Consider the following 52646-nt stretch of genomic DNA (forward strand, 5'->3'; position numbering starts at 1 on the left):
TCTGGTGGTTCAGTACTGACCTGTAACTGTGTCTGTGTTTCGGTACTGGCCTGTAACTGTGTCTGTAGTTCAGCGCTGACCTGTAACTGTGTCTGTGGTACTGTGCTGACCTGTAAATGTGTCTGTGTCTCGGTACTGACCTGTAACTGTGTCTGTGTTTCGGTACTGGCCTGTAACTGTGTCTGTGGTACTGTGCTGACCTGTAAATGTGTTTGTAGTTCATCGCTGACCTGTAACTGTTTCTGTAGGTCAGTAACTGTGTCTGTAGTTCAGCGCTGACCTGTAACTGTGTCTGTGGTACTGTGCTGACCTGTAAATGTGTCTGTGTCTCGGTACTGATCTGTAACTGTGTCTGTGTTTCGGTACTGGCCTGTAACTGTGTCTGTGGTACTGTGCTGACCTGTAAATGTGTTTGTAGTTCATCGCTGACCTGTAACTGTTTCTGTAGGTCAGTAACTGTGTCTGTAGTTCTGCGCTGCCCTGTAACTGTGTCTTGTAGTTGTTATGGGAATTTTATGAATAATGACTAAATTATGTATACATTTAACGTAGAATTTTAACTAACAGAATCATATCCTGTCTGATGAAGAATGTTTGTCCATAAGAAAGAGGGACTGTTAGTAGGCAAGGAACTGTGGCAGACAACTTGTGACCACTGTGGAACTGATAACAGGGGTGGAAGTCTCCCCACCCAGGGAGGGGAGAGACCTTGGGCTTGTAGTAGATTGTATAACAGGGGTGGAAGTCTCCCCACCCAGGGAGGGGAGAGACCTTGGGCTTGTAGTAGATTGTATAACAGGGGTGGAAGTCTCCCCACCCAGGGAGGGGAGAGACCTTGGGCTTGTAGTAGATTGTATAACAGGGGTGGAAGTCTCCCCACCCAGGGAGGGGAGAGACCTTGGGCTTGTAGTAGATTGTATAACAGGGGTGGAAGTCTCCCCACCCAGGGAGGGGAGAGACCTTGGGCTTGTAGTAGATTGTATAACAGGTGGTGGAAGTCTCCCCACCCAGGGAGGGGAGAGACCTTGGGCTTGTAGTAGATTGTATAACAGGGGTGGAAGTCTCCCCACCCAGGGAGGGGAGAGACCTTGGGCTTGTAGTAGATTGTATAACAGGGGTGGAAGTCTCCCCACCCAGGGAGGGGAGAGACCTTGGGCTTGTAGTAGATTGTATAACAGGGGTGGAAGTCTCCCCACCCAGGGAGGGGAGAGACCTTGGGCTTGTAGTAGATTGTATAACAGGGGTGGAAGTCTCCCCACCCAGGGAGGGGAGAGACCTTGACCTTGTAGTAGATTGTATAACAGGGGTGGACAATGTATGAGAAGAAGACTTGTGAACTATGTTGCCATTGTATCTGAGAGGAGGAGGGACGTTTATGACGAAATGTGAGGTATATAGACCAATGTACCGGAAATGATAAGCAGAGCTCTCGAGAATAAATGCTATTGGCTAAGTAGATGACTGGTCTCTGTCTATTTTATGTAAATAAGAACCTTACAAATTCTTAGAAACGGACAGAAGTGTTTTAATTGAATTGGTTATTGAACATATAGGAACTAAATTCCTCTAACAGTAGTTCTGTACTGACCTGTAACTGTGTCTGTAGTACTGTACTGACCTGTAACTGTAGTACTGTACTGACCTGTAACTGTGTCTGTAGTACTGTACTGACCTGTAACTGTGTCTGTAGTACTGTACTGACCTGTAACTGTGTCTGTAGTACTGTACTGACCTGTAACTGTAGTACTGTACTGACCTGTAACTGTGTCTGTAGTTCTGTACTGACCTGTAACTGTGTCTGTAGTACTGTACTGACCTGTAACTGTAGTACTGTACTGACCTGTAACTGTGTCTGTAGTACTGTACTGACCTGTAACTGTGTCTGTAGCACTTTACTGACCTGTAACTGTGTCTGTAGTGCTGTACTGACCTGTAGCTGTGTCTGTAGTTCAGTACTGGCCTGTAACTATGTCTGTAGTTCAGGACTGGCCTGTAACTGTGTCTGTAGTTCAGTACTGGCCTGTAACTATGTCTGTGTTTCGGTACTGGCCTGTAACTGTGTCTGTATTTCAGCGCTGACCTGTAACTGTGTCTGTGGTACTGTGCTGACCTGTAAATGTGTCTGTGTCTCGGTACTGACCTGTAACTGTGTCTGTAGCACTTTACTGACCTGTAACTGTGGTTCAGTACTGACCTGTAACTGTGTCTGTAGTTCAGTACTGGCCTGTAACTATGTCTGTAGTTCAGGACTGGCCTGTAACTGTGTCTGTAGTTCAGTACTGGCCTGTAACTGTGTCTGTAGTTCAGTACTGGCCTGTAACTATGTCTGTGTTTCGGTACTGGCCTGTAACTGTGTCTGTAGCACTTTACTGACCTGTAACTGTGGTTCAGTACTGACCTGTAACTGTGTCTGTAGCACTTTACTGACCTGTAACTGTGGTTCAGTACCGACCTGTAACTGTGTCTGTAGCACTTTACTGACCTGTAACTGTGGTTCAGTACCGACCTGTAACTGTGTCTGTAGCACTTTACTGACCTGTAACTGTAGTTCAGTACTGACCTGTAACTGTGTCTGTAGCACTTTACTGACCTGTAACTGTGTCTGTAGTGCTGTACTGACCTGTAGCTGTGTCTGTAGTTCAGTACTGGCCTGTAACTATGTCTGTAGTACTGTACTGACCTGTAACTGTGTCTGCGGTTCAGTGCCAACCTGTAACTGTGTCTGTAGCACTTTACTGACCTGTAACTGTCTGTAGTTCAGTACTGACCTGTAACTGTGTCTGTGGTTCAGTACTGGCCTGTAACTGTGTCTGTAGTTCAGGACTGGCATGTAACTGTGTCTTGTGGTTATGTGCTGACCTGTACCTGTGTCTGTAGTTCAGCGCCGACCTCTAACTGTGTCTGTAGTTCAGTACTGGCCTGTAACTATGTCTGGTGATTCAGTACTGACCTGTAACTGTGTCTGTTGGTTTAGTACTGACCTCTAGTTGTGTCTGTAGTTCAGTACAAACTTGTAAATGTGTCTGTGTTTCAGCACCGACCCGTAGCTGTGTATGTGGTTCAGTACCGGCCTGTGACGGTGTCTGTCACTCAGTACTGGCCTGGCCCGTAGCTGTGTCCGCGGTTCAGCACTGGCCTGTAACTGTTTTTGTAGTTCGGTACTGACCTGTAACTGTGTCTGTGGTTCAGTACTGGCCTGTAACTGTGTCTGTGTCTCGGTACTGGCCTGTAACTGTGTATGTGGTTCAGTACTGGCCTGTAACTGTTTTTGTAGTTCGGTACTGACCTGTAACCATGTCTGTAGTTCGGTACTGACCTGTAACCGTGTCTGTGTCTCGGTACTGACCTGTAACCGTGTCTGTGTCTCGGTACTGACCTGTAACCGTGTCTGTGTCTCGGTACTGACCTGTAACCGTGTCTGTGTCTCGGTACTGGCCTGTAACTGTGTCTGGTGGTTCAGTACTGACCTGTAACTGTGTCTGTGTTTCGGTACTGGCCTGTAACTGTGTCTGTAGTTCAGCGCTGACCTGTAACTGTGTCTGTGGTACTGTGCTGACCTGTAAATGTGTCTGTGTCTCGGTACTGACCTGTAACTGTGTCTGTGTTTCGGTACTGGCCTGTAACTGTGTCTGTGGTACTGTGCTGACCTGTAAATGTGTTTGTAGTTCATCGCTGACCTGTAACTGTTTCTGTAGGTCAGTAACTGTGTCTGTAGTTCAGCGCTGACCTGTAACTGTGTCTGTGGTACTGTGCTGACCTGTAAATGTGTCTGTGTCTCGGTACTGATCTGTAACTGTGTCTGTGTTTCGGTACTGGCCTGTAACTGTGTCTGTGGTACTGTGCTGACCTGTAAATGTGTTTGTAGTTCATCGCTGACCTGTAACTGTTTCTGTAGGTCAGTAACTGTGTCTGTAGTTCTGCGCTGCCCTGTAACTGTGTCTTGTAGTTGTTATGGGAATTTTATGAATAATGACTAAATTATGTATACATTTAACGTAGAATTTTAACTAACAGAATCATATCCTGTCTGATGAAGAATGTTTGTCCATAAGAAAGAGGGACTGTTAGTAGGCAAGGAACTGTGGCAGACAACTTGTGACCACTGTGGAACTGATAACAGGGGTGGAAGTCTCCCCACCCAGGGAGGGGAGAGACCTTGGGCTTGTAGTAGATTGTATAACAGGGGTGGAAGTCTCCCCACCCAGGGAGGGGAGAGACCTTGGGCTTGTAGTAGATTGTATAACAGGGGTGGAAGTCTCCCCACCCAGGGAGGGGAGAGACCTTGGGCTTGTAGTAGATTGTATAACAGGGGTGGAAGTCTCCCCACCCAGGGAGGGGAGAGACCTTGGGCTTGTAGTAGATTGTATAACAGGGGTGGAAGTCTCCCCACCCAGGGAGGGGAGAGACCTTGGGCTTGTAGTAGATTGTATAACAGGTGGTGGAAGTCTCCCCACCCAGGGAGGGGAGAGACCTTGGGCTTGTAGTAGATTGTATAACAGGGGTGGAAGTCTCCCCACCCAGGGAGGGGAGAGACCTTGGGCTTGTAGTAGATTGTATAACAGGGGTGGAAGTCTCCCCACCCAGGGAGGGGAGAGACCTTGGGCTTGTAGTAGATTGTATAACAGGGGTGGAAGTCTCCCCACCCAGGGAGGGGAGAGACCTTGGGCTTGTAGTAGATTGTATAACAGGGGTGGAAGTCTCCCCACCCAGGGAGGGGAGAGACCTTGGGCTTGTAGTAGATTGTATAACAGGGGTGGAAGTCTCCCCACCCAGGGAGGGGAGAGACCTTGGGCTTGTAGTAGATTGTATAACAGGTGGTGGAAGTCTCCCCACCCAGGGAGGGGAGAGACCTTGACCTTGTAGTAGATTGTATAACAGGGGTGGAAGTCTCCCCACCCAGGAAGGGGAGAGACCTTGGGCTTGTAGTAGATTGTATAACAGGGGTGGAAGTCTCCCCACCCAGGGAGGGGAGAGACCTTGGGCTTGTAGTAGATTGTATAACAGGGGTGGAAGTCTCCCCACCCAGGGAGGGGAGAGACCTTGGGCTTGTAGTAGATTGTATAACAGGGGTGGAAGTCTCCCCACCCAGGGAGGGGAGAGACCTTGGGCTTGTAGTAGATTGTATAACAGGGGTGGAAGTCTCCCCACCCAGGGAGGGGAGAGACCTTGGGCTTGTAGTAGATTGTATAACAGGGGTGGAAGTCTCCCCACCCAGGGAGGGGAGAGACCTTGGGCTTGTAGTAGATTGTATAACAGGGATGGAAGTCTCCCCACCCAGGGAGGGGAGAGACCTTGGGCTTGTAGTAGATTGTATAACAGGGGTGGAAGTCTCCCCACCCAGGGAGGGGAGAGACCTTGGGCTTGTAGTAGATTGTATAACAGGGGTGGAAGTCTCCCCACCCAGGGAGGGGAGAGACCTTGGGCTTGTAGTAGATTGTATAACAGGGGTGGAAGTCTCCCCACCCAGGGAGGGGAGAGACCTTGGGCTTGTAGTAGATTGTATAACAGGGGTGGAAGTCTCCCCACCCAGGGAGGGGAGAGACCTTGGGCTTGTGGTAGATTGTATAACAGGGGTGGAAGTCTCCCCACCCAGGGAGGGGAGAAACCTTGGGCTTGTGGTAGATTGTATAACAGGGAAGGAAGTCTCCCCACCCAGGGAGGGGAGAGACCTTGGCCTTGTGGTAGATTGTATAACAGGGGTGGAAGTCTCCCCACCCAGGGAGGGGAGAGACCTTGGGCTTGTGGTAGATTGTATAACAGGGGTGGAAGTCTCCCCACCCAGGGAGGGGAGAGACCTTGGGCTTTGTAGTAGATTGTATAACAGGGATGGAAGTCTCCCCACCCAGGGAGGGGAGAGACCTTGACCTTGTAGTAGATTGTATAACAGGGATGGAAGTCTCCCCACCCAGGGAGGGGAGAGACCTTGACCTTGTAGTAGATTGTATAACAGGTGGCGGACAATGTATGAGAAGAAGACTTGTGAACTATGTTGCCATTGTATCTGAGAGGAGGAGGGACGTTTATGACGAAATGTGAGGTATATAGACCAATGTACCGGAAATGATAAGCAGAGCTCTCGAGAATAAATGCTATTGGCTAAGTAGATGACTGGTCTCTGTCTATTTTATGTAAATAAGAACCTTACAAATTCTTAGAAACGGACAGAAGTGTTTTAATTGAATTGGTTATTGAACATATAGGAACTAAATTCCTCTAACAGTAGTTCTGTACTGACCTGTAACTGTGTCTGTAGTACTGTACTGACCTGTAACTGTAGTACTGTACTGACCTGTAACTGTGTCTGTAGTACTGTACTGACCTGTAACTGTGTCTGTAGTACTGTACTGACCTGTAACTGTAGTACTGTACTGACCTGTAACTGTGTCTGTAGTTCTGTACTGACCTGTAACTGTGTCTGTAGTACTGTACTGACCTGTAACTGTAGTACTGTACTGACCTGTAACTGTGTCTGTAGTACTGTACTGACCTGTAACTGTGTCTGTAGCACTTTACTGACCTGTAACTGTGTCTGTAGTGCTGTACTGACCTGTAGCTGTGTCTGTAGTTCAGTACTGGCCTGTAACTATGTCTGTAGTTCAGGACTGGCCTGTAACTGTGTCTGTAGTTCAGTACTGGCCTGTAACTATGTCTGTAGTTCAGGACTGACCTGTAACTGTGTCTGTAGTACTGTACTGACCTGTAACTGTGTCTGTAGTACTGTACTGACCTGTAACTGTAGTACTGTACTGACCTGTAACTGTGTCTGTAGTTCTGTACTGACCTGTAACTGTGTCTGTAGTACTGTACTGACCTGTAACTGTAGTACTGTACTGACCTGTAACTGTGTCTGTAGTACTGTACTGACCTGTAACTGTGTCTGTAGTTCTGTACTGACCTGTAACTGTGTCTGTAGTACTGTACTGACCTGTAACTGTGCCTGTAGTACTGTACTGACCTGTAACTGTAGTACTGTACTGACCTGTAACTGTGTCTGTAGTACTGTACTGACCTGTAACTGTGTCTGTAGTTCTGTACTGACCTGTAACTGTGTCTGTAGTACTGTACTGACCTGTAACTGTGTCTGTAGTTCTGTACTGACCTGTAACTGTGTCTGTAGTACTATACTGACCTGTAACTGTGTCTGTAGTTCTGTACTGACCTGTAACTGTGTCTGTAGTACTGTACTGACCTGTAACTGTGTCTGTAGTTCTGTACTGACCTGTAACTGTGTCTGTAGTTCTGTACTGACCTGTAACTGTGTCTGTAGTTCTGTACTGACCTGTAACTGTGTCTGTAGTACTGTACTGACCTGTAACTGTGTCTGTAGTTCTGTACTGACCTGTAACTGTGTCTGTAGTTCTGTACTGACCTGTAACTGTGTCTGTAGTTCTGTACTGACCTGTAACTGTGTCTGTAGTACTATACTGACCTGTAACTGTGTCTGGTGGTTTATGGTCTGGTTGCTGAGCTGATAGCAGAGCGCCTGGATCTCCTCCTGCTGTGCCTCCTTCTGAGCCCTGATGTCTCCTTGCTCTTCTTCCCCCAGCCTCCCCTTCTCCTCCCGCTCCTTCAGCAGCTGCTCCTGCAGGCCGAGGTTTTCCTGCTGCAGGGAGGTCATGCTGGTGTTCAGCTCCTCCTGAAACCTGGTGGACAGCGCCTCCCATCGCTCTCGCGCCTCCTCATTCTGGGCGGTGAGCCTGCAGATGTGGACCCCGAGCTCTGCTGTCTCTCTGTTGGCGTGGTCCAGGGCCTCCCGGATGTCTACATGCTCCAGGGCCAGGCCCTCGTAGCGTGTCTTCAGGCTGTGGAGTTCCTCCCTGGCGGAGGCCAGCTCCAGGACTAGGCCTTGTGAAGTCTGAGCCTTGCGGCGCTGCTCCTGCCCCAGAGCCTCCTCCCTCTCCTGGGCCAGCAGCAGCTCCTCTACCTGCTGTCTGTTGAGCCCCTCCACCTGACTCCTTATCTGCAGCTCTGCTCCCAGCTGCAGCAGGGCTCTCAGCTCCACAACCTCTGTCTGCAGCCGCAGCACTTCCCCCTGGCTCAGCTGCAGCTGGGCCACCAACACAGCTGGGTGGAGGAGCTGCTGGGTCTGGGGACAGGGGGAGAGGTCCTGGGTCTGGGGACAGGGGGAGAGGTCCTGGGTCTGGGGACAGGGGGAGAGGTCCAGGGTCTGGGGACAGGGGGAGAGGTCCAGGGTCTGGGGACAGGGGGAGAGGTCCTGGGTCTGGGGACAGGGGGAGAGGTCCTGGGTCTGGGGCTCAGACTTAGAGGAAAGATGCTGGTTCTTCTCCATAGACAGTCCCTCTGCAGACCCAGCCTTATGTAGATTACTATGAGAACACTCGTCAGTCTCTTTCTCTGTTCCTAGCTTCTCCTTCTCTCCATCCATCTCTCCCTTCTCTCTCTCCTGCTCCGCCCCAGTCAGTCTGTCAGTGTTCTCCTCCTCCAATTGTCTGATCTTCTCTCTACTCTCCGTCAGTTCTCTGTCCCTGGACCTCAGCTCCTCCCTCAACTCCTGAAGCTGCTTCTCCATCACCTTCCGTTCCTGCTCCTCCCTCTCCTTTCCCTCCCTCTCCTCCTGCACCTCCCTCTTCTCCTTCCTCTCCTCTCCCTCCTTCTCATCCTGCACCTCCCCCTTCTCCTTTCTCTCCTCTCCCTCCTGCAGAACCTGGGTCTGTTGTAGCGCTGTGTCCCTCTCCTCCTCCTGCAGAACCTGGGTCTGTTGTAGCGCTGTGTCCCTCTCCTCCTCCTGCAGAACCTGGGTCTGTTGTAGCGCTGTGTCCCTCTCCTCCTCCAGCCTCGCCTTCTCCTGCACATCAATCAATCAATATCAAAGTAACATTCACTTTTTACACTTTGCTTTAGTGACATGAAATACAATAGTAGGTGCATACTGCCACACAGCAGAAGTGTATTAATAATGTCCTAGTAGGAGACAAACGTTTGGTACCTGGCTGTCTAGTTTAGACAACAGATCCATGTTGTTGAGGTTGGCTGCCACAGCTTCCTGGTTGTGAGCCAATAGCTTCCCCTGCAGCTCTCTGACCTCATCCCTCAGCCCCTCTGCCTCCTGGTCTAGCTCTCTGACTCGCTGTAGCAATTTCGCCTGTCTCGCCTCTGATTGGTGCAGCAGCTCCTGCTGTCTGAGCTCTGAATGGTCAACCTGGATGCGTAGGTCGTCTGCGGCAGTGCAGGGAGTGGGGACTCCAAGTAGCTCCTCCCCCTGCTCCCCTAACTCCTCCCCCAGGTCAGCCAGCAAACTGGAACCGCCTTCTTGACCTTTGAACTCCTGCAACTAGAGAGACCGTCAATCAGTCAGTCAGTCACTCAATCAATCAACGAATGAATCAATCAGTACGTACCCCTGAGTAGCTGACCAGGCTGTTGACACTGGAACAGCGACTGGGAGGTTTCCAGAGGTGGGCGGAGTTAGACCACAGAGTCCTCCTAGAGTTACAGACACACCAGAGTGAACTATAGTCATGTATATCACAACATAGTGAACTATAGTCATGTATATCACAACATAGTGAACTATAGTCATGTATATCACAACATAGTGAACTATAGTCATGTATATCACAACATAGTGAACTATAGTCATGTATATCACAACATAGTGAACTATAGTCATGTATATCACAACATAGTGAACTATAGTCATGTATATCACAACATAGTGAACTATAGTCATGTATATCACAACATAGTGAACTATAGTCATGTATATCACAACATAGTGAACTATAGTCATGTATATCACAACAGAGTGAACTATAGTCATGTATATCACAACATAGTGAACTATAGTCATGTATATCACAACATAGTGAACTATAGTCATGTATATCACAACATAGTGAACTATAGTCATGTATATCACAACATAGTGAACTATAGTCATGTATATCACAACATAGTGAACTATAGTCATGTATATCACAACATAGTGAACTATAGTCATGTATATCACAACATAGTGAACTATAGTCATGTATATCACAACATAGTGAACTATAGTCATGTATATCACAACATAGTGAACTATAGTCATGTATATCACAACATAGTGAACTATAGTCATGTATATCACAACATAGTGAACTATAGTCATGTATATCACAACATAGTGAACTATAGTCATGTATATCACAACATAGTGAACTATAGTCATGTATATCACAACATAGTGAACTATAGTCATGTATATCACACCAGAGTGAACTATAGTCATGTATATCACAACATAGTGAACTATAGTCATGTATATCACAACATAGTGAACTATAGTCATGTATATCACAACATAGTGAACTATAGTCATGTATATCACAACATAGTGAACTATAGTCATGTATATCACAACATAGTGAACTATAGTCATGTATATCACAACATAGTGAACTATAGTCATGTATATCACAACATAGTGAACTATAGTCATGTATATCACAACATAGTGAACTATAGTCATGTATATCACAACAGAGTGAACTATAGTCATGTATATCACAACATAGTGAACTATAGTCATGTATATCACAACATAGTGAACTATAGTCATGTATATCACAACATAGTGAATTATAGTCATGTATATCACAACATAGTGAACTATAGTCATGTATATCACAACATAGTGAACTATAGTCATGTATATCACAACATAGTGAACTATAGTCATGTATATCACAACATAGTGAACTATAGTCATGTATATCACAACATAGTGAACTATAGTCATGTATATCACACCAGAGTGAACTATAGTCATGTATATCACAACATAGTGAACTATAGTCATGTATATCACAACATAGTGAACTATAGTCATGTATATCACAACATAGTGAACTATAGTCATGTATATCACAACATAGTGAACTATAGTCATGTATATCACACCAGAGTGAACTATAGTCATGTATATCACAACATAGTGAACTATAGTCATGTATATCACAACATAGTGAACTATAGTCATGTATATCACAACATAGTGAACTATAGTCATGTATATCACAACATAGTGAACTATAGTCATGTATATCACAACATAGTGAACTATAGTCATGTATATCACAACAGAGTGAACTATAGTCATGTATATCACAACATAGTGAACTATAGTCATGTATATCACAACATAGTGAATTATAGTCATGTATATCACAACATAGTGAACTATAGTCATGTATATCACAACATAGTGAACTATAGTCATGTATATCACAACATAGTGAACTATAGTCATGTATATCACACCAGAGTGAACTATAGTCATGTATATCACAACATAGTGAACTATAGTCATGTATATCACAACATAGTGAACTATAGTCATGTATATCACAACATAGTGAACTATAGTCATGTATATCACAACATAGTGAACTATAGTCATGTATATCACAACATAGTGAACTATAGTCATGTATATCACAACATAGTGAACTATAGTCATGTATATCACAACATAGTGAACTATAGTCATGTATATCACAACATAGTGAACTATAGTCATGTATATCACAACATAGTGAACTATAGTCATGTATATCACAACATAGTGAACTATAGTCATGTATATCACACCAGAGTGAACTATAGTCATGTATATCACAACATAGTGAACTATAGTCATGTATATCACAACATAGTGAACTATAGTCATGTATATCACAACATAGTGAACTATAGTCATGTATATCACAACATAGTGAACTATAGTCATGTATATCACACCAGAGTGAACTATAGTCATGTATATCACAACATAGTGAACTATAGTCATGTATATCACAACATAGTGAACTATAGTCATGTATATCACAACATAGTGAACTATAGTCATGTATATCACAACATAGTGAACTATAGTCATGTATATCACAACATAGTGAACTATAGTCATGTATATCACACCAGAGTGAACTATAGTCATGTATATCACAACATAGTGAACTATAGTCATGTATATCACAACATAGTGAATTATAGTCATGTATATCACAACATAGTGAACTATAGTCATGTATATCACAACATAGTGAACTATAGTCATGTATATCACAACATAGTGAACTATAGTCATGTATATCACACCAGAGTGAACTATAGTCATGTATATCACAACATAGTGAACTATAGTCATGTATATCACAACATAGTGAACTATAGTCATGTATATCACAACATAGTGAACTATAGTCATGTATATCACAACATAGTGAACTATAGTCATGTATATCACAACATAGTGAACTATAGTCATGTATATCACAACATAGTGAACTATAGTCATGTATATCACAACATAGTGAACTATAGTCATGTATATCACAACATAGTGAACTATAGTCATGTATATCACAACATAGTGAACTATAGTCATGTATATCACAACATAGTGAACTATAGTCATGTATATCACAACATAGTGAACTATAGTCATGTATATCACAACATAGTGAACTATAGTCATGTATATCACAACATAGTGAACTATAGTCATGTATATCACAACATAGTGAACTATAGTCATGTATATCACAACATAGTGAACTATAGTCATGTATATCACAACATAGTGAACTATAGTCATGTATATCACACCAGAGTGAACTATAGTCATGTATATCACACCAGAGTGAACTATAGTCATGTATATCACAACATAGTGAACTATAGTCATGTATATCACAACATAGTGAACTATAGTCATGTATATCACAACATAGTGAACTATAGTCATGTATATCACACCAGAGTGAACTATAGTCATGTATATCACAACATAGTGAACTATAGTCATGTATATCACAACATAGTGAATTATAGTCATGTATATCACAACATAGTGAACTATAGTCATGTATATCACAACATAGTGAACTATAGTCATGTATATCACAACATAGTGAACTATAGTCATGTATATCACACCAGAGTGAACTATAGTCATGTATATCACAACATAGTGAACTATAGTCATGTATATCACAACATAGTGAACTATAGTCATGTATATCACAACATAGTGAACTATAGTCATGTATATCACAACATAGTGAACTATAGTCATGTATATCACAACATAGTGAACTATAGTCATGTATATCACAACATAGTGAACTATAGTCATGTATAGTATAGTCAACTTATAGTCAACTCTATTTTCTGAAAACTGCATTGTTGGTTAAGGGTTTGTGTCATAACGTGCCCTGGGGGGAAGATCATAGCCTTCATTTTGCTGGACCCCAGGAAGAGTAGCTGTTGCAGCAGCTAATGGGGATCCATAATAAATACAAATAGCCACTCCCTCCTCTCTCTCTCCATAGTTTATGAGAGTCGTAAAAACTCTGCTTCTGGGTATGTAGAACTGAGATTGGAATGTGTGACTGTGGGACACAGAGAGAGACTTGGCCAAACTCCTAATCCCCAAAATGGGAGAATTAAACAATATTTCTACTTTTGAGAATGTGGGAATGGTCCGTGGACACTTAAGGGACAGTCATGACGAGTGTGTTTCATTTGGTGATCTCATGAAGGACAGGAAACACACATAACTGTATCTCTTAAAGTGTACATTTCCCAGCTGTCAGGTTTACATCTAAATTTTGTGAAACGTATGTGATTAAACATGAAACTATTCGTGAAAAGATGTAATGTGACGTTAACCTTCTAAATGAGAGTGGATTTTCATATAAAGATTAACTAGTCAGTGGCCACGCCCACGTGAGCCCAGACATCACATTACGCATCAAAGAACCACCCCTTTTTCCACAGAGTATAAAACCCACTTCTTACAAAATCTACATGAAGTCAGAGAACGCCGGGACAGAGTGCCCACGTTTAATGGCTACAATTATATAGGCCACGGAGACCATACAGCTGTAGTTTTGGCTACACGGCTGGAAATGGTTAAACTCTGAGACTATCGATCACTACAGAACAAGAGCAAATCTTAGATACATAATTACTAGTCTGCAGCTAGAAATTACGTAAGTCTAGTACGAGAATACCGACAACCGCCGAAGCATCTATTCTATGAGAACATTTCTGAATGGTACTCTGAAGTATCCATTCTAACCACCTACAACCACAAAAGACATTGTGACTTCTGGTAAAGTTAACCAGAGTCTCTGATGAACCCTACAGGACGATCGAGTGTCTTCAACAGAGAGACAACGACATACAAGCGTAAATATGTACATTGCAATTTCTTTCAGGATGAGCGGCCGTTCATTGTGCAAAGTATTAGCATGTCCATGAGTACCATTATCCACTGTGTGTACTCAATCCATGAGTACAATTTCTTAACTCGAAATGACACAACGACAAGGTTCCAGTTCAACAAAGTTTACTATACTATAAGAACACACTATGTGGAATGGCTACCTTGGCTACACTCCAGGCTAGGTCCATGAACTACAAGACTCCCTGCGCAGGCGCACTCTTGACTGAGTGATAGCCCCGTAATAACAGAAATATAGGGATACTTAAAACATGAACTTAACACAATTATCCACTGTGTGTAGTGAATCCATTTTGTCTTTCCCGCTCTTTTCGCAGTCCCCACCCCTTTCCTACCGTCATATCGGCTTTATCCACTGTGTGTAGTCGGTTGCTGTATGTGGAATACCACTTTCTCTGTCCATGTATTTAACAGTTTGTCCAGTTTTCAGATTGGAACAACCATGTTCTCTTAACACATGTGGCTGTTGTTGAATGTTTTCCTCATTTGAACGCTCAACAGTATTACCTGTGGCATGGTTGAAGGTCTCTGCTCCATTTCCTGTGTCAGTTTCGGTGTCCATATCATTGGATGCGACATCTGGTAGGTTTGTGTCTGTTACTGTGTCCTTTTTGTCATTTTCATTAGGAGACTGATTCTCAGCAACAGCCCCTCTATCTTGTTGATCATTTACTTTCCGCAATCTTGAGTAATGCACCCTGACAATGATGCCTCCGTGCCTCACAAATATCACCAACGCCATCTTGGCCAATGACTACTCCCGGTCCTTTCCACTCTTGACAGTGAACAAGTACACTTTGTTTCCAGTTTCGTACTTCTCAACGGTGGGTTGTAGCTGTTTACGCAGAGCCCTGCGAATTCTCTCTGAGCATTCTGCTTCAGTGAATGCTTTTCTCGCTGCATGTAGTGCTGAAAGGTGCTTTGTGTCCATCAGAATCTCATTTTTACATGTGTGATGCCTTTGTCTAAAATATTTACACAATAGTGGCCCGAGGTAGTAAGTTCAAGAGTCACTGGTTGTTTAAACATCACTGCCTTGTCATTTTTTATGCCTAGTACAGCCTCTGCCTTCTTCAGGGAAGCTTTGCTTAATAGTAAGGGGATATCTGTAGGGACCACCTCTGTTTCAATGTGACACTTAGTCTGACCAATTTTTGCTGGTATCTTAAAACCTCTTAAGTGTAGGGGGCAGTATTTTCGTTTTTGGCTAAAAAACGTACCCATTTGAAACTGCCTATTTCTCAGCCCCCGAAACTAGAATATGCATATAATTGATTAGGATAGAAAACACTCTAAAGTTTCCAAAACTGTCAAAATTTTGTCTGTGAGTTTAACAGAACTGATATTGCAGGCTAAAACCTGAGGAAACTCCAATCAGGAAGTGCCTCTGTTTTTGAAACCTCTCTGTTCTTATGCATCCCTATCACCCATTTAAAGGGATATCAACCAGATTCCTTTTTCTATGGCTTCCCTAAGGTGTCAACAGCCTTTAGACATAGTTTCAGGCTTTTATTTTGAGTAAGTGGATAGGTGGGGGCTCTCAGAGTGAGTTGTGCGCAACAGAGAAAGGCGGCCATTGTTACTCCCGGTCCTATTGAAAAACCAACACTCCCGGTTGATATATTATCGAATAGATATTTGAAAAACAACCTGAGGATTGATTATAAAAAACGTTTGACATGTTTCTGTGGACATTATGGATATTATCTGGAATTTTTGTCTGCGTTGTCGTGACCGCTTTTTCCTGTGGATTTCTGAGGATAACGCGCCAAACGAACGGAGGTATTTGGATATAAAAATATCTTTATGGAACAAAAGGAACATTTATTGTGTAACTGGGAGTCTCGTGAGTGAAAACATCCGAAGATCATCAAAGGTAAACGATTAATTTGATTGCTTTTCTGATTTTCGTGACCAAGTTACCTGATGCTAAGTGTACTTAATGTTTTGTCGAGCGATCGATAAACTTACACAAACGCTTGTATTGCTTTCGCTGTAAAGCATAATTTCAAAATCTGAGACGACAGGTGGATTAACAAAAGGCTAAGCTGTGTTTTGCAATATTGCACTTGTGATTTCATGAATATGAATATTTTCTAGTAATATTATTTGACTGTGGCGCTATGCTATTCAGCGTTGCTGATGACAATTATCCCGGAACCGGGATGGGTGGTTCAGAAAGGTTAACTCTCTTGATAGAAAGGACGTTTCTCCCATCTCCAAATTTGAAAGCTCTGTTGCTTGGTGTGTCGATCATATTTTGTACTTCTTTCATATTTAGTTCACTGACATAGCTATCAAGCCATTTTGCACCACACACTGTCCGTGTACATGCAGTATCAATCACAGCAGATCCTAAGGATTCAACTATAAAAATCTCAGTATCAGAAGCAGATTCATTTGAAAACAGTGTAATGTTACACTGCTCTATCTCTATGTTTACATTTTCCTCTGTTAGTTTAACTTGTTCATTTTTATGAGGACAGTCTTTAACCCAATGCTAAGTGCTTTGACAAATAGCACATGTTGATCTCCTTCCATATTTGTCCAGTGGATTTGTGCCGGGAAATGGCGCCCTCTACTGGTTGTCTTGAGAACGTGAATTGTTGGCGCCTTTTCTCTGCTGCTCAGTGTAATATGCTGCGTCACTCACTTGCATTCCATCTGTTATTGGCGCGACAGACGTCTTTTCACCAAAAATGATTTTTAGCGCCGACTTCATTGTTGCAAAAGTCAGCACAGTACAAGCAGTCAAAGCCAACTGTTTCTCCCTACCATCCAGACAGGCAGTATCTAGCAACTTGAAAGCCAACACTGCATCCAGGAGAACCATGTCTCTACCATCCAGACAGGCAGTATCTAGCAACTTGAAAGCCAACACTGCATCCAGGAGAACCATGTCTCTACCATCCAGACAGACAGTATCTAGCAACTTGAAATCTAACACTGCATCCAGTAGAACCATGTCTCTACCATCCAGACAGACAGTATCTAGCAACTTGAAAGCTAACACTGCATCCAGGAGAACCATGTCTCTACCATCCAGACAGACAGTATCTAGCAACTTGAAATCTAACACTGCAGGAGAACCATGTCTCTACCATCCAGACAGGCAGTATCTAGCAACTTGAAAGCTAACACTGCATCTGGGAGAACCATGTCTCTACCATCCAGACAGGCAGTATCTAGCAACTTGAAAGCTAACACTGCATCCAGGAGAACCATGTCTCTACCATCCAGACAGGCAGTATCTAGCAACTTGAAAGCTAACACTGCATCCAGGAGAACCATGTCTCTACCATCCAGACAGGCAGTATCTAGCAACTTGAAAGCCAACACTGCATCCAGGAGAACCATGTCTCTACCATCCAGACAGGCAGTATCTAGCAACTTGAAAGCCAACACTGCATCCAGGAGAACCATGTCTCTACCATCCAGACAGACAGTATCTAGCAACTTGAAATCTAACACTGCATCCAGTAGAACCATGTCTCTACCATCCAGACAGACAGTATCTAGCAACTTGAAAGCTAACACTGCATCCGGGAGAACCATGTCTCTACCATCCAGACAGACAGTATCTAGCAACTTGAAAGCTAACACTGCATCTGGGAGAACCATGTCTCTACCATCCAGACAGACCGTATCTAGCAACTTGAAAGCTAACACTGCATCTGGGAGAACCATGTCTCTACCATCCAGACAGACAGTATCTAGCAACTTGAAAGCTAACACTGCATCTGGGAGAACCATGTCTCTACCATCCAGACAGACCGTATCTAGCAACTTGAAAGCTAACACTGCATCTGGGAGAACCATGTCTCTACCATCCAGACAGACAGTATCTAGCAACTTGAAAGCTAACACTGCATCTGGGAGAACCATGTCTCTACCATCCAGACAGACAGTATCTAGCAACTTGAAAGCTAACACTGCATCTGGGAGAACCATGTCGTATTTGCGCATCCTATTGTACCTCTGTTCGAAATCAATGATGTAGTCCGTCATTGCAACCGAAATATCTCTCGTAACACTGTCAAAGTTTGAATATGCCTCCTAGGCACGGTCTTTCTCTTCTTTAAGAAACACAGAATCCAGTGCTCTGATCAAATTCACCATACCATCATCCTTGTTCAAATCCTCAACGGATATTTCCAGTGCTGTATCTCTCGCTCTTCCCTCGAGCGATAATACCACCGCAAGTGCTTGCTTTTTCGCGTCCAGATTAGTAACGCGTGTCCAGATTCCAAGTTCATTTTTCCAACTTTCGTACGACCTCTTCTCGTCGAAGCGAGGTGGCACATTGTAGTTATTAGCCATCCTCTGCTACCAATGTTAACTCGAAATGACACAACGACAAGGTTCCAGTTCAACAAAGTTTACTATACTATAAGAACACACTATGTGGAATGGCTACCTTGGCTACACTCCAGGCTAGGTCCTTCAACTACAAGACTCCCTGCGCAGGCGCACTCTTGACTGAGTGATAGCCCCGTAATAACAGAAATATAGGGATACTTAAAACATGAACTTAACACAATTATCCACTGTGTGTGGTGAATCCATTTTGTCTTTTCCCGCTCTTTCGCAGTCCCCACCCCTTTCCTACCGTCATATCGGCTTTATCCACTGTGTGTGGTGAATCCATTTTGTCTTTCCCGCTCTTTTCGCAGTCCCCACCCCTTTCCTACCGTCATATCGGCTTTATCCACTCGGGACTTTTTCGTTGTATCATTTAGTAACCCAAATATCTACCATTTGTTATGTAATTCTGTGTGATTATTTAGTTAGTTAGTAAATAAATAATTATGCCAATTTGTATCGCTGATTCATGATTTAGGCTAGGGTTCGTGCAGATATTCCAGGGTTTGCGACATTCAGTAATGAGAACTGATGAGGTAATAATAATGAGACTAATCGATCAGCTATTAAAATATCTGAAGAGTTATATTTGGAAAATTAATTAATGTTTACAGGAATAGTTTAATCACGTAATAAATAAACCTAGAGAACTGATTTGATATAAATAAGTCTTCACATTTAATGGTAGTCCAAACACGACACTTGTAAGTAAGCATTTCACGGTACCTACACCTGTTGTATTCGGCGCATGTGACAAACACAATGTGATTGGATTAGATGTTTTGATGTACCTTTAGCTGGTACCATTCTATAGAAACCAGGAAGTGGTCACCAGGAAGTGGTCACCAGGAAGTGGTCACCAGGAAGTGGTCACCAGGAGATACCGTGGGGTGATTACTGACCACTCCTATTAAGGGTAAACAAAAGTGTAATACCTGGCGAATGTGGGCCAATCGGCATCGAGGTCGTGACCTCTGAATGCCACGTCAAACTGGACCTCGTTGAGAACATACAGGTGACTGATGATGTCACTGCTGAGGTGAGACTTCAGGAAGGGACTGCGAGCAAAGTACCACTCACTGGAACACACACACACACACACACACACACACACACACACACACACACACACACACACACACACACACACACACACACACACACACACACACACACACACACACACACACACACACACACACAAGCTATTAGAAAAGAAAGAGACTGACATTTGGCTTTGGTGGGATATGAGACAGGAAGACAGACTCTGACATTAAGGAAGTAAAACTAAACTAAACAGGGGAAGGGAAACATCGCAGTTATAAAATACTTTATATACAACAATAAACTGGGTGGTTCGAGCCCTGAATGCTGATTGGCTGACAGTCATGGTATATCAGACCGTATACAACGGGTATGACGAAACATGTATTTTTACTGCTCTAATTACGTTGGTAACCCGTTTATAACAGCCACGGCGAAGGGCTGTATGCAGGCACTCCGCGTAGCGTCGAGCAGAGCACAGCCTGTAGCTGTGGTATATTGGACATGTACTGCTTCAATACACTGTACTAGGTCTTCTTTTTATCCAGCTGGGCGTCAGATGGTGTGTGTGTGTGTGTACCTGGTAACCTTGTGGTTGAATAGACACTGTTGTAGGGTATCAGCCAGACGCTGATGGACCAGAGAATAGCGGAGAAACGCTCTACCTTTACCCAGGGACGTCTTTAACTGTAACACAACAGAAGACAGGATGGATTCATGATAGAGTTCAAGTTCAAAGCTTATAGGAATTGTTAGTACAGACATCAAACTCTGTCTCAGAACTGGAAGGTCCTACAATGGCTGTATATACACATCCTGCCACCAGGCAGCCAGAATAGTCCAGTCATTTTTATTTCTTTTTTATTTAACCAGGTAGGGCCAGTTGAGAACAAGTTCTCATTTACAACTGCGACCTGGCCAAGATAAAGCAAAGCAGTTCGACACATACAACACAGAGTTACACATGGAGTAAAACAAACATACAGTCAATAATACAGTAGAAAAATAAGTCTATATACAGTGTGTGCAAATGAGGTAAGATTAGGGAGGTAAGGCAATAAATAGGCCGTGGTGGCAAAATAATTACAATTTCGCAATTAAACACTGGAATGGTAGGATGTGCAGAAGATGAATGTGCAAGTAGATACTGGAGAGAAAAGGAGCAAGATAAATAAATACATACAATATGGGGATGAGGTAGTTGGATGGGTGTTTTACAGATGGGCTGTGTACAGATGCAGTGATCTGTGAGCTGCTCTGACAGCCGGTGCTTAAAGCTAGTGAGGGAGATATGAGTCTCCAACTTCAGTGATTTTTGCAATTCGTTCCAGTCATTGGCAGCAGAGAACTGGAGTCATGTGTTACCTAGTCAACATGTGATTCAGGTTCAATTCCCTTGAGCACCAGATGGACAGGAAGATTACACTGAGTGGACAGGAGGACAGATGGGATAGCGTGCCTCTAACCTGGTCACAACTTTACCACAACCTTAACATAACCTGGTCACAACCTTAACCTGGTCACAACATTACAACAACCTTAACATAACCTGGTCACAACATTACCATAACCTGGTCACAACTTTACCACAACCTTAACATAACCTGGTCACAACATTACCATAACCTGGTCACAACTTTACCACAACCTTAACATAACCTGGTCACAACATTACCATAACCTGGTCACAACATTACCATAACCTGGTCACAACATTACCATAACCTGGTCACAAACTTAACCTGGTCACAACATTACAACAACCTTAACATAACCTGGTCACAACATAACCACAACCTTAACATAACCTGGTCACAGCATTACCACAACCTTAACATAACCTGGTCACAACATTACCATAACCTGGTCACAACATTACCATAACCTGGTCACAACATTACCATAACCTGGTCACAAACTTAACCTGGTCACAACATTACAACAACCTTAACATAACCTGGTCACAACATAACCACAACCTTAACATAACCTGGTCACAGCATTACCACAACCTTAACATAACCTGGTCACAACATTACCATAACCTTAACATAACCTGGTCACAACATTACCATAACCTGGTCACAACATTACAACAACCTTAACATAACCTGGTCACAACATTACCATAACCTGGTCACAACATTACAACAACATTACCATAACCTGGTCACAACATTACCACAACCTTAACATAACCTGGTCACAACATTACCATAACCTTAACATAACCTGGTCACAACATTACCACAACCTTAACATAACCTGGTCACAACATTACCACAACCTTAACATAACCTGGTCACAACATTAACCTGGCCACAACGTGAACACAACCTAGTCCAAATGTTAATATAACATGGTCACAACCTTAACATAACCTGGTCACAACATTACCATAACCTGGTCACAACTTTACCACAACCTTAACATAACCTGGTCACAACTTTACCACAACCTTAACATAACCTGGTCACAACTTTACCACAACCTTAACATAACCTGGTCACAACGTGAACACAGCCTAGTCCAAATGTTAACATAACCTGGTCACAACCTTAACCTGGTCACAACGTGAACACAACCTAGTCCAAATGTTAACATAACATGTTGAATAACCTAATCACTTCACAACATTAACCAAACTACGTAACTACTATACTAACCCTGGTAAATACAAACTATGTAACTACTATACTAACCCTGGTAAATACAAACTATGTAACTACTATACTAACCCTGGTAAATACAAACTATGTAACTACTATACTAACCCTGGTAAATACAAACTATGTAACTACTATACTAACCCTGGTAAATACAAACTACGTAACTACTATACTAACCATGGTAAATACAAACTATGTAACTACTATACTAACCCTGGTAAATACAAACTATGTAACTACTATACTAACCCTGGTAAATACAAACTATGTAACTACTATACTAACCCTGGTAAATACAAACTATGTAACTACTATACTAACCCTGGTAAATACAAACTATGTAACTACTATACTAACCCTGGTAAATACAAACTATGTAACTACTATACTAACCCTAGTAAATACAAACTATGTAACTACTATACTAACCCTGGTAAATACAAACTAACCCTGGTAAATACAAACTATGTAACTACTATACTAACCCTGGTAAATACAAACTATGTAACTACTATACTAACCCTGGTAAATACAAACTATGTAACTACTATACTAACCCTGGTAAATACAAACTATGTAACTACTATACTAACCCTGGTAAATACAAACTATGTAACTACTATACTAACCCTGGTAAATACAAACTATGTAACTACTATACTAACCCTGGTAAATACAAACTAACCCTAGTAAATACAAACTATGTAACTACTATACTAACCCTAGTAAATACAAACTATGTAACTACTATACTAACCCTGGTAAATACAAACTATGTAACTACTATACTAACCCTGGTAAATACAAACTATGTAACTACTATACTAACCCTGGTAAATACAAACTATGTAACTACTATACTAACCCTGGTAAATACAAACTATGTAACTACTATACTAACCCTGGTAAATACAAACTATGTAACTACTATACTAACCCTGGTAAATACAAACTAACCCTGGTAAATACAAACTATGTAACTACTATACTAACCAAGGTAAATACAAACTATGTAACTACTATACTAACCCTGGTAAATACAAACTATGTAACTACTATACTAACCCTGGTAAATACAAACTATGTAACTACTATACTAACCCTGGTAAATACAAACTATGTAACTACTATACTAACCCTGGTAAATACAAACTACGTAACTACTATACTAACCCTGGTAAATACAAACTATGTAACTACTATACTAACCAAGGTAAATACAAACTATGTAACTACTATACTAACCCTGGTAAATACAAACTATGTAACTACTATACTAACCAAGGTAAATACAAACTATGTAACTACTATACTAACCCTGGTAAATACAAACTATGTAACTACTATACTAACCCTGGTAAATACAAACTATGTAACTACTATACTAACCCTGGTAAATACAAACTATGTAACTACTATACTAACCCTGGTAAATACAAACTATGTAACTACTATACTAACCATGGTAAATACAAACTATGTAACTACTATACTAACCCTGGTAAATACAAACTATGTAACTACTATACTAACCCTGGTAAATACAAACTATGTAACTACTATACTAACCCTGGTAAATACAAACTAACCCTGGTAAATACAAACTATGTAACTACTATACTAACCAAGGTAAATACAAACTATGTAACTACTATACTAACCCTGGTAAATACAAACTATGTAACTACTATACTAACCCTGGTAAATACAAACTATGTAACTACTATACTAACCCTGGTAAATACAAACTATGTAACTACTATACTAACCCTGGTAAATACAAACTATGTAACTACTATACTAACCAAGGTAAATACAAACTATGTAACTACTATACTAACCCTGGTAAATACAAACTATGTAACTACTATACTAACCCTGGTAAATACAAACTATGTAACTACTATACTAACCCTGGTAAATACAAACTATGTAACTACTATACTAACCCTGGTAAATACAAACTATGTAACTACTATACTAACCCTGGTAAATACAAACTATGTAACTACTATACTAACCAAGGTAAATACAAACTATGTAACTACTATACTAACCAAGGTAAATACAAACTATGTAACTACTATACTAACCCTGGTAAATACAAACTATGTAACTACTATACTAACCCTGGTAAATACAAACTATGTAACTACTATACTAACAATGGTAAATACAAACTATGTAACTACTATACTAACCATGGTAAATACAAACTATGTAACTACTATACTAACCCTGGTAAATACAAACTATGTAACTACTATACTAACCCTGGTAAATACAAACTATGTAACTACTATACTAACCAAGGTAAATACAAACTATGTAACTACTATACTAACCCTGGTAAATACAAACTATGTAACTACTATACTAACCCTGGTAAATACAAACTATGTAACTACTATACTAACCCTGGTAAATACAAACTATGTAACTACTATACTAACCCTGGTAAATACAAACTATGTAACTACTATACTAACCCTGGTAAATACAAACTATGTAACTACTATACTAACCATGGTAAATACAAACTATGTAACTACTATACTAACCCTGGTAAATACAAACTATGTAACTACTATACTAACCCTGGTAAATACAAACTATGTAACTACTATACTAACCCTGGTAAATACAAACTATGTAACTACTATACTAACCATGGTAAATACAAACTATGTAACTACTATACTAACCCTGGTAAATACAAACTATGTAACTACTATACTAACCCTGGTAAATACAAACTATGTAACTACTATACTAACCCTGGTAAATACAAACTATGTAACTACTATACTAACCCTGGTAAATACAAACTATGTAACTACTATACTAACCCTGGTAAATACAAACTATGTAACTACTATACTAACCCTGGTAAATACAAACTATGTAACTACTATACTAACCATGGTAAATACAAACTATGTAACTAGCTATACTAACCCTGGTAAATACAAACTATGTAACTACTATACTAACCCTGGTAAATACAAACTATGTAACTACTATACTAACCCTGGTAAATACAAACTATGTAACTACTATACTAACCCTGGTAAATACAAACTATGTAACTACTATACTAACCCTGGTAAATACAAACTATGTAACTACTATACTAACCCTGGTAAATACAAACTATGTAACTACTATACTAACCAAGGTAAATACAAACTATGTAACTACTATACTAACCCTGGTAAATACAAACTATGTAACTACTATACTAACCCTGGTAAATACAAACTATGTAACTACTATACTAACCCTGGTAAATACAAACTATGTAACTACTATACTAACCCTGGTAAATACAAACTAACCCTGGTAAATACAAACTATGTAACTACTATACTAACCAAGGTAAATACAAACTATGTAACTACTATACTAACCCTGGTAAATACAAACTATGTAACTACTATACTAACCCTGGTAAATACAAACTATGTAACTACTATACTAACCCTGGTAAATACAAACTATGTAACTACTATACTAACCCTGGTAAATACAAACTATGTAACTACTATACTAACCCTGGTAAATACAAACTATGTAACTACTATACTAACCAATGGTAAATACAAACTATGTAACTACTATACTAACCCTGGTAAATACAAACTATGTAACTACTATACTAACCCTGGTAAATACAAACTATGTAACTACTATACTAACCATGGTAAATACAAACTATGTAACTACTATACTAACCCTGGTAAATACAAACTATGTAACTACTATACTAACCCTGGTAAATACAAACTATGTAACTACTATACTAACCCTGGTAAATACAAACTATGTAACTACTATACTAACCCTGGTAAATACAAACTATGTAACTACTATACTAACCAAGGTAAATACAAACTATGTAACTACTATACTAACCCTGGTAAATACAAACTATGTAACTACTATACTAACCCTGGTAAATACAAACTATGTAACTACTATACTAACAATGGTAAATACAAACTATGTAACTACTATACTAACCATGGTAAATACAAACTATGTAACTACTATACTAACCCTGGTAAATACAAACTATGTAACTACTATACTAACCCTGGTAAATACAAACTATGTAACTACTATACTAACAATGGTAAATACAAACTATGTAACTACTATACTAACCCTGGTAAATACAAACTATGTAACTACTATACTAACCCTGGTAAATACAAACTATGTAACTCCTATACTAACCCTGGTAAATACAAACTATGTAACTACTATACTAACCCTGGTAAATACAAACTATGTAACTACTATACTAACCCTGGTAAATACAAACTATGTAACTACTATACTAACCCTGGTAAATACAAACTATGTAACTACTATACTAACCAAGGTAAATACAAACTATGTAACTACTATACTAACCCTGGTAAATACAAACTATGTAACTACTATACTAACCCTGGTAAATACAAACTATGTAACTACTATACTAACAATGGTAAATACAAACTATGTAACTACTATACTAACCCTGGTAAATACAAACTATGTAACTACTATACTAACCCTGGTAAATACAAACTATGTAACTACTATACTAACCCTGGTAAATACAAACTATGTAACTACTATACTAACAATGGTAAATACAAACTATGTAACTACTATACTAACCCTGGTAAATACAAACTATGTAACTACTATACTAACCCTGGTAAATACAAACTATGTAACTACTATACTAACCCTGGTAAATACAAACTATGTAACTACTATACTAACCCTGGTAAATACAAACTATGTAACTACTATACTAACCCTGGTAAATACAAACTATGTAACTACTATACTAACCCTGGTAAATACAAACTATGTAACTACTATACTAACCCTGGTAAATACAAACTATGTAACTACTATACTAACCAAGGTAAATACAAACTATGTAACTACTATACTAACCCTGGTAAATACAAACTATGTAACTACTATACTAACCCTGGTAAATACAAACTATGTAACTACTATACTAACCATGGTAAATACAAACTATGTAACTACTATACTAACCCTGGTAAATACAAACTATGTAACTACTATACTAACCCTGGTAAATACAAACTATGTAACTACTATACTAACCCTGGTAAATACAAACTATGTAACTACTATACTAACCCTGGTAAATACAAACTATGTAACTACTATACTAACCCTGGTAAATACAAACTATGTAACTACTATACTAACCCTGGTAAATACAAACTATGTAACTACTATACTAACCCTGGTAAATACAAACTATGTAACTACTATACTAACCCTGGTAAATACAAACTATGTAACTACTATACTAACCCTGGTAAATACAAACTATGTAACTACTATACTAACCCTGGTAAATACAAACTATGTAACTACTATACTAACCCTGGTAAATACAAACTATGTAACTACTATACTAACCCTGGTAAATACAAACTATGTAACTACTATACTAACCCTGGTAAATACAAACTATGTAACTACTATACTAACCCTGGTAAATACAAACTATGTAACTACTATACTAACCCTGGTAAATACAAACTATGTAACTACTATACTAACCCTGGTAAATACAAACTATGTAACTACTATACTAACCCTGGTAAATACAAACTATGTAACTACTATACTAACCCTGGTAAATACAAACTATGTAACTACTATACTAACCCTGGTAAATACAAACTATGTAACTACTATACTAACCCTGGTAAATACAAACTATGTAACTACTATACTAACCCTGGTAAATACAAACTATGTAACTACTATACTAACCCTGGTAAATACAAACTATGTAACTGCTATACTAACCCTGGTAAATACAAACTATGTAACTGCTATACTAACCCTGGTAAATACAAACTATGTAACTACTATACTAACCCTGGTAAATACAAACTATGTAACTACTATACTAACCCTGGTAAATACAAACTATGTAACTACTATACTAACCCTGGTAAATACAAACTATGTAACTACTATACTAACCCTGGTAAATACAAACTATGTAACTACTATACTAACCCTGGTAAATACAAACTATGTAACTACTATACTAACCCTGGTAAATACAAACTATGTAACTACTATACTAACCCTGGTAAATACAAACTATGTAACTACTATACTAACCCTGGTAAATACAAACTATGTAACTACTATACTAACCCTGGTAAATACAAACTATGCACTACCTTAGAGAAACATGACTGGTAAATACAATGAATAGAACAGGCTTGGAACCTCTAACCCTGGTAACATGACTGGTAAATAGAATGAATAGAACAGGCTTGGAACCTGTAACCCTGGTAATATGACTGGTAAATAGAATGAATAGAACAGGCTTGGAACCTCTAACCCTGGTAATATGACTGGTAAATAGAATGAATAGAACAGGCTTGGAACCTCTAACCCTGGTAATATGACTGGTAAATAGAATGAATAGAACAGGCTTGGAACCTGTAACCCTGGTAATATGACTGGTAAATAGAATGAATAGAACAGGCTTGGAACCTCTAACCCTGGTAATATGACTGGTAAATAGAATGAATAGAACAGGCTTGGAACCTCTAACCCTGGTAATATGACTGGTAAATAGAATGAATAGAACAGGCTTGGAACCTCTAACCCTGGTAATATGACTGGTAAATAGAATGAATAGAACAGGCTTGGAACCTCTAACCCTGGTAATATGACTGGTAAATAGAATGAATAGAACAGGCTTGGAACCTGTAACCCTGGTAATATGACTGGTAAATAGAATGAATAGAACAGGCTTGGAACCTCTAACCCTGGTAATATGACTGGTAAATAGAATGAATAGAACAGGCTTGGAACCTCTAACCCTGGTAATATGACTGGTAAATAGAATGAATAGAACAGGCTTGGAACCTGTAACCCTGGTAATATGACTGGTAAATAGAATGAATAGAACAGGCTTGGAACCTGTAACCCTGGTAATATGACTGGTAAATAGAATGAATAGAACAGGCTTGGAACCTCTAACCCTGGTAATATGACTGGTAAATAGAATGAATAGAACAGGCTTGGAACCTGTAACCCTGGTAATATGACTGGTAAATAGAATGAATAGAACAGGCTTGGAACCTCTAACCCTGGTAATATGACTGGTAAATAGAATGAATAGAACAGGCTTGGAACCTCTAACCCTGGTAATATGACTGGTAAATAGAATGAATAGAACAGGCTTGGAACCTCTAACCCTGGTAATATGACTGGTAAATAGAATGAATAGAACAGGCTTGGAACCTGTAACCCTGGTAATATGACTGGTAAATAGAATGAATAGAACAGGCTTGGAACCTCTAACCCTGGTAATATGACTGGTAAATAGAATGAATAGAACAGGCTTGGAACCTCTAACCCTGGTAATATGACTGGTAAATAGAATGAATAGAACAGGCTTGGAACCTCTAACCCTGGTAATATGACTGGTAAATAGAATGAATAGAACAGGCTTGGAACCTGTAACCCTGGTAATATGACTGGTAAATAGAATGAATAGAACAGGCTTGGAACCTGTAACCCTGGTAATATGACTGGTAAATAGAATGAATAGAACAGGCTTGGAACCTCTAACCCTGGTAATATGACTGGTAAATAGAATGAATAGAACAGGCTTGGAACCTGTAACCCTGGTAATATGACTGGTAAATAGAATGAATAGAACAGGCTTGGAACCTCTAACCCTGGTAATATGACTGGTAAATAGAATGAATAGAACAGGCTTGGAACCTGTAACCCTGGTAATATGACTGGTAAACAATGGCCGCCAGTCCACACATTATGCCATTATTGACTTGAATGGGGACGGCTGTTTTACTCATTCTATTTCTACGGCAGCACATGCAGTCAGAAAAAGTACAATAAAAAAATAAAACCTTCGAACAGCAAAACAAATATTATGTATTTAAAAAAAAATACAAATTGCTATTTGAATGGTTATTACGGTGACCGCGGCCATTTTGCTGGACAATTGGCTTCATCGGTTTGTGTATGAGTGAGGATTACCTCTGGTATAGCCTTGACAAACCGCAGGCCGTCATTAACTCCTCTGGTCTTGGCAAGACACTCTCTGAAGTAATCCCAGTACTCCTTCCTGCTGCCTAGGAAATCCGCCTTCTCCTTCTGGTCAAACTGATGTAAACACACAACAACAGCTCAGATTCACAGGCCCTGGAGTTTTCCCAGGAAAACCTTGAGGTCCTATCTAGGATCATTTAGCTTTCCGGTATCCTAGCAGTTTATGCGAGAAAGAGAGAGTGAGTTTCTGTGTGTATTACCTGTAGAAGTTACTCTAGTTTGTAGGATAGTTTATGAAAGAGAGAGAGAGAGAGTTTCTGTGTATTACCTGTAGAAGGTACTCTAGTTTGTAGGACAGTTTATGAAAGAGAGAGAGAGAGAGTTTCTGTGTATTACCTGTAGAAGTTACTCTAGTTTGTAGGACAGTTTATGAAAGAGAGAGAGAGAGAGTTTCTGTGTATTACCTGTAGAAGGTACTCTAGTTTGTAGGACAGTTTATGAAAGAGAGAGAGAGAGTGAGTTTCTGTGTATTACCTGTAGAAGGTACTCTAGTTTGTAGGACAGTTTATGCAGGTTGGGGCTGTCGTCTGTGATTGGTTCACCCGTCTCTCTGTGTTCCTTACTCAGATCAGTCACTGCTTCTACAGGTTCATATACACAACACACACGTGTACACAAGCTATAGCTTCATCACGCCAACCTTGATGCACCACACATGTACACAAGCTATAGCTTCATCACGCCAACCTTGATGCACCACACACCTACACGGATGCACACAAAATAAGGTAGGGGTCAAAATTACTGACACAAATAATAAAAAGTTTAGTATTCTGTCCCATATTCCTAGCACGCAATAACTACATCAAGCATGTGACTCTGCAAATTGGTTGGATCCATTCGCTGTGTGTTTCAGACTATTTTCTGCAGTTTGATAGCCGTCAATAGTGGCTGTACTAGAGAATGCAGGCACGCGGGAGACCAGGGTTCAATTCCCCGACGGAGAGGAAGGAGTAGGCTGTCCTTGTAAATAAGAATGTGTTGTTAACTCATTCCATGTTTGTTATTTCATAGTTTTGATGTCTTCACTATTATTCTACAATGTAGAAAATAGTACAAATAAAGAAAAGCCCTGGAATGAGTAGGTGTGTCCAAACATTTGGACTGGTACTTGCTTCATTAATTGTATTAATATTATGGTGTTTCTATTCCATTAAAAATTTAATTGGTTTTCTGTTAGGATAGAGCAGAAGATATGGTGCTGTACAACGTGACGGTCGGGAGAAGGCTACAGTACCGGGCTATTTAGCTATAGAATCCCCGTGTCGTGCGGGCACACGGGAGACCGGGGTTCAATTCCCCGACGGGGAGGAAGGGGTAGGCTATCCTTGTAAATAATAATTTGTTATTTAACTAGGCAAGTCAGTTAAGAAAGGTTACACTAAGAGCATAACATTTCTAATTGTAGTCTAACCAACACCCAAACAGAGATTCAGTGAAATGAAAAGCCTCATTGATTTATCAAGACCAGTCCCCATGCTTGTCTCAGAGCAGAGTGAAACGGTGCTGAAATAGTTGTAGGTTATTGCTTCAAATCCTGTTGCTTCTAACTTCAATATGCTCCTTAAATAAATAAGACCGACACCACTTTTAACAGCACATTACTCAACACTAGTGAGACTCATGTCGCCAACGGTAGGCCTACAGTATATCGAAAAATATGACGTGACTCTCCGCCAATAATTACATATAGAGGATTGGAGGATATTTATGTAATTCAGTGATATTTATTCCCATGGTAATTCGTATCCATAACTAAATAAACAACGGCATTTTGAAAGAGTATTTTTATCATTATTTTATGAAAAGCATAAAGCATAAAGCATAAAGATGCCATTAGTTACATTGTTTTAGTTTGAACGTGCAGACTGGCACTAAGAACAGAACAGCGGGAACGTTTCCCTAGTCAGCGCCGTTATTAGTGCAATGCCCCAGTGTGGCGGGGTGGGGGTCCCCCTGCCCTCGTGCCTTGAACCTCGCTCGCTTTCAGTGGATACGGTTGGAGAACTGCAAGGCAATCCCATTGTGCGCCACTCGGGATCCATGACCAAGATGATCAATATCTTTAATTATATGTAAAACATGTATCTTTCATCAAAGTTTATGATGAGTATCTCTGTTATTTGACGTGGCTCTCTGCAATTTCTCCGGATATTTTGGAGGCATTTCTGAACATGGCGCCAATGTAAACCGAGATTTGTGGATATAAATATGCACATTATCGAACAAAACATAAATGTATTGTGTAACATGATGTCCTATGAGTGTCATCTGATGAAGATCATCAAAGGTTAGTGATTAATTTTATCTCTATTTCTGCTTTTTGTGACTACTATCTTTTGCTGGAAAAATGGCTGTGTTTTTCTGTGGCTATGTACTGAGCTAACATAATTGTTTGCTGTGCTTTCGCCATAAATCCTTTTTGAAATCAGACATGTTGGCTGGATTCACAACATGTGTAGCTTTACTTTGGTGTCTTTCATGTGTGATTTCATGAAAGATTGATTTTTATAGTAATATATTTGAATTTAGCTCGCTACATTTTTTCTGGCTTTTGGCCAAGTGGGACGTTAGCGTCCCACCTATCCCAGAGAAGTTAATGTGGCTTGATGTGGCTTGTTTAATGTGTCTTGTTGAATGTGGCTTGTTTAATGTGTCTTGTTGAATGTGGCTTGTTTAATGTGTCTTGTTGAATGTGGCTTGTTGTGGCTTGTTGAATGTGGCTTGTTGAATGTGGCTTGTTGTGGCTTGTTGAATGTGGCTTGATGTGGCTTGTTGAATGTGGCTTGTTTAATGTGTCTTGTTGAATGTGGCTTGTTTAATGTGTCTTGTTGAATGTGGCTTGTTTAATGTGTCTTGTTGAATGTGGCTTGTTGAATGTCCCTTGTTGTGGCTTGTTGAATGTGGCTTGTTGAATGTGGCTTGTTGAATGTGGCTTGTTGTGGCTTGTTGTGGCTTGTTGAATGTGGCTTGTTGAATGTGGCTTGTTGAATGTGGCTTGATGTGGCTTGTTGAATGTGGCTTGATGTGGCTTGTTGAATGTGGCTTGTTGAATGTGGCTTGTTTAATGTGTCTTGTTGAATGTGGCTTGTTGTGGCTTGTTGAATGTGGCTTGTTGAATGTCCCTTGTTGTGGCTTGTTGAATGTGGCTTGTTGAATGTCCCTTGTTGTGGCTTGTTGAATGTGGCTTGTTGAATGTGGCTTGTTGTGGCTTGTTGTGGCTTGTTGAATGTGGCTTGTTGTGGCTTGTTGAATGTGGCTTGTTGTGGCTTGTTGTGGCTTGTTGAATGTGGCTTGTTGAATGTGGCTTGTTGAATGTGGCTTGTTTATTGTGATTTGTTTAATGTGACATGTTTATTGTGACTTGTTGTGGCTTGTTGTAGCTTGTTTAATGTGGCTTGTTGTGGCTTTTTTAATGTGGCTTGTTGTGGCTTGTTTATTGTGATTTGTTGTTGCTTGTTGAATGTGGCTTGTTGTAGCTTGTTTAATGTGGCTTGTTGTAGCTTGTTTAATGTGGCTTGTTTAATGTCCCACATATCCCTGAGAAGTTAACTGACTTGCCTAGTTAATTAAAGGTTACATTTAAAAAATAAATAGGGTGTTGGGGCCACCACAATCCAGAACAGCTTCAATGCACCTTGGAATAGATTCTGGAACTCTATAGGAGGGATGTGACACTGTTGTTTTGTTGATGGTGATAGAACACACTGTCAGGCTCCACTCCAGAATCTCCCATAATTATTACATTGGATTATATCTGGTGACAGACTGCCACGACATATGGTTCACATCGTTTTCATGCTCATCAAACCATTCAGTGACTACTTGTGCCCTGTGGACGGAGGCATTCTCCTGGTAGCCATAACTATGGCCTGCCCAGCATGTTTATACATGACCCTACGCTTGTTAATTGCTTAATTAACTCAGGAACCACAACATACTTTCAATATACTTTGTATCCCTCATTTATTCAAGTGTTTTCATTATTTTGGCAGCTACTTATGTATCAGTGGAGGCTGTGGAGGGGAGGACGGCTCATAGTAACGGCTGGAATGGAGCCAATGGAACGGCAGCCATTATTATGCGCCGTCCTCAGCAGCCTCCACTGATATGGATGGATCCACACAGACACATGTAGCGAGTACAGAGAACTGTACAATAGATACCGTGTAGATCTCTGATAATCCTCTGGAGTTGGTTCTCTCCTACTGATGTCTTGTTACACATGATGGTAGTGGTGAGATCAGTAGTAAGGAAGGGGGGGGGGGGTCAAGGAGTCTGCAACCGGCTACCAAGAATCACACAAAGAGCATTGGCACAGTTTATAATGTTGACTACAACCTCTGTAAATAATCCTAAACATTGTCCAGATCCCAGCATCCCCATCCTGTCACCAGTACTGTTGTTGTTTTCTCTATTCATGAGCCCTGCAACTAAACAAATACTTCCTAATCGATTGTACTCATCATCATCATCATCATCATATCGATCGACAGACAGAAGAACAAAACGGCGACAACAACGTATTCAGTGATCCTCGTCTCCCAATAATGACATCACATCACACAGCAGTGGGCTTCCCACTGACGTAATGGCTTGGTACATTTTACTAATAGTTGGTACAACAAAATCACAAGCGTATTAAAGCTGTATCGTTGTTGGTATTTTGGAGAACATTTCACTGTGTCGTCGGTCTACGTTCCTAAATAAACCGAGATATTGAGAGTCGCAGACTGGAACGTGCACCTGCTGTTCCGAGGCTACAAGCTCTGGCAACCAACAGCTGATACAAATATAACTGAAACGTCTATCGGTTGTCATTAATACAGACAACATAGTTTATTAGATATAATCAGAAGTAGACTTACTTGTAGAGATTCTCAGGCAGGTCCGAGTTTACAGCAGGAGGTAACGTGCTACCGTTAAGGCTGGGCATTCATAATGATTGACACCTTCATTAGCCAATAGCTGCGCGCAATATCGTTCCAACCAGCATAGTAAATAAACCAGCAGACTGAAGTCATGTGACATGTCCCAGTGTCACACTGAAAGTTTCACAACTCAACACAATTCAAACCAAAAGAACGTAATTGAAAATTAGACACACCAATAAGATCAAATAATAGAGGATTAAAATGTATTGATTAAAAAAAAAAACATTTGTAAGAGAGGTACAAACAAAAACGAAACATTCAAAAGAGCTTGTAAACAATAGATTGTGTAATCATTTTTACATATAAAAAATATTTGTTTTATTGTCATTATCAAAAAAGCTGTTACTCTGTTGTCTGTTGTCTCTGGTGACGTTACAACAAACAATAACAACATGCAAAAAGATACTTGCACATGGATTTAGTGGTTCTATAAGTGTTTCTTTATTTCCAGAGTAGATGCTGCTGTTCAGAGGTTCCCACTCAGCCTGGAGTAGAACAGATTAATCACTATCTAAGCTACCTTCCTATCTCCACTCCATACTGTAATGACCAGTACTCCTATCAGAAAAGACAACTGACTCATGAGCTGCTGACCCGTTGCATCCTCTACATGGAAAATGCTTGGGGTAAAAAGTTAATTATTTTTATTTTGAAATGTAGTGAAGTAAAAGTAAAAGTCATCAAAAATATAAATAGTAAAAAACACTACAGATACCTAAAAAAAAACGACTTAAGTAGTACTTTAAAGTACTTGTACTTATTTACTTTGCACCACTGATTATAAGGCATCAAGAAGGACGTATAAAGCATCTGAATATGAGAAAGAGTTAATAAACATTTGTGTTAGCTTATGTATATAATAATATTATGTATATTTGCTCCTCTGTTCATGCATCGTGGCTGTAGAGCAGGGGTGTCAAACTCATTCCACGGAGGGCCTAGTGTCTGCAGGTTTTTGGTTTTTCCTTTCAATAAAGCCCTAGACAACCAGGTGTGGGGAGTTCCTAACTAATTAGTGATGTTAATTCATCAATCAAGTACAAGGGAGGAGCGAAAACCCGCAGACACTCGGCCCCCCGTGGAATGAGTTTGACACCTGTGTTGTAGAGCAAAGTAGTTACAGTTGGAGGACGGGGGAAATCTGCTGCTCTTAAGGAACCTCAGAAAATACTGCCTGAAAAAAAGACCTGTTAGTCCGTGGTCTCTGAAGGCGTGTAGTTTTCCATAAAGTCTTATTAACCTACAAGTGTCAGGGTAGGCATATAGCCTACATCAGGGTTTTGAAGTCAACTTCCATTGTCCTCTGAAGACTTGTTCACATTGGCAGTTTGAAGTGACTCAAATCCTTCTTTTTGTTTTGAATATCCGATTTGAGTGTGTTCTTTTTCCTGCAGTCCAAACGGACAAAAAGCACATGGAATCTGATATTTCAAGCCACATTTCACCTTTCGTAGGTGGTTTGAAGTCAGATACACATGTGTCTGAATGGTTGAATCTGATTTATTTGCCCTAAACCTTTTTTTTAGACTGTTATTTGGCATATCTAACAACTCTGTTGACAGCTTGACAAGGACATGTGGTAGCTAACTAGCATGTTAATTGTTTACAAACAAATAATTTAATGTGTCAGAAAGCTAAACAGCTACAAAGTTAACTAGTTGACTGCTGTGGCTAGCCTAAAATGACTTGTTTTGAAAGTGGGATAATCTTTGAGGCTTTAAAACTGTTCTTACGTCATTTTGAACATTCAGAGCGACTGGGAAACGTCCGTGGCAACCATTGTTGTCACCTTAGCTTCTGATTGGTGGTGCTCATGCTTCCTATCAATCAGCCTACACCACTGAACACACACCTGTCATTACCATGACAACACGTATAGCCATGTCAGCAAATGACTGCTGTCTGAACACACACAAATTCGATTTGTTCACTTGTAACTTGCTGTTTGGACGGTCAGTATTCAAAAACAGATTTGAAAGCAAGATGTCTTGACCTCTGCCTGTCCTCTAGACAGATGTTTTGACCTCTGGCTGTTCTCTAGACAGATGTCTTGACCTCTGGCTGTCCTCTAGACAGATGTTTTGACCTCTGGCTGTCCTCTAGACAGATGTATTGACCTCTGGCTGTCCTCTAGACAGATGTTTTGACCTCTGGCTGTTCTCTAGACAGATGTTTTGACCTCTGGCTGTTCTCTAGACAGATGTTTTGACCTCTGGCTGTCCTCTAGACAGATGTCTTGACCTCTGGCTGTCCTCTAGACAGATGTCTTGACCTCTGGCTGTTCTCTAGACAGATGTCTTGACCTCTGGCTGTCCTCTAGACAGATGTCTTGACCTCTGGCTGACCTCTAGACAGATGTTTTGACCTCTGGCTGTTCTCTAGACAGATGTTTTGACCTCTGGCTGTCCTCTAGACAGATGTCTTGACCTCTGGCTGTCCTCTAGACAGATGTCTTGACCTCTGGCTGTTCTCTAGACAGATGTCTTGACCTCTTGCTGTTCTCTAGACAGATGTATTGACCTCTGGCTGTCCTCTAGACAGATGTATTGACCTCTGGCTGTCCTCTAGACAGATGTTTTGACCTCTGGCTGTCCTCTAGACAGATGTCTTGACCTCTGGCTGTCCTCTAGACAGATGTCTTGACCTCTGGCTGTCCTCTAGACAGATGTCTTGACCTCTGCCTGTCCTCTAGACAGATGTTTTGACCTCTGGCTGTCCTCTAGACAGATGTCTTGACCTCTGGCTGTCCTCTAGACAGATGTCTTGACCTCTGGCTGTTCTCTAGACAGATGTCTTGACCTCTTGCTGTTCTCTAGACAGATGTATTGACTACTGGCTGTCTTGACCACTACTCACACGCCTGCATGTACACACAGGGCGATGCAGCATCACTCCACCTGTACAGACACACTGACCAGTCTCCTGACTCCACCTGGTCAGACACACTGACCAGTCTCCTGACTCCACCTGGTCAGACACACTGACCAGTCTCCTGTCTCCACCTGTACAGACACACTGACCAGTCTCCTGACTCCACCTGGTCAGTAACACTGACCAGTCTCCTGACTCCACCTGGTCAGACACACTGACCAGTCTCCTGACTCCACCTGGTCAGACACACTGACCAGTCTCCTGACTCCACGTGGTCAGACACACTGACCAGTCTCCTGACTCCACCTGGTCAGACACACTGACCAGTCTCCTGACTCCACCTGGTCAGACACACTGACCAGTCTCCTGACTCCACCTGGTCAGACACACTGACCAGTCTCCTGACTCCACCTGGTCAGACACACTGACCAGTCTCCTGACTCCACCTGGTCAGACACACTGACCAGTCTCCTGACTCCACCTGGTCAGTAACACTGACCAGTCTCCTGACTCCACCTGGTCAGTAACACTGACCAGTCTCCTGACTCCACCTGGTCAGTAATATAGTTTGTTGATGATGTGAACACCAAGGAACTTGAAGCTCTCAACCTGCTCCACTACAGCCCCGTCGATGAGAATGGGGGCGTGCTCGGTCCTCCTTTTCCTGTAGTCCATAATCATCTCCTTTGTCTTGATCACGTTGAGGGAGAGGTTGTTATCCTGGCACTACACAGCCAGGTTTCTGACCTCCTCCCTTTAGGCTGTTTCATCGTTGTCGGTGATCAGGCCTACCGCTGTTGTGTCATTGGAAAACTTAATGATGGTGTTGGAATCGTGCCTGGCCATGCAGTCATGGGTGAATAGGGAGTACAGGAGGGGACTGAGCACGCAACCCTAAGGGGCTCCCGTGTTGAGGATCAGCGTGGCAGATGTGTTGTTGCCTACCCTTACCACCTGGGGGCGGCCCATCAGGAAGTCCAGGATCCCAATGCAGAGGGAGGTGTTTAGTCCCAGGGTCCTTAGCTCAGTGATGAGCTTTGAGGGTACTATGGTGAGGAACATTGATTAGTGAGTCAATGAATAGCATTCTCACATAGGTGTTCCTTTTGTCCAGGTGGGAGACGGCAGTGTGGAGTGCGATTGAGATTGTGTCATCTGTGGATCTGTTGGGGTGGTATGCAAATTGGAGTGGGTCTAGGGTTTCCGGGATGATGATGTTGATATGAGCCATGACCAGCCATTCAAAGCACTTCATAGCTATAGACGTGAGTGCAATGGAGCGGTAGTCTTTTAGGCAGGTTACCTTCGCTTTCTTGGGCACAGGGACTATATGCTTCATATGCTTGAAACATGTAGGTATTACAGGAAGCGGTTGAAAATGTCAGTGTAGACACTTGCCAGTTGGTCCGCGCCTGCTCTGAGTACATGTCCTGGTAATCAGTCTGGCCTGGCGGCCTTGTGAATGTTGACCTGTTTAAAGGTCTCACTCACATTGGCTACGGAGAACGTGATCACACAGTCCTCCAAAACAGCTGGTGCTCTCATGCATGCTTCAGTGTTGCTCCCCTCGAAGCGAGCATAAAAGGCATTTAGCCCATCTGGTAGGTTGTGGTTCCTAAGAACCAGAAGGTGGTCTAGAGTAATTTTCCCTCTGGTTGCACATGTGGCATACTGGTAGAAATGAGGTAAAACGGATTTAAGTTTGCCTGCATTAAAGTCTCCAGCAACTAGGAGTGATGCTTCTGGATTAGCATTTCCTTGTTTGCTAATGGACTTATAAAGCTTGTTGAGTGCCGTCTTAGTGCCAGCGGCAGTTTTTGGTGGTAAATAGACGGCTACGAATAATATAGATGAAAACTCGATTGGTAGATAGTGTGGTCTACAGCTTATCATGAGGTACTCTACCTCAGGTGAGCAATACCTCAAGACTACCTTAATATTAGAAATCACACGCCAGCTGTTATTGACAAATAGACACACTCCCCCCCCCTCATCTTACCGGACGTAGCTGTTCTGTCCTCTTGATGCACGGAAAAACCCAGTATATTATCTGTGTCGTCATTCAACCACAACTCAGTGAAACATAATATATTACAGTTTTTAATGTCCGGTTGGTAGGATAGTCTCGAAAGGAGCTCATCCAGTTTATTCTGCAGCGATTGCACATTGGCCAATAGAACGGATGGTAGAGGCGGGTCGCCCACTCGCCGACGAATTCTCACAAGGCACCCCCTGTTTTTACTTGTTTTCTTCATGCAAATTAATTTTATTAATAGTAAAAAATTGAAATGTCACATTTACATAAGTATTCAGACCCTTTACTCCGTACTTTGTTGAAGCACCTTTGGCAGCGATTATAGCCTCGAGTCTTCTTGGGTATGACGCTACAAGCTTGCCACACCTGCATTTGGGGAGTGTCTCCCATTCTTCTCTGCAGATTCTCTCAACCTCTGTCAAGTTGGATGGGGAGAGTCGCTGCACAGCCATTTTCAGGTCTCTCCAGAGATGTTAGATCGAGTTCAAGTCCGGCTTTTGGGGCTGGGCCACTCAAGGATATTCAGAGACTCTTTCAGCAGGCCACTGTGATAACTGAAAAGACAGTTCCAGGAGCCCCTCTTTCAGCAGGCCACTGTGATAACTGAAAAGTGCATCAACTGTGTTGTCACTGCTTCTTTTAGATCTGGATTCAATTTCAACTTGATTATTGACATCTGATATTTGTTATCTTTTTGCTCTTGGTGACTCAGTTTCTGAAGGCCAGGTGGCTGCAGCCAGAATAGTGAGCATCTGTGGTTGTCCACACTAGCCACAGCATCTGTGGCTTTTCTCCACTAGGCTGACAGGTCGACATCAAACCACTTCTGTTTCTCGGTGGCAGATGTGAAATCTTCTGGTGGACTACGTCTGTTTATTGCGTCCTGCACTGAAGCCAAATAAATAAGGTGAAGCTGTGATGATGGAGGCATCGTCTTTTAAAATTCAGATCGTCTCCAACATTTCTTCTGTTCACCATGTTCCTTAATTAGTTTCCCATTTCTCTATTGGACGTTGTCTTGTAGAACTCCCTGTATATAAGGTCAGTCATGTTCAAGTCTGCAACATTAGGCAATAAGCCTTCCACTTTGTCCACGGGCTCAATGGCATTTTTGAATTGCTGCATCTGCATTTTGTTTTGTCAACTGATCACCTGTTAATGTCAACTTCACAAGCTGGGTCTGAGAGGTCTTGCTATCTACATCTATGGAAGAATATGATACATAATGTTCTTTAAGGAGTTTGATTGTCCTCATCATGTCTTTTGACTGTCTTTCATCTTCATCCAGTAGCCCTAAAGGAATTATATATGATTCCTTGCCATTACATCTGAGTATTTGTGAGGTTTGTGCCATTTAACATTAGACTTGTAGTGCTCAAATTGTGGTAACTGTCTCACAACGACACGTCCGAAAAGCTCTTTGAATTAGTTCCTGAGGTATTGTTTGTCTTCAATGTTTGGCAGAAATTGGGATATATGAATTTCAAGGAATGTTGTGGGAGCTGATCTGCACCAAAAGATTCCATTATGAATGTTGTGGGAGGTGATCTGCACCAAAAGGCTCCATTATGAATGTTGTGGGAGGTGATCTGCTCCAAAAGGCTCCATTATGAATGTTGTGGGAGCTGATCTGCTCCAAAAGGTTCCATTATGAATGTTGTGGGAGGTGATCTGCTCCAAAAGGTTCCATTATGAATGTTGTGGGAGGTGATCTGCTCCAAAAGGTTCCATTATGAATGTTGTGGGAGGTGATCTGCACCAAAAGGTTCCATTATGAATGTTGTGGGAGGTGATCTGCTCCAAAAGGTTCCATTATGAATGTTGTGGGAGGTGATCTGCTCCAAAAGGTTCCATTATGAATGTTGTGGTAGGTGATCTGCTCCAAAAGGTTCCATTATGAATGTTGTGGGAGCTGATCTGCACCTAATGGTTCGTCAGAGGGTATAGCGAGATTTCTTATAAGCTTCCGTGTTAGAGTCCCGCTCCTTGAAAGCGGCAGCTCTACTCTTTAGCTCAGTGCAAATGTTGCCTGTGATCCATGGCTTCTGGTTGGGGTATGTACGTACAGTCACGACGTCCTCGATGCACTTATTGATGAAGCCAATGACTGATGTGGTGTACTCCTCAATGCCATCTGATGAATTCCGGAACATGTTCCAGTCTGTGAAATACAGTCCTGTAGCTTAGCATCTGCTTCATCTGACCACTTCCGTATTGATCGAGTCACTGGTGCTTCCTGCTTTAATTTTTGCTTGTAAGCAGGAATCAGGAGGATAGATTTATGGTCAGGTTTGCCAAATGGAGGGTGAGGGAGAGCTTTGTACGCATCTCTGTGTGTGGAGTAAAAGTGGTCTAGAATTGTTTTTCCTATGGTTGCACATTTAACATGCTGATAGAAATTAAGTTTCCCTGTGTTAAAGTCCCCGGCCACTAGGAGGGCCACCTCTGGATGAGCGTTTTCCTGTTTGCTTATGGCGGTATACAGCTCATTGAGTGCGGTTTTAGTGCCAGCATAGTGCCAGTTTGTGGTGGTATGTAGACTGCTACAAAAAATACAGATGAAAACTCTCTAGGTAGATAGTGTGGTCTACAGCTTATCATGAGATACTCTACCTCAGGCGGGCAAAACCTCGAGACTTCCTTAGATATCGTGCACCAGCTGTTGTTTACATATATGCACAGGCCCCCGCCCCGTGTCTTACCAGAGGCTGCTGTTCTACCCTGCTGATAAAGTGTATAACCCACCGCCCCGTGTCTTACCAGAGGCTGCTGTTCTACCCTGCTGATAGAGTGTATAACCCGCCAGCTGTATGTTATTAGTGTCGTCGTTCAGCCACGACTCGGTGAAACATAAGATATTACAGTTTTTAATGTCTCGTTGGTAGGATGTACATTCTTTCAGCTCGTGCCATTTATTTTCCAGTGATTGAACGTTAGCTAGCAGGACGGAAGGCAAAGGCAGATTAGCCATTCGTTGCCTGATCCTCACAAGGCACCCTGATCTTTTTCCACAAAATCTCAGTTTCCTTCTCCAGTGAATCACAGGGATCTGGGCCTGGTTGGGTGTCTGTAGTAGTATATCCCTCCCGTCCGACTCATTGAAGAAGAACTCCTCGTCCAGTTTGAGGTCTGTAATCTCAGTTCTGATGTCCAGAAGCTCTTTTCGGTCATAAGAGACAGTAGCAGAAACATTATGTACAAAACAAGTTACGAACAACGTGAAAAAACAAACAAAATAATAGATTGGTTCAGAGCCAATAAGACGACAGCCCTCCCCTCAGGCGCCAAGAACGAATACTCATACGTTAGACTAAATAATCTGTCCACTCATCCATGTTTGACTAAATGTGAAACTGAGTTGAAAACGAGGAACACAGTCTGTCCATCCATGTTTGACTAAATGTGAAACTGAGTTAAAATGAGGAACGACACGTCGTCTGTCCACGCCACCCTTGAACAGTGGTTAAGAGTTTTCTCACTAACATCTTAACACTCTGAGAACCGGTTCACATGGTAGGTTGGTGTTAACATTATTATGATATTATAGAGAGGCTATAAATATGTGGTCAAATTTATCAAATCGCTGATGTAGTATTTGATGCATCTCATGTCATTTCCACATCTTGGAAAGTGTCTCACACTTAGTAATAATTCCTGCTATGTAACTCTATTCTCTGTGATCTGTACTGTAGTGGCTCTCTGTCATTCTATAGTATAAATCACCTCTATTCTCTGTGATCTGTACTGTAGTGTCTCTCTGTCATTCTATAGTATAAATCACCTCTATTCTCTGTGATCTGTACTGTAGTGGCTCACTGTCATTCTATAGTATAAATCACCTCTATTCTCTGTGATCTGTACTGTAGTGGCTCACTGTCATTCTATAGTATATATCACCTCTATTCTCTGTGATCTGTACTGTAGTGGCTCACTGTCATTCTATAGTATATATCACCTCTATTCTCTGTGATCTGTACTGTAGTGGCTCACTGTCATTCTATAGTATATATCACCTCTATTCTCTGTGATCTGTACTGTAGTGGCTCACTGTCATTCTATAGTATAAATCACCTCTATTCTCTGTGATCTGTAGTGGCTCTCTGTCATTCTATAGTATATATCACCTCTATTCTCTGTGATCTGTAGTGGCTCTCTGTCATTCTATAGTATAAATCACCTCTATTCTCTGTGATCTGTACTGTAGTGACTCTCTGTCATTCTATAGTATATATCACCTCTATTCTCTGTGATCTGTACTGTAGTGGCTCTCTGTCATTCTATAGTATAAATCACCTCTATTCTCTGTGATCTGTACTGTAGTGGCTCTCTGTCATTCTATAGTATAAATCACCTCTATTCTCTGTGATCTGTACTGTAGTGGCTCTCTGTCATTCTATAGTATACATCACCTCTATTCTCTGTGATCTGTACTGTAGTGGCTCTCTGTCATTCTATAGTATACATCACCTCTATTCTCTGTGATCTGTACTGTAGTGACTCTCTGTCATTCTATAGTATATATCACCTCTATTCTCTGTGATCTGTACTGTAGTGGCTCTCTGTCATTCTATAGTATAAATCACCTCTATTCTCTGTGATCTGTACTGTAGTGGCTCACTGTCATTCTATAGTATACATCACCTCTATTCTCTGTGATCTGTAGTGGCTCACTGTCATTCTATAGTATACATCACCTCTATTCTCTGTGATCTGTACTGTAGTGGCTCACTGTCATTCTATAGTATACATCACCTCTATTCTCTGTGATCTGTAGTGGCTCACTGTCATTCTATAGTATACATCACCTCTATTCTCTGTGATCTGTACTGTAGTGGCTCACTGTCATTCTATAGTATATATCACCTCTATTCTCTGTGATCTGTACTGTAGTGGCTCACTGTCATTCTATAGTATACATCAGCGATGAACCTGACTGAGTCCTGGAAGACCATGGTGAATGAGACCAGCTCTGTGAATGACGGCAGCTACACTTATGAAGACTATGGTGATGAACAGTTAATCCTGCTGTGTGACGAGGTCGAAGGCTTAGAGGAGGTCACGGCTGGTTGCTTCCTGGTCATCTTCCTCCTCAGTGTCACAGGTAACTTGGTTGCTTCCTGGTCATCTTCCTCCTCAGTGTCACAGGTAACTTGGTTGCTTCCTGGTCATCTTCCTCCTCAGTGTCACAGGTAACTTGGTTGCTTCCTGGTCATCTTCCTCCTCAGTGTCACAGGTAACTTGGTTGCTTCCTGGTCATCTTCCTCCTCAGTGTCACAGGTAACTTGGTTGCTTCCTGGTCATCTTCCTCCTCAGTGTCACAGGTAACTTGGTTGCTTCCTGGTCATCTTCCTCCTCAGTGTCACAGGTAACTTGGTTGCTTCCTGGTCATCTTCCTCCTCAGTATCACAGGTAACTTGGTTGCTTCCAGGTCATCTTCCTCCTCAGTGTCACAGGTAACCAGTTTGCTCTTCGTCATCAACAGTGTATTCGGTGATGTCTAGGTAACTGTGTTTTCTGTGTTGTCTAATTAACGGTGTGTTCTGTTGTTTTCTAATTAACGGTATGTTCTGCGTTGTCTAGTTAACGGTGTGCTCTGTGTGTCTAGTTAACGGTGTGCTCTGTGTTGTCTAGTTAACCGTATGTTCTGTGTTGTCTAGCTTACCGTATGTTCTGTGTTGTCTAGCTAACCGTATGTTCTGTGTTGTCTAGCTAACCGTATGTTCTGTGTTGTCTAGCTAACCGTATGTTCTGTGTTGTCTAGCTAACCGTATGTTCTGTGTTGTCTAGCTAACCGTATGTTCTGTGTTGTCTAGCTAACCGTATGTTCTGTGTTGTCTAGCTAACCGTATGTTCTGTGTTGTCTAGCTAACCGTATGTTCTGTGTTGTCTAGCTAACCGTATGTTCTGTGTTGTCTAGCTAACCGTTTGTTCTGTGTTGTCTAGCTAACGGTGTGTTAAGTGTTGTCTAGTTAGCGGTCTGTTCCACGTTGTCTAGGTATCGGTGTGTTCCGTGTTGTCCGGGTAATGAACAGTGTCATCTGTATTGTACTGCTTCTTGACACAATGCCCGCTTAAACCGGAAGCCAGCCGCACCAATGTGTCGGAGTAAACACTGTACACCTGGCAACCGTGTCAGTGTGTATTGCGCCCTCGACAGGAATCGCTGGAGAGCGATGGGACAAGAACATCCCTGCCGGCCTAACCCTCCCCTAACCCTGACGACGCTCGGCCAATTGTGCGCCGCCCCATGGGTCTCCCGGTCGAGGCCGGCTGTGACAGACCCTGGATCGAACCCAGGATCTCTAGTGACACAGCTAGCACAGCAATGCAGTACCTTAGACCACTGCGTCACTCTTGAGGCCCCTGTGTTGTCTACTTAATGATATGTTTTGTGTTGTCTAGGTAACGGATTGTTGCTGGTTGCCTTGTGTCGTTATGAGGACCTAAGGAGGGTCACCAACCTGTTCATCCTTAACCTGTTGACCTCTGACCTCCTATTTACCCTGACCCTGCCCTTCTGGGCCGTCTACCATCTCTCCCACTGGATGTTTGGTGACCTGGTGGGTATGACCAACCCTGACCTCTGATCTCTAACCCTAACCTCTGATCTCTAACCCTAACCTCTGATCTCTAACCCTAACCTCTGATCTCTAACCCTAACCTCTGACCCCTAACCCTAACCTCAGACCCCTAACCTCTAACCTCTGACCCCTAACCTCTAACCTCTGATCTCTAACCTCTAACCTCTGACTCATAACCCTAACCTCTGACTCATAACCCTAACCTCTGACCCCTAATCCTAACCTCTTACTCCTAACCCTAACCTCTGATCTCTAACCCTAACCTCTGACCCCTAACTCTAACCTCTGACCCCAGGCCTGTAAGCTGTTGACGGGGGCATACTTCACCGGTCTCTACAGCAGTATGATGCTTCTGACCTATAACCCTAACCTCTGACCCCTAACCCTAACCTCTGACCCCTAACCCTAACCTCTGACCCCAGGCCTGTAAGCTGTTGACGGGGGCATACTTCACCGGTCTCTACAGCAGTATGATGCTGCTCACCTCTAACCCTAACCTCTGACCCCTAACCCTAACCTCTGACCCCAGGCCTGTAAGTTGTTGACGGGGGCATACTTCACCGGTCTCTACAGCAGTATGATGCTGCTCACCTCCATGACGGTGTACCGCTGTGTAATAGTCGTCGCGTCCCGCTGGACCGCTGTTCCTCGGAGACGACTGAGGTACGCATGGGCCACCTGCACGGCATCATGGGTAGTCAGCCTGGCCGCCTCCCTCAGTGATGTCATATACTCCCAGGTACAGGAAGAGGAAAACGGGACAAGAATATTCACCTGTGAGGTCTCACCTGGAACTATGGACGAGGAGGTGGGTTACAGTCCTGTAGAACAAAAGAGAAATGTCCGCTCACTGTTTACTGCTCATAGTAGGGATCTTCTCTCTCTCTCTCTCCCTCTCTCTCTCTCTCGCTCTCTCTTTCTGTCCTCCAGAAGCTGGATATTCATATATAACCTCTCTGTCCACTCACTGTTTACTGCTCCTAGTAGTGATCTTTGTTTAAGCTTTCAGTGATACACGTTTCCACTGACATGATCGTTGTATGTACTTTGTGTTTCAGCAAACAGTGAGCAGACATTCCTGTTTCTAATTGTGCCCAGATCCTTTTCCAATGTTGGATATTTCATATATAACCCCTCTCTCTCTGTCCCCCAGAAGCTGGATATTCATATATAACCTCTCTCTCTCTCTGTCCCCCAACAGCTGGGCTACTACCTGCAGGTGTCCCTGCTCTTCGTCCTCCCTCTAGTCATCATCATCCTCTGCTACAGTGCCATTCTCAGGACAGTCCTGGTAACTGCGACCAGGAGACGGCACCGCACAGTGCTGGTGGTCTTCTGTATCGTGGTTGCGTTCTTCGTCTGCTGGGCGCCGTACAACCTAATCGTCTTCGTCATGTCTGTCTACACACCTGTAGACTGTGGGGTCAAGCAGCGGCTGCATGTTGTGTACGTTGTGTGTCGTATTGTGGCCTACGCCCACTGCTTCCTGAACCCTGCTCTCTACATGCTGTCTCACTCCTTCAGACGACATCTCTGGTCGCTGTTGTGCTGTCTGATGGGGGAGGAGAGGGGAGGGCAGGGGGGAGGAGGGGAGAGGAGTGTGGGACACAGTACGCACCACATCACGACTAGACCAACAGGACCAGCTGTGGTGCTTCAGGGCCCCATAGACAATAACTATACAGCTACATGGACGGAGCTAAGATCGGTGCAGGAATGAACTATGGAACTTTCTCACTGACTTTCTATTGGAAAAGGTTTTTTTCCTGCCCTTTCTAATGGTTAGAAAAGGCCATGTTTAAAGCTTTGGATATGAGGAATGAGGAAGTGAGATTAGCCAAAACAAAAACATTTGAATCCCTGGATATGATTCTGTGATACACAGAATGTGAACGCTGTGTTCAGTCCAGAATGATTCTGTGAATAAGTCTATGCTATCTTCATACAATATGAAGAATATCTATGTTTCATGTAGAATATGTGAAATACTATATTATCAATGGTGGACGTAAACCTGATGCTATGTGTGGTGTGTGGTGGTATGCTAAGTAAATAAAAAGATCTGTGTGCAGAAGTAGCAGATGTGTTTTTTTGCCTTTGGGTTGGGTTAGGTTTAGGGTTAGACTAGACCTGTCTGGATGCTGGCTTGGGTTAGGTTTAGGGTTAGACTAGACCTGTCTGGATGCTGGCTTGGGTTAGGGTTAGACTAGACCTGTCTGGATGCTGGCTCTGGTTAGGTTTAGGGTTAGACTAGACCTGTCTGGAAGTTGGTTTGGGTTAGGTTTAGGGTTAGTCTAGACCTGTCTGGATGCTGGTTTGGGTTAGGTTTAGGGTTAGGCTAGACCTGTCTGGATGCTGGTTTGGGTTAGGTTTAGGGTTAGGCTGGACCTGTCTAGATTCTGGCTTGGGTTAGGTTTAGGGTTAGACTAGACCTGTCTGGATGCTGGCTTGGGTTAGGTTTAGGGTTAGACTAGACCTGTCTGGATGCTGGCTTGGGTTAGGTTTAGGGTTAGGGTTAGACTAGACCTGTCTGGATGCTGGCTTGGGTTAGGTTTAGGGTTAGACTAGACCTGTCTGGATGCTGGCTTGGGTTAGGTTTAGGGTTAGACTGGACCTGTCTGGATGCTGGCTTGGGTTAGGTTAGGGTTAGGCTGGACCTGTCTGGATGCTGGCTTGGGTTAGGTTTAGGGTTAGGCTGGACCTGTCTGGATGCTGGCTTGGGTTAGGGTTAGGATTAGACTAGACCAGTCTGGATACTTGATTGGGTTAGGTTTAGGGTTAGACTAGACCTGTCTGGATGCTGGCTTGGGTTAGGTTTAGGGTTAGACTAGACCTGTCTGGATTCTGGCTTGGGTTAGGTTTAGGGTTAGACTGGACCTGTCTGGATTCTGGCTTGTGTTAGGTTTAGGGTTAGACTTGACCTGTCTGGATACTGGCTTGGGTTAGGTTTAGGGTTAGACTAGACCTGTCTGGATGCTGAATTGGGTTAGGTTTAGGGTTAGACTAGACCTGTCTGGATGCTGGCTTGGGTGAGGTTTAGGGTTAGACTGGACCTGTCTGGATGCTGCCTTGGGTTAGGGTTAGACTAGACCTGTCTGGATGCTGGCTTGGGTTAGGTTTAAGGTTAGACTAGACCTGTCTGGATGCTGGCTTTGGTTAGAGTTAGGGTTAGACTAGACATGTCTAGATTGTGGCTTGGGTTAGGGTTAGGGTTAGACTGGACCTGTCTAGATGCTGGCTTGGGTTAAGTTTAGGGTTAGGGTTAGACTAGACATGTCTAGATTCTGGCTTGGGTTAGAGTTAGGGTTAGACTAGACCTGTCTGGATGCTGGCTTGGGTTAAGTTTAGGGTTAGACTAGACCTGTCTGGATGCTGAATTGGGTTAGGTTTAGGGTTAGACTAGACCTGTCTGGATGCTGGCTTGGGTGAGGTTTAGGGTTAGACTGGACCTGTCTGGATGCTGGCTTGGGTTAGGGTTAGACTAGACCTGTCTGGATGCTGGCTTGGGTTAGGTTTAGGGTTAGGGTTAGACTAGACCTGTCTGGATGCTGGCTTGGGTTAGGTTTAGGGTTAGACTAGACCTGTCTGGATGCTGGCTTGGGTTAGGTTTAGGGTTAGACTGGATCTGTCTGGATGCTGGCTTGGGTTAGGTTAGGGTTAGACTGGACCTGTCTGGATGCTGGCTTGGGTTAGGTTTAGGGTTAGATTGGACCTGTCTGGATGCTGGCTTGGGTTAGGGTTAGGATTAGACTAGACCAGTCTGGATACTTGATTGGGTTAGGTTTAGGGTTAGACTAGACCTGTCTGGATGCTGGCTTGGGTTAGGTTTAGGGTTAGACTAGACCTGTCTGGATTCTGGCTTGGGTTAGGTTTAGGGTTAGACTGGACCTGTCTGGATTCTGGCTTGTGTTAGGTTTAGGGTTAGACTTGACCTGTCTGGATACTGGCTTGGGTTAGGTTTAGGGTTAGACTAGACCTGTCTGGATGCTGAATTGGGTTAGGTTTAGGGTTAGACTAGACCTGTCTGGATGCTGGCTTGGGTGAGGTTTAGGGTTAGACTGGACCTGTCTGGATGCTGGCTTGGGTTAGGGTTAGACTAGACCTGTCTGGATGCTGGCTTGGGTTAGGTTTAAGGTTAGACTAGACCTGTCTGGATGCTGGCTTTGGTTAGAGTTAGGGTTAGACTAGACATGTCTAGATTGTGGCTTGGGTTAGGGTTAGGGTTAGACTGGACCTGTCTAGATGCTGGCTTGGGTTAAGTTTAGGGTTAGGGTTAGACTAGACATGTCTAGATTCTGGCTTGGGTTAGAGTTAGGGTTAGACTAGACCTGTCTGGATGCTGGCTTGGGTTAGGTTTAGGGTTAGACTAGACCTGTCTGGATGCTGAATTGGGTTAGGTTTAGGGTTAGACTAGACCTGTCTGGATGCTGGCTTGGGTGAGGTTTAGGGTTAGACTGGACCTGTCTGGATGCTGGCTTGGGTTAGGGTTAGACTAGACCTGTCTGGATGCTGGCTCTGGTTAGGTTTAGGGTTAGACTAGACCTGTCTGGAAGTTGGTTTGGGTTAGGTTTAGGGTTAGTCTAGACCTGTCTGGATGCTGGTTTGGGTTAGGTTTAGGGTTAGGCTAGACCTGTCTGGATGCTGGTTTGGGTTAGGTTTAAGGTTAGGCTGGACCTGTCTAGATTCTGGCTTGGGTTAGGTTTAGGGTTAGACTAGACCTGTCTGGATGCTGGCTTGGGTTAGGTTTAGGGTTAGACTAGACCTGTCTGGATGCTGGCTTGGGTTAGGTTTAGGGTTAGACTAGACCTGTCTGGATGCTGGCTTGGGTTAGGTTTAGGGTTAGACTAGACCTGTCTGGATGCTGGCTTGGGTTAGGTTTAGGGTTAGACTGGACCTGTCTGGATGCTGGCTTGGGTTAGGTTAGGGTTAGGCTGGACCTGTCTGGATGCTGGCTTGGGTTAGGTTTAGGGTTAGGCTGGACCTGTCTGGATGCTGGCTTGGGTTAGGGTTAGGATTAGACTAGACCAGTCTGGATACTTGATTGGGTTAGGTTTAGGGTTAGACTAGACCTGTCTGGATGCTGGCTTGGGTTAGGTTTAGGGTTAGACTAGACCTGTCTGGATTCTGGCTTGGGTTAGGTTTAGGGTTAGACTGGACCTGTCTGGATTCTGGCTTGTGTTAGGTTTAGGGTTAGACTTGACCTGTCTGGATACTGGCTTGGGTTAGGTTTAGGGTTAGACTAGACCTGTCTGGATGCTGAATTGGGTTAGGTTTAGGGTTAGACTAGACCTGTCTGGATGCTGGCTTGGGTGAGGTTTAGGTTTAGACTGGACCTGTCTGGATCCTGGCTTGGGTTAGGGTTAGACTAGACCTGTCTGGATGCTGGCTTGGGTTAGGTTTAAGGTTAGACTAGACCTGTCTGGATGCTGGCTCTGGTTAGAGTTAGGGTTAGACTAGACATGTCTAGATTGTGGCTTGGGTTAGGGTTAGGGTTAGACTGGACCTGTCTAGATTCTGGCTTGGGTTAAGTTTAGGGTTAGGGTTAGACTAGACATGTCTAGATTCTGGCTTGGGTTAGAGTTAGGGTTAGACTAGACCTGTCTGGATGCTGGCTTGGGCTAAGTTTAGGGTTAGACTAGACCTGTCTGGATGCTGAATTGGGTTAGGTTTAGGGTTAGACTAGACCTGTCTGGATGCTGGCTTGGGTGAGGTTTAGGGTTAGACTGGACCTGTCTGGATGCT

At 42.3% G+C, this 52646-nt stretch overlaps 2 protein-coding genes across 2 annotated transcripts; one reads left to right on the forward strand and one right to left on the reverse strand.

The window, feature by feature from the left end:
• Positions 1-3316: 3316 nt before the first annotated feature.
• LOC120037616 (FYVE and coiled-coil domain-containing protein 1-like) lies at positions 3317-35386 on the reverse strand (the record flags this gene model as incomplete). Its single annotated transcript, XM_038983612.1, has 10 exons — positions 35352-35386; positions 34650-34771; positions 30958-31064; positions 30412-30537; positions 20241-20347; positions 19552-19695; positions 9360-9444; positions 8948-9292; positions 7430-8806; positions 3317-3557 (listed from the first exon to the last, which is right to left on the reverse strand). Coding segments are annotated over exons 2-10 (2593 nt in total), but the record flags the coding sequence as incomplete, so codon positions are not given.
• A 9836-nt stretch (positions 35387-45222) lies between these two features.
• On the forward strand, positions 45223-48479 carry xcr1b.2 (chemokine (C motif) receptor 1b, duplicate 2; the record flags this gene model as incomplete). The annotated part of the gene is made up of 4 exons (XM_038983613.1): positions 45223-45424; positions 46726-46883; positions 47434-47712; positions 48106-48479. Coding segments are annotated over exons 1-4 (989 nt in total), but the record flags the coding sequence as incomplete, so codon positions are not given.
• Positions 48480-52646: the final 4167 nt, after the last annotated feature.

This window comes from Salvelinus namaycush, unplaced genomic scaffold (assembly GCF_016432855.1).
Source record: "Salvelinus namaycush isolate Seneca unplaced genomic scaffold, SaNama_1.0 Scaffold1777, whole genome shotgun sequence".
NCBI classification, from domain to species: Eukaryota; Metazoa; Chordata; class Actinopteri; order Salmoniformes; family Salmonidae; genus Salvelinus; species Salvelinus namaycush.